This window comes from Citrus sinensis, chromosome 3, assembly GCF_022201045.2.
Source record: "Citrus sinensis cultivar Valencia sweet orange chromosome 3, DVS_A1.0, whole genome shotgun sequence".
Lineage (NCBI taxonomy): Eukaryota > Viridiplantae > Streptophyta > Magnoliopsida > Sapindales > Rutaceae > Citrus > Citrus sinensis.
In genome coordinates, this window is record NC_068558.1 from 21,638,678 (window position 1) to 21,710,766 (window position 72,089).

At 33.4% G+C, this 72,089-nt stretch overlaps 3 protein-coding genes and 1 non-coding gene across 6 annotated transcripts; 1 reads left to right on the plus strand and 3 right to left on the minus strand.

Moving 5' to 3' along the window:
* Positions 1-32,235: 32,235 nt before the first annotated feature.
* LOC102626289 (uncharacterized) lies at positions 32,236-33,467 on the minus strand. Its single transcript, XM_052437849.1, has 2 exons — positions 32,997-33,467; positions 32,236-32,523 (listed from the first exon to the last, which is right to left on the minus strand). The coding sequence occupies exons 1-2, from the start codon at positions 33,130-33,132 to the stop codon at positions 32,354-32,356; spliced, it is 306 nt and encodes a 101-aa protein (XP_052293809.1). The 5' UTR covers positions 33,133-33,467; the 3' UTR covers positions 32,236-32,353.
* A 115-nt stretch (positions 33,468-33,582) lies between these two features.
* Positions 33,583-43,754, minus strand: LOC102624759 (uncharacterized). Of its 3 annotated transcripts, none has more exons than XM_006494549.4 (12): positions 43,550-43,754; positions 43,294-43,372; positions 43,120-43,207; positions 42,830-42,979; positions 42,400-42,531; positions 39,547-39,697; positions 39,412-39,432; positions 39,223-39,297; positions 38,188-38,247; positions 37,635-37,699; positions 34,450-34,540; positions 33,583-33,978 (listed from the first exon to the last, which is right to left on the minus strand). In XM_006494549.4, exons 1-12 carry the CDS (start codon positions 43,637-43,639, stop codon positions 33,934-33,936), a joined length of 1,047 nt encoding a protein of 348 aa, XP_006494612.2. In that variant the 5' UTR covers positions 43,640-43,754; the 3' UTR covers positions 33,583-33,933. The 3 variants fall into 3 exon arrangements, with proteins under 3 accessions (XP_006494612.2, XP_006494611.2, XP_006494613.2); XM_006494548.4 differs by having other exon boundaries at positions 39,394-39,432; positions 43,550-43,753; XM_006494550.4 differs by lacking the exon at positions 39,412-39,432 and having other exon boundaries at positions 43,550-43,753.
* A 15,481-nt stretch (positions 43,755-59,235) lies between these two features.
* On the plus strand, positions 59,236-59,866 carry LOC102625432 (hypothetical protein). Its single transcript, XM_006494551.3, has one exon. It carries the CDS (start codon positions 59,371-59,373, stop codon positions 59,731-59,733), a length of 363 nt encoding a protein of 120 aa, XP_006494614.2. The 5' UTR covers positions 59,236-59,370; the 3' UTR covers positions 59,734-59,866.
* Positions 59,867-67,832: 7,966 nt separating this feature from the next.
* Positions 67,833-67,936, minus strand: LOC127901583 (small nucleolar RNA R71). Its single transcript, XR_008053827.1, has one exon. It is a non-coding gene; the product is annotated as a small nucleolar RNA R71 (small nucleolar RNA).
* Positions 67,937-72,089: the final 4,153 nt, after the last annotated feature.

Consider the following 72,089-nt stretch of genomic DNA (forward strand, 5'->3'; position numbering starts at 1 on the left):
GTTATTTGTTTGTAGAGGTTGTAGGGACTCATGATAGGAAACTGTGATTCATTGATTTGGGCAGATTCGAGAATATAAGAATATTCAACAAGGTTTTCAATTTTAGAGGCTACATGTTTTTGACATGATCTTGGAAGAGAGAGACTGGAGGAAGAGAAATATGGGATGAAGACGGTGAAGGTGTTGAGGCTAAAGATGAAGTTGTTTCCATGTTTAGGTAATCTTCTTCTCAAACAAGATTATTTGGAATTCCTAATGATACCACCTCTGCGTGAATTATGGCTCTGATACCACCAGCTCATGATCACTCCACAAAACCATCTTCAGCATCTTAGTTCACATTTGATGACATTCCCCGTCACAGATGGTCTGCTAGACTTCAAGAATTTGTTGCATGGATTGATCTCTAAGGAACAAAGCCAAATGCTCAATCTCAAGCTATCATTCGCGAATTCATGGCCCGATCTACGGGTTCTTTGAGAGATTGGTTAGAAAGCTTGGGAGAATAGAGACAACTCTAATTCATGCAATCACTTATTGATACCGTACTCACCATCATCCATGAACAATTCATTGGTGACAGAACAGCATCTACCGATGCAGACAGAAAAGAGTATCATCAGATGAAGTGTTGTTCTCTCAAAAGACATCTTTTGGAATCTCATTACAAAAGAATGAGTATTCTATTTTACAACCTGAATGGATTCAACAAACCTTCTTTTAAACATGTCTTTATAGCCTCTCTTCCTTCTGAGTTACAACCTGATCTTCAAAGAAAACTCACAGCCACTAATCTCAGCATTGCTGACATCTCTTTGGGAAAGATTTTCCAAATGGCAATGTTATGCTTGGATAAAATTTGTGAGCAGAATGAATTCTTCAAAGATCTCATGGCAGACACAAAACCCTTCTCTGAAGCTTGTAAAAAACCTTATCTCAAGATGGAGTGCAAAGATGAAAAGAAGTGTGTTTGTTCGCCCAAAAAGAAAAAAAACATTTTCAAAAACACTTCCACAAAAAATCATCCTCCAAAAAACCTTTCCGGTATTCAGAAAAAATGATGTCTCCCAGTACAGAAAGAAAAAGCATAACCGTTGTTTCATCTGCAAAAAACACGGTCACTTTGCTCGAAATTGTCCCTATAAGTTTGCCAAAGTTGTTCGTCTCATACAGCACCTTCAACATTCTTCCCTGTTATCTAAGAACGAAGATGTTAAATCAAACTTTTCTGAACAATCAGAACAAGATGACCAAACTGCTTTCATCATCGCAGAATCTTCAGATTCTGAGGATATTTCAGTCATCTCTACAGTTCAAAATGTCAACCATGTTTCCACCATTCCCAAACCTTCACTCAAAATGTCAATCATTCCTTCCAAGCTTCATAAACCTGTTCCTGTGATCGGGTTTATTGACACTAGTGCATATACCAGTATGATTGACCCTTCTGTTCTTCCCTCAGACTATTGGGAACCTCATTCAAAGCTTTTCAGAGTTGTTAATGGAGAAACTTTTGAGACCACTTTGATTACTAAAAAACCCATTGGTATTCAATTCTTTCCGAATTGTATAATTTGGAAAAAGATTGTAGCCTCCAAACTCCCTGATAAAGATCTCCTCATAGGTTTTGACATTCTTCATTTGGTTAAAAACCTATTCCTCATCAGTTCTGGAGTTCGCTACAAACAAATGTTCTTACCTTATACCGATACTCTCCGTCTGTATGCACTTTCAGAAACATCATCTCCATACAGTCATCTCTCCCATAAGTTCTTAGAATTTTGTCTAGAAAATCATTCACAATTTCACCATCCTTCACCCCTTTAGAAGAATGAACAATTTTTTATCCATCTTCCTTTCAAACTCAATGAAGACATAAATCCCACAAAAGCTTCTCACCCGGGTATGTCTCCTTCAGATTTCTTGTTTGCCAAGCAAGAATGCTCTCAGTTACTCCAACAAGGTCTAATTGAACCTACTGATTCAGATTGGGTTTGTCAAGCCTTCTATGTTGAAAAACGATCTGAATTAGTTCGTGGTAAAAAGAGATTAGTTATTGATTACTAGCCACTTAATTCTTTTCTTAAAGATGATAAGTTTCCCCTTTCAAAAATCCAGACCCTGTTTGTCCATCTTCAAGGGGCTCGTATCTTCTCTAAGTTTGATTTAAAAGTTGGTTTTTGGCAACTAGGTATTTCACTAGTTGACCGTCACAAAACTGCCTTTTGTATTCCCAATGCCCATTATCAATGGACCATTCTGCCCTTTGGTCTTAAAGTTGCTCCTTCATTATTTCAAAAGGCCATGACAAAAATCTTTAGTCCTATCCTCCACCATGCTCTGGTCTATATTGATGATATTTTGTTATTTTCCTCTGACCATGAGAGCCACCAGAAGCTCCTTTTGGATTTCTTTCATCTTGTGCAGACACATGGAATCATGCTTTCAAAAAGAAAAACAGCATAGGCAAAGAATCCATTGACTTTCTTGGCATGGTGATTAAAGATGGCCACTACCAACCTAGTCCACACATTGCAACTGAATTATTAAAGTTCCCGGACACAAATTTCACCAAAAAGTAGATACAATAATTCCTCGGGATTTTAATTATGTCTGTGATTTTATCCCAAAAATTGCAATCCACACAAGCCAGCTGTCGCGCATGCTCAAAAAACAGTGCCCTCCATGGGGCCCAACACAGACAAAAGCTATCAAGCAGCTAAAGGTGATAGCCCAGTCACCTCCTCCACTCCGAATTCCCACATCTGGCCAACGCATCCTCCAGATTGATGCCAACGATGATTACTAGAGCGCCATTCTTCTCGAAGAAATCAATGGCGTGCGTCATTTCTGTGCACATGCAAGCGGACAATTCAAAGACTCTGAAAAGAACTACCATGTGATATACAAAGAGATTTTGGCAGTCAAGTATGGAATTAAAAAATTTGAATTTCATCTCATCAGCCACAAATTTCTTATCAACATAGATAACTCTTCTTTTCCCCGAATCTTTGACTTCAAAAACAAGTTGCTCCCTGACAAGCAATTGCTCAGTCTCAAAACCTGGTTTGCTTATTATGATTTCACTGTTCAACATATAACAGGCAACTAAAACCTCATTATAGACTTCCTCACACGACCAGCTATAAATAAACCCTCATTCATTTCCTCAATCCATACCATTCTAGTCATAGCCATGCATCGCCAACTTCCTTTCAAAGCTCTCAACCAGAGAAACTTCCCCATGAACATCTCTTTCTAATTGGCTTACCAGCTGCAAGATTTTGCAAAGAAGTTCCTTTACAGGTATTTTTTTAATGTCCAGACCAAAAAACCTGGTCGTTTTCCTAACCTTTGTATGGAACACCTGTTCCTCACCGGCCTCACTCTCTCCTCTCTGTCCATATGTGAAGATGAGCTTTGGTACATGTGGTGTCTCACCACCTTGTATGCTATGAAGCTAGTTTTCCCCATTAATGCCAAAGCAGGAAGCTAACATATGGACTACTTCCAGCACCCAGAAACAAGAGACTACTGGACACAAGACATGGCATATGAATGGAGAACTTACCTTCATCCTTATACCCTCATCCATGATACATCGGTCACCTCCGTTCTCAAAGCCTACCTCATGGAACTTAACAATGTTACTCCACTGGCCACAAACATTCACCACACCTCTATTGGACCATCACACACCCTTGAAATAATTCAAAAAACACAAGGCTGTACTCCGGGTTCAAGTTCAAGTCCTCAAGGAATCCTTGTCATGGAACAACGCCCTGATTACACCAGCGTCTTATTCCAAGACGCTCAGGACCCATGGGAAGATTTTCAGTCCCTTCTCCATATTGAAAATCCCCATTATACTCTCCTACTGCATCTATATCCTCGCACATGACTGACGCTGATGAAGACAAATATCAGCAAGCTAAGGCGTATCTCGACCAGAGACAGATACGTCGGCACAAGCGCCAATATGAGAAAGCGACAGGAGACGTGTCACCATCGAGCTATCCATCCACTCCATAATGATAACTTGTCACCATCACATTACTTTTAATGCAATAAGCCCATGTGTCTCCCGTTTGCTTTGAATGTTTATGTAAAAAGTCTTAGTCGGTGTGCTTTACTTTCTGTTTTCCTTTGTCTTATGCCAAAGTCTTAGTCGGTGTGCTTTACTTTTTGTTTTCCTTTGTCTTATGCCAAAGTCTTAGTCGGTGTGCTTTACTTTCTAAAAAGGTGTGCTTTACTTTTCTAACAGCATGTGCCTATTTGTCGATTATAATCATTCAAGGGGTCCTGTCCTTGATGATTTTCTATATAAGGCACCTTATGCTTTCGTTGTAGGCACGAGTTAATCAGAAATAAACATTTACGTTTCCTTACATCATGTTTCTCTAAATCTTTTCTCTCTTCTAGGGCTCAAAGAAATTATTTGGGTTAATAACGATACGCTCGCCTCTAATTTTCTATACTGAGTATGCTCTACACTTGCCTTAAGCCTAAGGATCCTGTGCATCAGAAAGGTCCTGTTTTATCCTCCAAAACCGATTTTTATAAAATGAAAGTGTTTTCTCACAATGTTCACCCTCTTTGAGGCCATGAGTGTCGTGTGTTCGGGTGATATCGTAAAAAACGGTTTTCAAATATGATTTTCGGATATGGTATTTGATGGATAAGTGTATATCGGCTAGAAACCAGAACTTGCGGGCTATTGTCCCTAAGGACAGACTTCGTTCTATTATAGATCTGGTATAACAACGGCACGTACAACTATAAAACGTGATGTTGAAAGAATATGTGAGAAGTGTATCACTTGTAAGCATGCTAAGTCTAGAGTTTTACCCCATGGATTGTATAACCCTCTGCCCATACCTAGTGAACCTTAGGTTGATATTTCTATGGACTTTGTTTTGGGTTTACCTAGGTCAAAAAGGAGAAATGATTATGTTTTTGTTGTTGTTGATAGGTTTTCAAAGATGGCAAATTTCATTCCATATCACAAAATTGATGATGCAACAAACATAGCTAATTTGTTTTTCAAGGAAATAGTCAGGTTGCATGGAGTACCAAGGAGCATAGTTTCAGATCGAGATGCTAAGTTCTTGAGCCACTTTTGGAAAAATTTGTGGGGTAAGTTGGGTACTAAACTTTTGTTTTCTACTACTTGTCATCCATAAATTGAGGTTGTAAATAGAACTTTGTCTACTTTGTTGCGTGCCATTATTCAAAAGAACTTGAAAACGTAGGAAGAATTTTTGCCACGTGTTGAATTTGCTTACAATAGAACTGTCCATTCAGCTACTAAATTTTCACCATTTGAGATTGTATATGGTTTTAATCCATTAACTCCCTTGGATTTATTACCTTTACCTATTAATGAGCGTGCTAGTATGGATGGTAAAAAGAAAGCTGAATTTGTCAAGCAATTGCATGAGAGAACACGTCAACACATAGAAAAGAGAACTGAACAATATGCTACTCAAGCCAACAAAAGACGTAAGCAAGTGGTTTTTCAGCCTGGAGATTGGGTTTGGGTGCATATGAGAAAGGAGAGGTTCCCAGTACAAAGGCGTTCTAAGTTGCTTCCAAGGGGAGATGGTCCATTTCAAGTGGCTGCACGGATCAATGACAATGCCTACAAATTGGATCTTCCTGGTGGGTATAATGTGAGTGCTACTTTTAATGTTTCTGATCTTTCTCCTTTCGATGTAGGTGAAGATTCGAGGATAAATCCTTTTAAGGAGAGGGGGAATGATGAGATCCATCAAGGGAATACCATTAAAACTTCAAGTGATCATTTGCACATTCATGGAGGCCCAATTACAAGAGCAAGAGCCAAAAAGATGCAAGCTGCTTTAAATGGATTAATTGAGAAAATATGGATTGAAAATGCAATTCAAGATGCAAGACATCATGAATTGGGCTTGAAGAGAAGACAAGGCATTGTGGGCATTATTCAAGTTATTGGGCAGCCAAATACACAATTTGTATCAAATGCAAAAAGGTTAAATTCGGAATAAAAATTATATTGATTGACCCAGAAGCAATGTGCAACTTATATACCGTTGGAAAGATAATTAAGTTAGCTTTCTAATAAATTTTACAGAGCTAGATTTGGAGTTCTCTAGAAGGAGTTATGACCAATTCATTACACCTTATTCAGACTTGAGATTTTCAACGACTCCTTTGTTTTTCAACTTCATTTGTTTGTTTTTTTTAAAGTTTGTCAATGTGTAAGGTAAGTCTACCATCAATGATGGTGGACTAACATTAAGTTTGTCAATGATAGCATTAATTATAGTAGGCTAGCATTACGTTTGTCAAAGATAGCATTAATTATGGTGGGTTGGTGAATACTTTTGAAGCATCCTTTGACAAACCTACTTGGAGGGTTGTTCCAATGTTTCCATTTATATTTTTAGAATCTTGGGTTTCTTTTAGCCTATTTAAATTCAGCAACTTTGTATGTAATAATTTAGAGATTAATATTATTTGAATTTGAAAGATTATTCTTTCTTTGGTTCTTTTGAGAACTAGGGAACTTATCAAGAATTTGCATTCTTGTGGCATTCTAAATTTAGACTTATCACTCACCTTCTCATCTATTTCTTGAGTGTGGCGTCAATATCATTCTTTATACCTTTGGTTCATGTTTTCTTAAGCATTGGGTCAAGGTTTTGTTTGTCATAAATCTGTTTAGAACTTTCTTGGGAAGTTGAAACTACAAATTAAGTGTGGGTTTCAAAGTTTCATTGTGGGATTCGCATCATTATGTCAATAAATTAGTTTTCCTTTTTTTCCCCCTTTAATTCCCAGAACTCATGTAGAGAAGAAACCTCTATTTTATATTGGTTTTTGGCTTTATTGCCTCTGTAGGCGCTATATTTCAAAGGCGCCACATTACTCCATGTGTTCACTCTTCCAAGTAAAATGAATTATTTTTGTGGAAATAACACCTGAGATTTTCTCCATAAACTTATAAAAATCAAAAGAGGAGTTAACGTTGATTCCAAAATCCAAGCTCTAACGAAATTATGCCCAAATTCATAAAGCTGGGGAAACAAGCACATATAAAATAAATATGTATGTTTTTCTACAATGAAATTCACATCCACATGTACAATAATGGGTGACACGTGTTATTAAAAAGGTTGTTCAATGCAAATCCTTAAATCCACGTCATCTATCATCTATAAATAGTGGTCCATCTTTAAGAGAAAATATTTTTTGGACTTTAAAGAACAATGTTTATTATAGAGAAAATCTATTTTCTTTTTCTTTCTTCTTTAACTTAGGTGTCAGAGTGTCTTTTTTAAATATTCACCTCACTAGATTCAAGGTCAATAGTTCGTTATGAGTTTTCTACAAGCTACAAATATATGTGAAGGTAAAAATCTAATTCATTCATTGGTGTTGTCTATAGGGATCGAACCTACGACCACGTGGAGAAAAAGTTAGGCCAATAAGAAGAAAAAGTTCAATAATAATATTCCTCCAGAATAGATCAATTTTCCTTATGCCAAGAAGGAGAAAAAATTTCCTAAGCCAGCAAAGAGGAAAAACTTCCTTAGGTCAACAAAGAGGACAAGGTCCTTAATAATATTCTTTCCGAATAATTTACTTTGTCTTTACACTAGCAAGGAGGAAAATTTCCATAACAATATTCATTTGGAGAATAGTTCACTTTTCTTTAGCTAATGAGGAAAGACTTTCATAGGCTAACAAGAAGAAGAAAAATTTTCCTCATAATATGCCGACAAGGTAGTTACTTCCCTAGGCCAACAAGAAGGAAAAGTTACTTCAGAATAGTTCACTTTTTTGTGGCAATAAAGCGGAAAAACTTCCTTATGCCAACAAGGAAGAAAAATTCCTTAATAATATTCTTCTAGAATTGTTTACTTTTCTTGCACTAATAAGGAGAAAAAGTTCTATAAAAAATATTCCTTTGGAGAATAGATTACTTCTTCCTAAGCTAAAGACGAGAAAGACTTCCCTAAGCCAACCTAGGAGAAAATGTTTTGTCGTCCAAAATAGGTGACTTTTTCGTATGCCAAGAAGGATGAAAAAATTCCCTAGACCAACAAAAAGGAAAAAGTTCTTTCAGAGTAATTCATTTTTTTTAACGTCAATAAGGAGGAAACACTTCCTAGGCCACCAACAGGAAGGATAAATTCCTTGAAAATATTCCTCTACAATCATTCCTTTCGAAATTTTTCAAAAAGCTCTTTGATAATATTCCTCTGGAATATCTTACTTTTCCCTATTCCAACAAAAGAAAAAGTTTCTATAGGCCAACAAAACAACAAATTCCCTAGGCAACAAGGAAGAAAAGTTTCCTAGTAATATTCTTCATGAATATATCACTTTTCCCTACGCCAACAAAGAAAAGATGTTTCCTAATTGTTACCTTTAAACATTAGTAACAATAGGTTAATTGTTACTAGTTTGAAGAGAAAGAAATAACCCATTAAATATTTATTATATCGAAAGCTTATGGCTACCCACATTTTGCAAGGAAAACTTCCACAAGGAATATTACCAGATGATAATATCCAAGGTTGTAACAACCCTTATTTTACAAAGAAAAATTTCACAAGTTCATCATAATCAGAATAGCGCAAGTATAAAAGCAAATCTGGACAAGTTTTCAAATGTTCACAATATCTAATTTTAAGAATGGATTCGCCTAGAGAAAGCAAAACCTACCTCCAGAACTAAAAGGGAAATTTAGAATAAGAGACATTTATGATCAAAAGCTATTTCAATTGGCCTACCCCGTGATCTTCAAGGTAACAACCATCCAAAACTTTAAGGGAATTGAAGGAAAGCCAATAAAAAACCAATGCTCAATAAGGCAAACAAAGGCTAAAGGAAAACCGAAGTAAACAAAAGCCAAGGCCACAGAAGCATGCCAAGCCAAGAAAAGGCCAATCTCAATAGGACAAACAAAGGCTAAGGAAAAATAAAGGCTAGGGGAAAACCGAGCCAAACAAAAGCTAAGGCCACAATAGCAAACCAAGCCAAGAAGAGGCCAATGCCCAGAAAGGTAAAAAAAGGTTAAGGAAAAACCAAGGCAAGAAAAGCACGCCAAGCCAAGAAAAAGCCAATGCCCAACAAGACAAACAATGGCTAAGGAAAAATAAAGACTAAGGGAAAACTGAGGCAAACAAAAGTTGAGGCCACATGAGCAAGCCAAGCCAAGAAAAGTTTAATGCTCAAAAAGGTATACAAAGGCTAAGGGAACCAGAGGCAAACAAAAGCTAAGGAAAAACAAGGAAAAAGCTAAACAAGGAAAGCAAAAGTCAAAGCCAATAAGAGAAAGCCAAATTACGGAATGGCCAACCCTATACAAGTAAGAAAAAAATTACTACCGTTTCCTCCTAGAACTTTAGTTCAAGGAAAAAGTTCAAAAAATGACTATTATTTCCTCCTAGGACTCAAATTGGAGGAAGAATTCAAACAACTAACATTTCATTTTAGAGCTTATGTTCAAATGAAATAGTCTATTTTTTCACAAGTCAACTAAGAGAAAAGTTCATTGATAACATTTCTCCTAAAATATATTCAAATGCTCAAGGCATAGTTACTTCTTTTGAAAAGGCCACATGGCCAGTCAAACAAAAGTCAGAACTTCCTATTCCAATTGAAGTACTTTCTAAAGAAAATACACTCACGAAGGGAGTAGCATAGGTACCATGTCTCAAAAGCACCACATTAGGCCATGTTTCTACTCTTCTAGGTAAAATGAATTATTCGGGGGAAATAACACCCAAACAAAAAAATTTCTCAAGAACTTATAAAAATCAGAAGAGGAGGAATTAAAAATGCTAATTCCAAAATCCACTGTCTAAGGAAACTATGCCCAAGTTATAAGGTTAGAGAAACAAGCACATACGAAATATGTATTGTGATGTACAATTTTCTCACTTAAATATAATAGAATTTATTTTAAGCTAACAAGCCCCCTTAGTATTAAAATAATAATGATAATAGCAATAATATAAAATATTTAATTCTAAGTAATGATGACATAAGCAATGACATAAGTGATGATTTAAGAGAAGTTTTGATACGAAATCCCAGAATGAAACTTTGAAACTCACACTTAAATTGTAGTTTCAACTTCTCAAGAAAGTTCTAAACAAATTTATGATAAACAAAACCTTGACCCAATGCTTAAGAAAAGCATGAACCAAAGGTATAGAGAATGATATTGACGCCACACTCAAGAAATAGATGAGAAGGTGAGTGATAAGTCTAAATTTGGAACGCCACAAGAATGCAAATTCTTGATAAGTTCACTAGTTCTCAAAAGAACCAAAAAAAGAATAATCTTTCAAATTCAAATAACATTAATCTCTTAATTGTCATACATAGCAAGGTTGCTGAGTTTAAATAGGCTAAAAGAAACCCAAGATCCTAAAAATACAAATGGAAACATTGGAACAACCCTCCAAGTATAGTTTGTCAAAAGGTGCTTTAAAAGCCTTCACCAACCCACCATTATTAATGTTAGCATTGACAAACATAATGCTAGCCCACCATCATCAATAGTAGACTTACTTAACACATTGATAAACTTGACACAAAACAAATAAATGAAGTTGAATAATCAAAGGAATCGTTTGAATTCCCAAGCCTGAAGAAGCTATAATAAATTGATCATAACTCCTTCTAGAGACCACCAAATCCAGCTCTGTAAAATGCATTGGAAATTTAACTTAATTATCTTTCCAACGGTATATAGCTTGTACATTAATTATGGCTCAATCAATACCAGATTTATTTTGAATTTGCCCTTTCTGCATTTGATCCAAATTGTGTATTTGGTTGCCCAATAGCTTGAATAATGCCCACAATGCCTTGTTTTCTCTCCAAGCCCAATTCATGATGTCTTGCATCTTGAATTGTATTTTCAATCCATATTTTCTCAATTAATCCATTTAATGCAGCTTGCATCTTTTTGGCTCTAGCTCTTGTAATTGGGCCTCCATGAATGTGCAAAGGATCACTTGAAGCTTTAATGGTATTTCCTTGATGGTTCTCATCATTCCCCTCTCTTCAAAAGGATTCGTCCTCGAATCTTCACCTACATCGAAAGGAGAAAAATCAGAAACATTAAAAGTAACACTTACATTATACTCACCAGGAAGATCCAATTTGTAGGCATTATCATTGATCCGTGCAACCACTTGAAATGAACCATCTCCCCTTGGAAGCAACTTGGAATGCCTTTGTGGGAACCTCTCCTTTCTCATATGCACCCACACCCAATCTCTAGGCTGAAAAACCACTTGCTTACGTCCTTTGTTGGCTTGAGTAGCATATTGTTCAGTTCTCTTTCCTATGTGTTGTCGCGTTCTCTCATGCAATTGCTTGACAAATTCAGCTTTCTTTTTACCATCCATACTAGCACGCTCATCAATAGGTAACGGTAAGAAATCCAAAGGAGTTAATGGATTAAAACCATATACAATCTCAAATGGTGAAAATTTAGTAGTTGAGTAGACAGTTCTATTGTAAACAAATTCAACATGTGGCAAACATTCTTCCCAAGTTTTCAAGTTCTTTTGAATAATGACACGCAACAAAGTAGACAGAGTTCTATTTACAACCTCAGTTTGTCCATCAGTTTGTGGATGACAAATAGTAGAAAATAAAAGTTTAGTACCCAACTTACCCTACAAAGTTTTCCAAAAGTGGCTCAAGAACTTAGCATCTCGATCTGAAACTATGCTCCTTGGTACACCATGCAATCTGACTATTTCCTTGAAAAATAAATTAGCTATGTTTGTTGCATCATCAGTTTTGTGACATGGAATGAAATGTGCCATCTTTGAAAACCTATCAAAGTGTTTATACATGCATCAAAGTGTTATTGTACTGGGCATTAGCCCATAAAGTCCTTACATTACAAGTAATGATAAGTAGGGCAAGTTGACGCCAAGTCCCAACTAGGGATGGCAAAATAACCCGGACCCGGCCCGGACCCGGATAATCCGGGCTGGGTTGAACCCGTATCGGAGAGTAAAAAAAGCAGGATCCGGAATGGGTTTTAATAACCCGGATGAATCCGGGTCCGGGTCCGGGTCCGGGTTTGGGGTAACCCGTGTATCCGGAACCCGGACCCGGATTCATTTTTTATATTATTTTTAATTATATTTATTAGTAAATATAAATACAAACATTAAAAAAAAACCTAATTCTATTTCACAAGTCAAAGGCGTTAAACACACAAATCGCGATTTACACAAACAAGACAAACCCTAGCTGTGCCGCCGCTGCCGCCTTCCGCCTTCCGCCTTCCGCTGTCCCGCAAGCAAGTCAAACAACTCTCGGCTGGGTTCGCCACCGTCGCAAGGTCGGTTCGCTGTCGTCGCAAGGTTGGGTTCACGGTTCGTCGCAGCTCGTTTGGTTCACCAGAATCACCACCGTCGCATGCTTGCAGCAGTGCAGTTACTCAATTCGTTTGATTCACCGGCGTGAGTAGCTGTTATACTCTGTTTTATGTGATTTGTGCTATGTGATTTATGATATTGATTTGTGTTGTGTTATACTGTTGTGAACACCACTGATTTATGTGATTTGTGCTATGTGATTTGTGATATTGATTTGTGTTGTGTTATACACTTATACTGCCGTGAACACCAATAATTTATGCTTGAAATGTTGTTGATTGTTGGTGTTAATAAATTCGAAATTGTATATTTCAAATGTTAGAAAGCTGTTACAGTTAAAAATAAATTGTTGTTGTTAATGGATTTGTTGCTGTTAATAGATTCGAAATTGTATATTTCAAATGTTAGAAAGCTGTTACAGTTAAAAATAAATTGTTGTTATTAATGGATTTGTTGCTGTTAATAGATTCGAAAATGTATTTTTGAAATGTTAGAACTTAGAACATTTTTACAGACTTACAGTAAAAAAAATAAATATAAAATGGAAGAAATTGGAGGAATGATTGGTTAGTTTAATTTGTTTTGACATAATTCTTGTAGGGTGTTAAATTCGTAATGGAAAATGAACAAAGGTATGGAAAATTTATTTATTACATAAAATAAATTAATTTGTTATAGTATCAATTTACTACTAACTAACTATTTTGTTTCTTATTTTTATGATTTATTCATGTTTTTTAGATGGAATTCCAGAGAAGCAATACTTTCTGCAGAACAGCTTATTGATGAAAGTTTGATGAGTGAGTTGTGAACAACAATGAGTCAAGTGAAGAAGAATAGAAAATGATGGAGAAAAGTTTAAACTTTGGATTTGTGGTTTTTAATTTGAACTTTGAATTGTAGACTTGTGTAATTGTGTTATGGATTTATATTTGTGGCTGTTTTATTACTTGAAACAGCCATTTGAATTGTAGAGTTTGCAAACTAGCTGTTTGAATTGTAGAGTTTGCAGAGAGTTGATTAATTGTGATTTGTGAGCACTAGACTATTATGCCATAATTGTGATTTGTTGTTTAAGTCTTAATTATTAAGTGCTGGGATGGCCTTTGAAACATTGAGAATTTGAGATATTGTGATTTCTGAAGAGTGATTACTTCTGTCAATGTTTAGGAGTTAGTTTAAAGCTTGTTGGTCATCGTGCAAAGTATGGATTGTATGGTTATCTTGATGATGTTGGTGGTAGACAATTATATAGGTTTAGAAACTTCATGTGGTAGAGAAAAGCTTGGGGACATTCTCCAATCCTCTAAGCTATGTTGCAGGGGCTGTTTGTCCAGTTTTGACCTCATCTTTTTGTTTCTATTAATATTTCCTTTAGTTACATTAGTTGTGTTTTGGTTCTATCACTGATAATGAAAGTGAAATTTGAAATTTCATTATTGATCCGGGTTCAAAACCCGGAATCCGGGAACCCGGATTTTTCCGGGTTGAACCCGAACCCGGACCCGGATGGAAAAAATCGGGTTTTAATCCGGGTCTGGGAGAAAGAAAATGACGTTCGGGTCCGGAACCGGGAAGGCTAAACCCGGACCCGGTCCCGGATTTTGCCATCCCTAGTCCCAACCAAGGCGAGGTGCATATGGACATATCAAACCTTGAGGTGCATCAAAGTGTTTCTAACTTGCAAGATCCCTATAGATGGTGCTAATGAAGGAGTTAAAATTTTTTACTTTCACACGAATTTGTAGTTGTAGAGAACCTGGCAGTGTTGATTGATTTTGGAGCCGACATGGGTACCTGCAAAAGACACTTTGATGTCCAAGTTAGTGTTTGGCTAACGCCAAGAAAGAAGAAAGAGGAGGAAGAAGAAATTGGGAGAAGATGAGTTTTACCCTTGTAGTGGACACTATCCTCACAATAGCGAAAGACTCCTTTCTTTAGAGATGACCCTCTATTTATAGAAGATGATAGGGTGCTCACGGATTAGATTTTGTAGATTGGATATCAATTCATATCCGATCCATGATTTTGCATATTATAGATTTTCTATCCAATCCAATCCACATATTAATGAAATTCAATCCAAATCTAATCTATACATCTATGGAGGGGATGCAAATTTTTATACTATTTTTATATTAGATTTGATCCATTTTGTGGATTAAAATTTTTATTTCTATCCAATCCATGAACTAATTAAATAAAAAAATCTAATATAAAATAATTTCCTACCGAACAAATTCAAAACTAGATAAAATTTAAATGAATTTTAAAATATAACATACCGAAAAGAAAAAAATCTCATTTGTTTAGATCAATACATGAAAATTAGCTAAAACTATGAATTTAAATTTATTCAAAAGTTAAAACTTGAGAGCTTGGATGATCTGTCAAAATGTTCATCTCCAATTTATATTTCCTATTTTAATCTGAACAATAAAAAAAATTTATTTAATAAAAATATTTAATGAATATTTACCCTTACTATCCCATCAAATGCTATCAAACTTTATCAAATATATTCTTGTCAGCTCCCAAAATCTTTGTATGTATAAGACAAAAAAAATGTCAATTGAAAAAATAGATAACAATACGAAGTCAAATAATAATCAATAAAAAGAATTAAAGTTAAGTTGTCACATCTACCTCTCTGAATATGTTGAATCTCTATTCCTTCGTCAAGGTTTATCAGAGTTAAATGTAATCAATTTTGTGTGTAAATTAGTGCCTCCACCCTCTTTGTACATAGTGAGCACCGAAATGAATCAATCACACGACCACCAATACTAAATCTGATAAGTGTATATTTTCTCTAGATTTTACTATTAATTTCTCCATCTTTTTTCTTGTTTTGGTCTTAAATATTTTTGTTATTTTTGTTAGTTTTTAATTTAGTATTTTATTTTGATTTAATTTAAATTTTTCACCTTTAGTTTAAATTATAATTCACCTTACTTAGTTGATAATAATTGCTTTTTTCAAATGTTTAATTATTCTTAATTTTGTTTTTTAATATAGGTGAAAAATTCAAAAAGAGAAAGTTGGAATTTGGTTGGGTTGAAAATGCATATTTGGGGGAATATTTACATTGATTGAGCTAAAATAAAAAATTAATTGGAGTTTAAGAGAAATAATTGAAGATTTTTGGAAGCCAAGAAAACCAAAGTCAATAAATTAATTCATCCATGCACATGCAGACAAAGAAGTTATGGCCATCACGTGGAGACTAAAGAAGAAATTGAGTTTAATTCAAGGGTTCGCTTGTAGTACGAGGTTGTATCTCGTGCAGCCGCTTTTTATTATTTTTTTAATTGATTTTATAACCGGCCACCGGTTGCCCCTTGTTTTCATGGGTTATAGTGGAAAATATTAATGGTAAATATCATATAGCTACCCTCATTTTAAGTAAATGACAAAATAATCAATTTAAATTATGAAACTACCGAATACCCCCTCAACTTTACATTAAAATTCATTTAAAAAATAAGATTTCTATTTTTTCCCCTGAAAATAAAATAATATAATTAAATAAATAATATAATTATAAATTATTAAATATTTTTGTATTACATTATAAATTTAATGATATTTTGCATAAAAATACCAATATTATTTTATTCATTTTTTTTATAAAGCAATGCAATCTGAATATCTAGACCCATAATTAATAAGATTTATTTTCAAATATTTGGAAAAAATCAATCTTACAAAACATATAGCAAATTAATTCCTACAAACTTATGTGAAATTAATTAATTAATTAAATTTTTATGCTACATCATTTTGATGATTACATTTATTCACTATTTTCAAGTTACAACATTTTATTAAATACTTATAATAGACACTTCTATATGTTAAATGTAATATTAATTTTTTATCTATTGCTTTTAGTAATATTGTAATTAATGATTTATAATATTAAACTTTTTTTTATATTGTTAGTAACCATCATTACTTTTTTTTTATATTGTTAGTAACCATCATTGGTACTTTGTTAGTAAATATTAAATTGATGAAGATGAACTCAACTATGATATTTAATTATTTATTATTAGTATTAGACATTTATTATTAGAATTTGTATAGTATATAGTCTACATATATGACATTATTTTAATAATGTAGCTATTAATATCATTTTAAAGGTGGGGCATGTGAGAGCCCAAATATAATTGTTAACAATAACCTTCCACGTGATTTAACTCGGGACATACGCCATATTTTTATAAATGATTATATATACATGTTTTTAGATAATTATACCCCATGATTGTAATGACCTAAATTCATAATGTAATTACTATGTAACATAGATAATAATTATTTCTTATTCCTTAGTATAGTAACAACCAATTTCCTCCTCATCTCTGTGAGCAGAGTTCCAACCCTTAATCAGGTGGCACCCACAAGAAAAACTATAATTTGAATACAACTAAATAATGTTGTGTTTATTATATTTACCATTATATATTTTAAGCATGACACAATTACAATTTTCTTAGTAATAAATCAAGTGTCACTGAAATATAACAATAAAAAAAATAAGTAGCATTTAGAATACAAATTATAAAAATAAGTATAATTATATCAAATTAATTTACTAACATAAGTAAATTAAAATGAAATGAACAATTTTTCATTTAGGCGGGCAAAACTCCCGCTAAATGGAATATTTAACAATACTTTATTTTTAACCTATAAAATTGAAAATTTTTAATTTTTTATTAAAAGTATATATACTTCATATTTTACTTCATGAGAAACCCTAGCTGCTCTAACCAAAATTCTTCATTTTCTTGTTTCTCTTTCTCTGTTCTCAACTCTCGCTGCCATTTTTTTTTTCTTTAATCAGTGCTTAACGTTCTATAATCTCCACTCTACACTGATTTTTCATGTCTCCACTCTTCAACTTCTATTTCAATATCCACAATCTGTGGACATTTTTTTAAAAAAAATATGTGACCTCTGGTGTCACTTGGTATGAAAAGTTTGATATGGATCTGGGTAACCTTTAGGAGAAAGTTTTCAATTTTGGCCTTGATGAGGTAATATTTTTAAGTTATTTTCTTAGTGATTTAATTCTTTGGGATCATATGTTTAATAATCTGGATCTTTTTTTTTCCTAATTTTTGAATGGTGGTTACTGGTTGTGGTTTAAAGCTACTGAAGGCATCGATGCAATGCAAGAATCTTTTGGCAAGTGTTCTCCTTGGTAACGCTGGAGCTTAAGATTTTAGAATTGTAAGTTTTCTCTTTTTTCAGGCTCTGTCATTTAACATTTAATTTGAACTGCTTTGGATACTATATATTTATAGTATGCTCTGTATTGTTATGCACTATTTATAAAATCTAATATGTAAATAAAAAAAAGGTGTTGTTTTTAGTGTTATGTTTATGATAAAAGTTGCCGCTAATGGGTGATGACTTACATGGTGATGGATAAATTGGAAGTGATGCCAAATTAATTTGGCGTCTCTGCTTTTCAATTTCTATTTCAATCTCCACTCTCCAGTGCTTGATCTGGTGGCACTTTTCTTTTTTCCTGAAATTTTATGTAATCTCGTGTCATTGTTTATGGATTGAGAGATGGTTTTGATTATTTGGATTAGCTGTGATGACCTTGGTTTTTGGCTCTTTAATATTTCTTAAATTGTTATGCATGAACATTTTGTTTGCTTCCTAATATGAATGTTGTCCCTGATCAGTCACTTGTTGCAACCTCTCCAATTTTTCATTCTTTTTCCATTTTTTTCTTGAGTTTCTATTTTTAATTTTTCATTTGGAGGATTTTGATATGCTCGTTATAGTTTTCTTTAATCACAGGAGTAAATAAAAATATGATATGAAACAATAATTCATAACAGGAATGGAAATGGTAGAAAATTAGAGATTGAACTCTTGTTATTTTAATTTGTTATCTTTGTGGTATTACAATATCTTAAGAATTGTGAAGTAATCTACTCCTATTTTATTTTATTTTTTTAACTAATCTGTATGTCTAAAGGTTCAATTATATTTCAGTGATACTACTAGTGGGAACTTCTACTAGTGTTTCAGCATGTGTAAAGAAGATTCAATTTAATTGAGAATTTTTGCCAATGTAATTGATTAGCATTTTTCTTTTAGTTATAGGAGACATTTTAATGATCTTAAACTTGCATAGTTTTTAATGTTTCAGTTGAAATTATAGTTATTTGATTGTTGGATTTAATTTTATTTGCTTTATTGTTTATTGGATTTTGTTGCTTGTCTTAATTCCTTGGATTATAGTTGTAACATGTAATATGATTGAGTTGCTATTTTAAAATAAAGAAACATTTACCTGTTATTTGATTTTTTTGTTATTTCCCCATAGTCTATTTACCTGTCAATTTTACTTATGATATGATAATCTACATGCCATATTGTTTAGTTTCACTAGTTAAAATGAATTTGTGGGTAAATGGAATTTAGAAAATAAGATAGGCTTGCCTTGTATGAGATATATGTATTATGCTAAACAATCTTATTGGATAAGCTGATTTTTTTTTTTTTTCAGTGGTTCGAGATGAATGTTTATATTATATGTGTGATTAATTTTCTTAATTACTAATTAATCATTAATTGAATCAGGCAAACTAAGGTGTAAAGGGCAATATTATATCTCTTCTTTTGGATCCAAGTACTTTGAATCTGATTTTTTTTTCATTGAAGGCATTGGTTATATTGTAAAATTCAATTTCTTGATGAGCTAATTCAATTTCTTCGGGATCAAAGTACTTTGGCTTCATATTTGTTTTTTGTTTTTCCTTAAGGAATAAAAAGGTACTTAGTTTGAAGCTCTTTGTAAATTCGTTTTCAAGAGAAGATTTTTTTTAGTTAATTAAAATTGAATTTTAGTAATATACTTTACAGTTTCAATTATTAAAGAGAGGATTGGTGGTTTTGCGTATTGAAAATACTACAAAAGGGGATTGGAACATAGTTTGAGGGTTTTGACCTTGACATTGGTTGACTTTCCCTCTCCCCCTCCCCCAAAAAGGAGTCATTTTGTATGAGATTAATTGCTAGGATGAGTCATTTGTATGTTTTCATATTAGATGCTATATCATGGTATATATTGTTCATTTAAGAATGAATCAATAGTCCATAAAATTTTGATCTTGTAATTCTGGATGTATTTTTATCTCTCTTTATTCCAAAGATTACTTTGTCATTAAATGAAAGTAGACATAAAGGTTGCATCGAACAATTATGCAAGTCGAGAGTAATTTTTATATTTTGAATATTTTTGTTAATAAATTCCTTAAAAAATATATGTTAAATTAAAATATGTTTTTGTGTTTATTTTAGATTAAAGTCTTAATTTTTCTGTTGAAAACAAAATATATTCGATGCTGCCTAAGAATTTGGATCGCGTATTTGAAATTCTGAATATTGTTGTCTATTTTGTGGTTGCATTGTGTTTTCTAATGCCATTTGTTTTTTTTTTTTTTCTCTTTTTTTTGTGTAGACCCTTGAAATCCAAAATAAGCAGCAGCTGAAGTCTAGTTTGTGCAAGCTGTAAATTGATTTAATTTTTTGAAGTTATTTGGTCACAAGCTTGTAAAAAATTCTAATTGTTTTATTACATCTATTTAAATAAATGGAAATTTTAGTTTAGTTAAATTTTTAGTGCATCGCATAAAATAATAGGGCATTTATTATTTTATTTGCAAAGGAATGGCAACTAATCAAGAGTACCAGCCAATTTTTTTTTGTTTTTTAGAAAGGGTAATTTTTGAATACTTCCCCTGAGGTTTGGCCTTACTACACTTAGATAGAATGTATGCATATATTGACATATAGCACCTCTAGACATGTATAAGCGTTTGGTAAATGGGGATAATTTTATAATTGCAAAAGTTTTAATTTTTAAATCTTAAAAAAATAATTGAAACAAACCAATGGCTCTCACGCACATCCTCCTCTCTCCTCCACTTGAACCACAATGATTTTGTCGACGTCACGCCTACGATGGACTCCATCATCACGGCTGTCGAATCCGCCGACACCAATAGCGAGAACATGAACAATGCAAACACTAATAACAAGAGCGAAGGAATGGTGGTTGAGAGTGGCGCCGACGGAGTTGTGAACTGGCAGAATGCGAGTATTAGGCGGAGATACTGTCGCATCCGCTATACAAGCAGCTCTTCTCGGCACAGGTGGCTTGCTTGAGGATCGCCACACCGGTGGATCAGCTACCGAGGATTGACGTTCAGCTTGCTCAATCGCAACAAGTTGTCTCTAAGTACTCCGCTTTAGGTGCCAGTCAAGGCTTGGTTACTGATGACAAAGAGCTCGATCAGTTTGTGGTGTGTATTATGTATTCTAATTTCATAAAGTTATTATTGATTTTAAATTTAATTTCTTTTCCATTTTGTTTGCTTTCTTGATTGCTTTCTTATCTTATTAGAATCTTGAATTTTAAACTCATAGAGGAATTTATTGCTGTTACTATTGACTAATTCGAGGCATTATACATAAAAAAAAATGCTTATACACGTCAGAGAGCATTTCTTTTTATTGCAAGTTGATTTGTTCTATTCTCAATTAATGAAGGATATTATTATAACTTCATAGAGAAACCAAACAGTTCCCTAATGCTTATACACGTCCAGGGATGCTATATGCATACATTCTATATAAGTGTAGCAAGGCCAAACCTCAGGGAGGTATCCAAAAATTACCCTTTTTAGAAATGAATTAGTCATGCCAAATTCATACTATTAAAGGTTGTTAGATTGTTATATTCTCGTAGTACCAAATGAATTGTTAAAAACTTTTAAAAATGATTTTTGTCAAGTCAGGATAAATTGAAGAATTAATTTTGTTATTGAAAATTTGACTTCAAATAATTGGGTCCAACTATGTTACCACTGTGGTAACATACCACATTCTTTTGTCTTTTCCTAATCTACCGTTAGATTTAACTCAAAACAAGTGTATGGCTAAGATGTTTCTACTGGGTTATTAACATTATACTCCCCAATGTTTGCTACAAAATTACAAAAGGATCAAAGCTTAAAATATTGACACGTAAGTCCAAAATTTACAATTTATTATTCAATAATATTAAAACATTTTAATTATATTTAAAATATAATTAAGTAATATATTACTTAATTATATTATAACAATTAATAAGTAAAAATTGATTATTATTTAATAGGAGAATAATAATAAATACTTAAATATTATATAAAAATAAAATTGTAACATAATATTACATTATTTAATTATATTATATTAATTAAAATATAAAAATGATTATTATTTAACAATTTAATATAACTAATAATAAGTACTTAACTAATATATAAAAATAAAAATCTAATATAATATTATGTTATTTAATTATACTACAATATTAGTATATAAAAATTAATTACTTTTTAAATATTTAATAAAAACTATTAATAAATTGGATAATATTAATTTAAAATTAGTAGTAATCTAAATAATGATATAAAATATTATTACATATACTACAGTTCATATTGTACCAAATATGAGATTGTATTACAATTTAATATATCTTAATGACACACACCGTAATACAATGCAGTTAATGCAATACAATATATTGTGTCAAATGACCTAATTAATTTCACCGATAAATTGATTTATTCTTATATATGAATTAATATATTTAAATTAATAGTCTTTCTTATTTATTGATTAATATAATATATAATAAAACCATGTATTAACTCATAAAATATGAATTTGATCTTTTGTTCTTAATTTGTAGTTAATATTTTTTTATAATACTTATTCAATATACAGTAAATAATTTCAATATACAATAAAAATATATTAATTTACCAATTAATATTTTTTTAATATTTAATAAAAAGGTATCAAAAAATTTAGAAGCTCTTAATAAGAATTTAGAGGAAAAGCCACTTTATGCTCCATGCTTATTTGATAACGTTTTTCACATCTCATGCTTGATAATTTTGAGTTAGTGATAGAATTTAGTTGCTAGTTGCTAGAGATGTGGAACTGAAACTAGTGGGCACGTAAAGAATCCAATCAGTTTTTTTTATCATTTTAATTAATTTATTTAGTACAAATAAAAAATTATTTTTATTAAGGATATATTTGACTTAGGTAAGTGTATGGAATAAATTTTCTTTTTAAAACTTTTATGATGGGTGTGTGAATTAATAATTAATATTTTTTATTAAATATTTAAAAAATAATTAATTTTTATATACTAATATTGTAATATAATTAAATAACATAATATTATATTATATTTTTATTTTTATATATTATTTAAGTACTTATTATTAGTTATATTAAATTGTTAAATAATAATCATTTTTATATTTTAATTAATATAATATAATTAAATAATGTAATATTATGTTACAATTTTCTTTTTATATAATATTTAAGTATTTATTATTATTCTCCTATTAAATAATACTCAATTTTTACTTATTAATTGTTATAATATAATGAAGTAATATATTATTTAATTATATTTTAAATATAATTAAAATGTTTTAATATTATTAAATAATAAATTGTAAATTTTGGACTTACGTGTCAATATTTTAAGCTTTGTTCCTTTTATAATTTTGTAGCAAACATTGGGGAGTATAATGTTAATAACCCAGTAGAAACATCTTAGTCATACACTTGTTTTGAGTTAAATCTCACGGTGGATTAGGAAAAGACAAAAGAATGTGGTATGTTACCACAGTGGTAACATAGTTGGACCCCAAATAATTTATTTTTAAGATAAAAAAGTATACTTTTGGTGTAACATATCGAAAGATCAAAAGTAAGAATAAACAAAACTAAGTTCAAGAAAAAGAAATCTAATCAAGTTAAAGAGACATAAAAGCATAGCAATTGGCTGCATTTTTATATGGTTTTGCAGATTTGATTTGTTTTGCTTTGATTCACTCTCCCGTATAAATGGCGGATAACGGTACTCCGTGACTTTTTAAGTCGGTATTCTTAGTTTTCCACAATAACTGAAACCCCAATGTCAAGTATGGAAGAAATACAACAAAATTTGCATCAACATTTTCCTTCTCTCCCTCAAAATGCTCTTAAAAAGATTTGCAAAGTTCGTTGTGAACGACTGCATTTGTTAATGATCAATGGGATTCCTGCTAACATTCGCTGATTAATCGAAGCAAAGGTCCGATTGGCAGGTGAGTTTTCTGATCCATTCATTTCCTACATGCCTGGTTTTGGTAAAAGTATATTTGCTAAGAAAAGAAGAGCTAAGCGACTTGGCTCTGAATTTTCTCACTGTGTAAGACTTGCTTGTAAAAATCCATGTTGTAAAGCTTTAGGAATGGTTTCTGTAAATCGTGAAGATAAAATCAAATTCGTTAAGGATGGCATGAGTAAAGAATCGTTGGATGATATCTTACGATCTCTTGAGACGCATCCGAGTGGATATGTTTAACGTGAAATTCAAAATTTGTGGAAGCTGTTCCAAAAGGAAAGTGCACAGTTTAGTCTTGGGAATCTGACTCTAAAAGACCCTGTTTGCCAGTTTATAAGAAAACTGGATGGGAACCCTATCCTCGACCCATAGAGGGCGTTCAAGCCGTTACTAGACGTAAAACCACAGGAAGATGTGAGCCACAATCACAACTACTAGTAAATATTCTTTTATTTTACTGTTCTTTTATCTTTTGCATTATTATTATTATTGTTTTTTTTCTTTATTTTATCTAATCATTGTTTGCTTTTTCTTTTCATTGTTTGCATTTGAATTATTAAGCTAAAAGCTTCATGCGTCATTTGACAAACACACCATCACATTTACAGATGTACATCATTATGTCCGTCACCAAGATCCTTAAATAGGAACTTCTTTTCAAGCACTCACAAATTGTTTCTTTTTAGAATTGTTCTAATGGCAGCAATTTCAAGCAGTCAATTTAAAAACATTTGTGTGCTTTCTGGATTTCGTTATGGAAAGTATAAGGAGTTCGTTCAGGCAGCTGTAGATCTTGGTCGCGCTATAGCAGAGAGGAAACTACATCTTGTATATGGAGGAGGTGACCGAAGGTTATCAAAACTTGTCTCTGAGTTTGCTTTCGTTCGAGGAAGCCAAGTGTTAGGCATCATTCCAAAAGCCTTAAAACCTTTAGGATGTCTACCAAACTCACCAACTGGAGAAGAGTTAGTTGTCTCATGTATGCAAGAAATAATATCTGAAATGTTAAATCATGCTGACGCTTTTATTTTCTTGCCAGGAGACCTTGCAACTTTGGAGGCGCTAATTACATTTGCTTCTTGGGCCCATTTGAATATCCATAAAAAACCTATCAGTTTGTTAAATGTTAATAACTTTTATGATAACTTGATAACATTTCTTAATCATGCAATAAAAAATTACTTCATTCCATCCTCAGCGAAAAAACTCTTTATTTGTGCTCCTACTACTAATGAGTTACTTGATCTTTTGCAAACTTACTGTTGAGTCTTAGAAAATGCATATTTATAAAGGAGAAAACCGTCATTTTACATTTCAAGTCTTACTAACAACCCTTACTTTTATGTATTTAACCTTCTTATGATTTAATTACATGTGTTTTATTTTAATTAAGTATTTTATGTATTTTAGGGGCATTATAGTCATTTCACAATAAAGGAGAGATCAGACGGAAAAACAGACATCACTTTTGAACTCAGGACGGTCGAAAACCTTAGGAGGAGCATAAAAGGAAAAATGGCACTATTCACATGTACGGTACTATTCACGTGTATGGTACTATCTACGATACTGTTCACGACACTGTTCACATAGACGGATCGATGATGTGGCATTGACCGATGATGTGGCATTGACTGATGAGGTGTCACGATCCTGTTGGACTAAAATTCTTATGTACTATTTATGGTGACGTGGCAGCATATCAGTAGACGAAAAATCTCGCGTACGGTACATGCATCACATAGGATTATTTTCAACCAAACCGTGTTACTATTCAACCCAGGTCAAACCGTGTTACTGTTCATCCACGTGGTCAAACCGCGTACTGTTGACTGATGACGTGGCGCAATCCTGAGCGTCCAAACTGTTTTTAATCCGATGGCATATGATTTACTCCATGTATCTATAAAAGGGGGCCTCCCCCCTTAATTTGATAGCTTTGAATCCATTTTTGGACTCTATTTTCTATAATTCCTTCTCCATCTTGTATTTTTTACGTATTTTAATAAATTTCCATTTTGCCCTTAGTTCAATTATGAGTGGCTAATTTTCTTTCAAGCTTGGGTTGAAGGTGAAGTCTCAACATGTGTCATGGGCTTTATTTGGTAAATTTATTTTCTCTTCCCCTCTAATTTTTGTAGATGTTTTGACTTCTCGTCGACAAATAATACTAATCTTGTCTAGTACCGCCTTGGTTTCACCGGCCCCCTAGTACAAGGTTATTATTATTTGGCACGATAAGCCCTTAGTACCATATTGATTAGAGCGTGGTTCATGAGGTGTGAATTTCCCCCTCATGATTTAATTGACATTAATAAGGAATATTTAGCCCATGATACATGTTGATACGGATCTAGATACCCAAGTACGTCATTTCAATAGAATTCTCTTCAATTTATTCTCGTCATTTCAATTCCAATTTTAGAATTTATTCTCGCCATTTTAATTTAAGTTTTAGTATATTCCAAATCATTTCCACCACAAATCCAATCACCCATTTACAAAATTAATTCTACACACAATTAAAATCCACCTTCTCGTGGGATCGACACTCGTCACCATTAGGCTATACTACAATAGATTCGTGCGCTTGCGAGTACATTAAAATTTACAGAACACTTACAAACCAGAGCCAGTAACTCTCATAAAAAGTGTAAATTAGATTTAACTCTTCGTCTGTAAATATTTCCAGCAGTGGCCAGGTGATATCTTCTAAACTCTACTCCTTTCTTTAGACATTGAGGACAATATCTCCTTCAGGTTGGGGGGAGGGAATAGTTGATAATTGTGGAATGTCTCAGTCCTAGTGATGTTTTTACTAATTTTTGTTGTAAAGATGAACTTTGGATAAAAATTTGAGTTGAAGATGGCAGAATATAGAATGTAGTGTCTCTAGAAACGCATCTTCTTAATTTTTGTGTTTTCTTCCAAAAAAAAAATGTTTCTAACTTTTTATTTTCGGTCTTTTTCTCTTTTTCTCTTAATCATCTCCCTTAAGTTTCTGCAATCAGTCCCAATTTATTTTTGTGTTTTTTTTCAAAAAAAAAAGAGTTTTCTTTTTCGGTGTGATCTTTTAACATTGGATAACATGATGATTTTTAAATTTTGGTATTCATATTATCTTTGGCCTTGAGTTATATTGCACTATGTTTTTCCCTTTGCATGTTGAAACGTAAATTGAGAAATTGAATGAGTGAAATTGATTAAGCCATTTGGAGGAATGTACATGTTATGAAAAGACTAAGCGAGTTTTTGAGCCTATTATCATTGGAGAGTAACCTTGTTTGCCTATACAGCTTCACAATTTATTGTACAAGATCTCAATATTTAAAAAAAAAAAATTTGTGCAGCCGCATCTAAAAGTCTATTGAACTAGTGGATATGAAAGATTATATAGAACCCTAAAAGATGACAGAAGGCCATCTTTGATCCGTTTGAGCCTTTCTAGCCAACCCTATTATAAAGAATCCATAGTTAACCCCTTGAGCCTTTGAAAAAAAAAAATTTTTTTTCTTTGGTAACCCATCATATTTCCCTATTTCCCTACTCCAATGAGGAGTATCACCTTATTTTTTATGTTTTCCATCACCCAATTATGTTTAAAAATAGGGATGGTTATGTATTCCTAATAATGGTGCTATAAAAAAAAAAAGAAAGATGATATGTATATATCAATTAATAAAAATAAAAAATAAAAAAAGGAGAAAAAAATCCAAAAAAAACGCACCTTATAATTTCCAAAAAGTCCCCTATTTTTCAAACATATATTTTTGTTTTCCCTATTACCTTTTTTGTTAGCCATAACCCTAGCCTACGTTACATCCTACTAAAAGTCCTTCTCGATTTTTGGGAACTATAGTCTGAAGTAAAAGTTGGTAATATGGACTAAAAGATGTAGTGATGCATAAAAATAAAAATAAATTTGGCTAGTAATTCATTGGACTTGAGATCATTTTATTTCTAAGTTGTGGGCATTATTTTTTATCATGGTGAGAGCGTGTGATATTGTTTTATTATTCTCTCAAATTTACCATTTTTTTAGAGTGACAAATTAATTTGGGGTATATCTTCTTTTGAGAGAGTCACTTTTAATCGTGGGATTTTGGTGTTTGATGTATTATTCTTAAAAGTAGCTTGATTAATATAGCTCTGAGATTGATCATTTTACATGATTTTACCGAACTGTTTTGTGCGGGTGTGATTTTCTTTAGGCTGAAGACAATGCTTACATTTTTATTTGATTATTGTCATTAATCTGATGAAGGAAGTAAACACAATTTTTCAAAAAAAAAAGAAAAAAAGATTTTCAATTTGGTTTTGAAATTTCTCTAAATTTTTATCGGTTAAATTGCTAGGGTCTAGCAATAAGCTGGTTGGGGGTGTGATTGACACTAAAAAGTGTACATTTAATAAAGATAAAATTATTAGTTTTTCACTTATTGTGTCGATTAATGCGTTCATTATTTCTAAATTATTTTAATACTCCCCAAATATATTTTATGTTAAATTAATTCGTAATTTGTTAATTTTTATCTTGTAAATATTTTTCAGGAATAAAGGTGGAATTGGAATTGAAAGCGGGAACAAAGAAGAACTACTGGAACACAATTGAAGAGATGTAATAATAAATAATAAATAAAATAAATAAAAATAAAAAAGAACAAAAGCATGTTGGTGATGGTCAGGAGGCCATCACGCCTCCTGACCATCACACAAATCAATATATATATATATATATATATAAAATATAAAAATAAAATAAAATATTAATATTAATAAAATAAAATAAAAGAAGACAATTCCCTTGCCTATAAAAGGCAAGGGGATGCAAGCCAGAAGCTGGAGAGCAAAATTTGAGAGCTGAAGCCGAGACTGAAGATTTTCTTTCTTTCTTTGTTTCTTTTCTTTTCTTATTTCCGTTTGTATCAATTTTCTTTGTAATATATTTCAAAAAGTTTATCAAATAAAAAGAATGTTGTATTTTCTTTCAATATGAGTAGCTAATTTTATTAAGTTGAGGTGAAGGATGAAGCTCAATGTTTTAAACTATTAATTATTATTATTTTCTCAAATGAATTTTTAAGTTTATTTAATTCTTTTCTAATTATTTTTATATCATGTTAATTTATAAATCTCACTGAATTTTATGGTATTTTGACATAATGTCGACACATTAATATAATGTGGCACATTAGATACTTTATTCTATATTTATCCACACACATAGAATTAAATGATATAATAATTAATTGGTAAAATTGAGGCAAAATATAAATGAGAGAGTATTAAAATTATAGTTTGAATACAGAGAGTGGATCCTAAACCTTAGCTTATTTTTAAATTGATTTCAAATAATTTCTTTCCCCCACAATTAATTTTCTTAGTTTTTTCTAGATTTAAAACTCCATGTGGTTCGACCCTGGTCTCACCAGGTTATATTATAACTAGACACTCTTATACTTGAGAGTAATACACTTTTGAGTCGTGTCAATTTACACAAATGTTGGAATTCAATAAAAAAAAGTAGGAATATAGTACCGTAGAAAAAAGAATTGAATAAGTTAACCCAATAGTTAGAACAACTTATAAAGAATCTGTTGAAATCCAATGAGAAGTAGGGATCTTAAAAATGAACTTGAATTATTAACCCAAAATATTGGAATTTAGTAAATAAATGTATGAATATATAACCAAAAAGTGGTGGTAATAATAGTTGAAGAGCTTAACCCAAAAGTTGTAAATATCTACCAATAATATGATAAATTCCAATAGTGAATAAGGATCTTTAAAATAAACTTGAAACATCCACATAAAATATTGAAATTTAATTAAAAAAGTAGGAATAAAGAACCAAAATGTGGTGGAAAAAAAGAGTTGAAAAGCTTGATCTAAAATTTGAAAAAACTTATCAACAATCTGATAAAAGTCGAACAGTAAGTAGGAATTTAAAAAATAATCTTGAAACGTCTATACAAAATATTGAAATTCAATTAAAAGAGTAGGAATATAGAACCAATAAATGGTAGGAAAAAAAGTGGAAACAGTCAACTTAGAAGTTGAAATGTCTGGACAAAAATTTAATAAATTCTAATGAAAAGTAGAGAACCAAAAAATAAAGTTGAGACACTCACCCAAATATTGGAATTCAATAAAAAGAGTAGGAATATTAAACCAAAATATAGTGGGAACAACAATTGAAGAGCTTAACTCAAAAATTATAAGTACATACCGATAGTTTGATAAATTTCAACAATAAATAGGATCTAAAAAATGAACTTGAAATATAACATAAAATGTTCGAATGCAATGAAAAGAGTAGGAACATAAAACCAAAAAGTGGTGGAAAAAAGAGTTGAAAAACTTAACCTAAAATTTGGAAAGAGTTACCAAGAATCTGATAAATCCAACAATAAGTGGGATAAAAAAATAAACTAGAAACATTTATGAAAAATATTAGAACTAAATAAAAAGAGTAGAAATATATAACTAAAAAATGGTGGAAACAAGAGTTGAATAGCATAACCTAAAAGTTTGAAGGACTTAACAAGAATATGATAAAGTTTAACAATAAGTCGAGATCTAAAAAATGAACCTGAAATATCCAAGCAAAATGTTAGAATTCAATGAAAAGAGTTGGAATACAGAACCAAAAAGTGATGGGAACAAGAGTAGAAGAAGTTTACCCAATAATTGAAATAACTTACTAAGAATTTGATAAATTTTAACGCGAAGTAGGAATCTAAAAAGTAAATTTAATATATTTATCCAAAATATTATAATTCAATAATAAGAGCAGGAATATTGAACAAAAAAGTGGTAGAAGAATAAGTTGGAACAACTTAGTAATAACTAGATAAAGTCTAACATGATATAGAGATATAAAAAATAAAATTGAAATATCACCTAGAAATTTGGAATTTAATGAAAATAGTGGAAATATAGAACCAATAATTGGTGGAAAAATGAGTTGAAACAACTTACCAAGACTTTGATAAATTCTAACGGAAAGTAGGAATCTAGAAATTGAACTCGAAATATCCAAACAAAATGTTGGAATTCAATCAAAAGAGTATGAATATAGAACTAAAAAGTGGTGGGAACAAGAGTTGAAGAAATTAACCCAAAAGTTGAAATAATTTACTAAGAATTTAATAAATTCAAATGGGAAGTAGAGATCTAAAAACTAGACTTGATATATTTACCCAAAATGTTGGAATTCAATAAAAATAGTAGAAATATAGAACTAAAAAGTGGTGGAAAAATAAATCGGAACAATTTACCAAAAGCTAGATAAAGTGTAACAGATTGTAGAGATATAAAAATAAACTTGAAATATCCACCTAAAAAGCTGGAAGTTATTGAAATGAGTAGAAATATATAACCAAAAACTAGTGAGAAAATGAGTTGGAATAACGTACCAAAATTTTGATAAATCATCAAGAAAATAGGGATTTGAAAAATAATTTAAAACACGTATTATAAATATTGGAATGTGACAAAATAAGTAGAAATATAACTATTTTGTGACATATTTATAGTTTTTTATATTTTTTTGTACTATTTGTAAATTTAAAATTATCACAAGTTTTTTCCTCATTTAATTACAATTTTATTTTCTTTTTTTTTAAAATTTTTTAATAATTTTTTTCACATTAAAAACAAATAAAAATGTAATTTTTATTTTATTAACCGGTTAAAAACCGGTTGTACTGGTTGCATGCCAACGCTGTATGAGATACAGCGCTGCATGGTAGGTTGACTCTTCAATTTAGTGGCTTTCCTTTTTTCCTTATACAATTGAAATCAAGAATCTTAAAGATAGACAAAGATGATAACATAGGCGATAACATAGGCGAAGATGATTTTAAAGGTCATACCCGTTCCTGACTTGATAATAATATTGATTTAAATTTCTTCCTTCATATAGGACATTACTTTGACAGACGAAGATGATGATGAAAATGGAGATGGAGGTTGAGGCAAGCGATTCAAAGAAAGAAGAAGCCATTTTAGTGAACGATTGAACATAATCAAAATATGATCATATCATTCTGTGTATATATCGTGAGATACTTTTTCTATAAAAGATAATATAAAATTAATATTTTTTGTGCTTTGAATGGTGGATATGATATCTATGAATTTTTTAAATTAACTAAGCTACCTTGAGTGTTCTTCATTATCACTATTTTGTTGGTTATGTAACATTTATAATAGAGATACTTCAAAAAAAAAGTATATGAAATAGTAATACTGAATAAATTTAAACCGCCACTTAGTGAAAAAAAATTAAAAGAAAAAAAAGAAAGAAAAGAAACATACTTCCCACGGCGTATATTGCGTTTTGAGGGCAACTTACAATTGGAGTATTAATCAATTGCTTTATGCTATTTTATTTAATGCCATTTCCAATAATAGAATTTTCTTCGAACGGCTCGTCGGAAATTCTGCATAAAACTTAATACGATACGGCATAAGTCTCTCGGAAAAGAATTTTTCCGAGGACAAATAATCTCAGAAATAATTGTTTTTTCTTGTAGTGTACAGGAAGGTTTATTGAATTATTATTATTACATTGCTGTGGACAATAATACCTGAAGAAGAAAATCAAAATGAATAATGAATACTTTTCATTAATTATTTCATTTTCAAGATGGAGTTATATAAAAATTTCATTTTCTTATAATTCAAAGTAGCTAAGAGGCAGAAGAATGGTAGAAAAATATTATCATCCAAAGATGCCTGAACTGGTACTTTGGGGGCGATTGATGGAGGAAACTACAGAAACAACAGCCGTGCAGGCAAAAGCTCCAAGCAGAAGACCATTGGCGATATAAGCTTTGTCAAAGAATTTCTCAATGGCAGACCTCGCCTCTTCCGCCTGGGGAATACCCGCTCCTATAAGGCTCTCAATAAAAAAATTGACAACTTTTTTGAACTCAAAGGTAACTGCAAAACCGGCACCAACGCCAGATGCCAGAAGGAAGCTAATAACGTGAATGAAAAAGAAAAATGAAAAAAAAAAATTGATATGCGTAATGTCTAAAATATTGGTAAATAATAACTAATGATAATAGAAGAATTCTAGAAGTCAAACTCTGGCAAGAATTGACCAATAATCAACGTCTTTTCAGTGCTCAGTAAGTTTAAAGTGAAAGGCAACTGCAACAACGAATAGGCTTGCTCCAATCACGGCAGTTGATTAAACATATCTTCATTTATCATTAAAGGTTATAATTAAGTAATGGATTAAAAGAAAATTCATTTTAGGTACAGATACCTGCCTTTTATAAATTGTAAAAATTCTTTATAAAGTATGAATATCCGCATCTAACAATGACTTATTATAAAAATATATTAAAAACTAATACCTGATTTGAATGTACTTTTGGAACCATCTTCATTCTTGAAAGTGTCGGTAAGAAATACAGCAATACAGGTAGCTGAAAGTAAGATAGTGAGAATCCTCAATACAAGGGCTGAGATTCCCATAGCTTTGCATGCCATATTCTCATAACCATCATTTATACAAAGGATGTTTGCTTGCCAGATCTCGATTATGTCAGCTGATTTTGGCAGGACTCTTGTTCTCTAGAGCAAGAGCATTTGTCCAGCCGGACAGTAGTTGTATAATGGAATTAGGTATTCTGTTATAATATCCCTTGAACTTTTAAATTAAAAGTCTTTTAAATTGGTTCTGGCCGGAAGGAGAATAATTATAGACTTTTCAAAAAACATCCCGATGATTCCATTGTGTATATGATCAATTTGACAAATTTCAGAATTATTACTATTCTATCACCAATTCACCAAGGAGAAAATCAAGAACTCCTCAGTTTAAAATTATGAATATTGGGTGGGATAGAACTTTTTTTTTATATATATATAATTTCTCTGCAGGAAAGCCCTACTTTTACAATATTCCAGTACATCAAAGGAAAGAATTGAGGCACAATATAAAAATAATAAGATATGTTTAGTTTATGTGTAATTTGGTGTTTCCAAAATTCCAAAGTTTACATGGTTTATTAGGTACAGATCTCACATTATAAATCATTTTCACCCATGCAAATTCAGTTTTGATGCTCAAGAAGAAAAGTCATGGTTCTTGCGCCAATTTCTAAGAATTAGACATTCCATTTTCAAAATTCATTTACAAAGCGAATTTAGTTTGCAGCGAAGTGCTACATCAGGCTAACATTGTCACACTGGAAACATTCATCACACTCAAATGCCACCTGAAGAGCTCCAATAGTCCCGCTTGAGAAGTGCGAACATTCAAAATACGACCTGAGATTCCCAGATTCCTCACTCATCATCTGATGGCAACCTATATGTGCGAGTAATACGAATCTGAAGCAAAAACAACAATGGTAAAAATGGAAAACCATCATGCATGTCAAAAATACAATTTTTTCAAATGCTGTTGATTTGCAATCCACGAGGACAATCACCCAAAACATAAATGAAAAAAGAAAAAGAGAAAAAAAAAACTAACATAAACCTCTGAAATCAGATTACAAAAGATCATCAGAACTGCCAGACACTGTATAGACCAGACAAGAACTAAGAAAAAATTCAAGCCATTCAATGGCTATGCTCACTAATTGGGATCTCCAGTAGAGGAAACCTAAATGCAAAATCATGAATGCACTAAATAACATTTCTTCAAAATGAAAAAGTAAAATCAGTGCAGTCATAGACAAGGTATAAGAAAGTATACAAAAGATAAATAAACTAAAAAATATATACAAAATACCTATCACTGAACACCTAAATGTATCCCTCCCTATCTAAACAAGAATGATATGAAAACACTTTTACCTGAGCAAATGCATAAATGGCTCGCAATATTCTAGCATAGTCAGTTCCAAGCATTTGAATAACAACGTCTGCCAGAAATGTTCCCCAAAGCCTGCACAAGATACCAATATATATAAAAAAGTATTTGAATAGGGAATTCCCAAGAAAGGCCACAACAAAACACAGTGGGAGCAAGAAACACTACAAAACGTTTACAGTTAATAAGCTTGACGCAAACATTTGCCCAAGAATGGAGCAAAACTTTTTAGTAATTAAATCTGACAGCAATCAAGAAATTGAGAATTGATCTCAAAAGATAATAAAAATAAAAAAATTGCTGCTATAAGTGTGTCCTCTATGATGTGTATACGGCGGTGTCTTGCGGCTCCCAGATTATTGCCACCACACAAGGCTGCTGCCATGTCGATTGGCTGAGTGCTGCTGGTTCGTGGCGTCCCACTTTCACAGTGAATGGAGAAGAGGAAGAAAGAAGGTAAAAAAAGGGTGAAAAGAAGAAGAGAAAAAAAATAAAAATAAGAGATTATTTATTTACTTTTACTCTTTTACCATTTTATCCATTACAGAGAATTCAAACATGACGTCGGTTGTTTGCCTATTTGCAAATCAGCAAGGTGCGAATTAACATGTGCCATTTATTATGATGGACAAAATTAAGCTAAAAGCTATCGCTTAGGTACAAACAATACAAAATATTATAAAGGAGTGCGGTATGATGTACAAGACAAAGAATGCATTGAAAGACTCGTTACTAATAAGTAAATATAAATAGAAGGCATATTTTGCATTCTCAAAAAAATAATAATAATAAAAATAAAAAAAAGGCATGCGTTGCATTGATGACCAAAGCAGCCTTGCTGACAACAGGCACATTTATTATGATGGCCACTGGAAAGGTTGCATGCATGCCCTCTTTTTTCTGCATGTGCGATGTGAAAAAGTAGTCTAGGTCAGTCTAAGCCTTTATGATGGCCACTGGAAAAATGGCAAATGGATCAAAATTCTTATAAGGCACCTCCTTCAACTCTCATTATCGTTTTTCATAACGTAGAATTTCTCTTTCTTACTTTAGAGCTTCTCATTTGAAAGCTCCATCTATTTTGGCAAATAAAAATCTTTCTTATCTAAATTGACTTGAGCATTGGTCAATTAATGTCAGCAACTGCCCATTGTCTAGGAAGTCACTGTTATTTTCAGCCTTGCAAGTTTGTCAGAGTAGCTTCCTAGAAAGTCACTATACCAATCTGAGGAGGCCACTTTGCTTCTCAGAGAAAGACACTTTGGATCCTTTCGAGAAGGCACCTTTCAAACACTATAAAAGAGGTTCATAGCCCTACACCTTAAACTTTGTTCATTCGTAACAAGTCTTGCAAATTAAACAAGAATTTGCGTTTATTCCTCACCAACAAACAGATCACATAAAAAGTTGAAAGACCAAATGAACATCATGGCCTGCAACAGTGTAACTGTTTACAAATAGGCATAATTGCATACTCACATTTTTATAGTCTCTTGGAATCAACTTTCTTTATTCAGGGACTTTTAAAAGCTTACCAACTTTAGTTACCACTTCATTATGATATGCATGGAACTCTCATTTTTTCTTCTTGGCATAGCAAACTAGCACAATATTCATCTCTTCATACCAAAATTATGGCACAAACCATTTTTTTGTTTGGTAATAATGAAAATTCTATTAAAAGAAAAGAGATCAGTCAGTCCACTATATGATGACCAGCTTGAAAGTAAAATGTAAAGACGTGCAGAAAATGTCGTAAGCTAAAAACAACCAAGCCATCCTTACCCACCTGGCTGTCATAAACAGAACTTGTTCTGACATGTACATCCTAACCCAAAACCACCTAATTTAGATGAATTCCATTTTAATTGACCACCAGATTTGCTCCTGGGCAAATGGGTGTTCCTTCAAGAAAAACAATTTGTTTGGTGAGAATAGGTTCCTGCTCTAACAACTCAATTTCTGAATGTCTCCCTCTCTTTAATACCCTAGAAAAGAGGATGGTTATAGCTTACATCTTCCCTCATTGCTTCCAGTAAGGGATATCTATTTCTCCTCTACAACCAAAAGACATCACAACAAGACACGTCCATGAAACATTGTATCCTTGTTTGACTGGTTAATTATTAGTTTATTCAGGTTCAGATTTCACACTCTTGCTATTTCTGATGTATCCTCCATCATTGCTTCAGGTAATGGGTATATATTTCTCCTCTACACCCAAAGATACTTCGAAAAAAAGTTACCTTTATCTTTGTTTGTATTGTTCATTTTTAGCTTATTCTAGCTAATAACAAAGTTCGGAGAGCTTCTCACATGTGAACTAATTAAGAAATTTATATTGAGCATAATTCTAAAAATTAATGTCTCATTGATACCTTTGTGGGACATAGGTCTGAAATAAGTCTGGACTACAGCTTCCTGTCTAATACATACAACAACAGTATTCCTCGTGAAATATTTTAAGTGAGAGCTGAGGGAAACAAAAAAGCAACCTATCTGAATTAAATAAACTAAACCAACAAAATACCACAATCACCCTGACACTTCTCACCATCAAAATACCTCATAACTAAATGGATATTCTACCTATAATTTCTTACTTGGATTCTTGAAGAATCAAGATATCAGGACCCACCATAAGAATAATGAACTTTATTAAACTCCATTTCTTCTTATCACTGACTATCTCATCGTCCAGCAGAGTCTCCATAAAAACCCTACCCTCCCTTGATTGCACTTTACAGTGCTTCATCTACTTCCAGCAGAGTCTCCATAAAACTCTACCCTTCCTTGTCTGCGCTCTACCGTGCTTCATCTTCCAAAGACTTTAACAAGAAAAGCATTTTGGGAAGAAAAAAGTTTACTGGATCCTATGTGCACTATTATATCCATTTAGTTATGTACATGTAATCTCAACATAACTGAATGAAGAATGTCTCCTAGAATTACTACTGTGAAAGAGTACTGATAACAAAGGTTGCGAAAAATCACTAAGGACATAAAATATATCTCTTTTGTCTTTAGTGATTTTGTGCAACTTTTTTCGCAAGTATCATTATCCATTATGAAATCACAAAACAAGATGCAGGAATGGTTGGAAGTTTAAATGTAGTCAAGATGCAGGAACGGTTGGAAGTTTAAATGTAGTAAGCAAGAGAGTCAATACACTGGGCCAAGTAATGCCACCATATTCCTTAAACCAAGATATTTTGTTGCAGCACCAGCAAAGCCCTGTCCACAAACAAAAATGTTAAAACTAACACAAAAGCTGGAATAGGATACTAAACAAAGTTATTGTCCACTGGCATTAACATAGGTATAACAGTAAATATTATTTAGAGGCTGTATTATGAATAATCAACTCTTTATTACCATTCTTATTATATTTCTAAAATTCATTATTCTAAATATTCAACTGAAAAAATAGGTTCTGTGATGTAAGCATCCAACTTAAATTACGTCTTTAATAAATACTAATGTCCACTGTAGCATGTAATATTTAGAATCAAAACCATAGTGCCAAAGCATCAATTTTAAAGGACATCAAGAGCTAAAAGGCAGAAAATAATCGATTTGATCTTCAACATCCCAAAATCAAGAGAGAGAAAAGAGAGATCTTTTACAGATTCACAACTATAAGATTAAAAGTTCCAAACATTCCATCAGTCTAATGTATAAAACATTTAAATAAATTAAATCATGAATAATGATATTATTACCTGCTTTGCTGCAAGCAAGGCTGCTCTGGACTCCAAATTAATGGCAGCCAATTGTCCACCCTGAAAATGGTGAAAGCAGAGGACAGTTAAGTTTTACCTGCCACCATGCTTGTAAGTATTTTACAATAACACAGCCAAAATAGCAAAGTAATGTACAAAAGGATATCTACCATTATAGATATAATGGCAATTCACCACTAATTTGCATCATTAAGAAAATATGGTCAACTTAGCCAAAATATGTCTTCATTACATATCGTAGATCTTTAAATTTTGATAAACTACGGGTGTGCTTAGGAGTGAGGTGTTGTAGCTTTTAAGCTACAGCTGCTGTGGAGTAAAAGTTATAGCTGTGGAGTAGAAGTTGAGAACAAAAATTTACTAAGCTGTCAAAGCCCAACTACAAGTATTACCAAACACTTTAGTAGCTGGGCTTTGCCAGCCTAGCTACCTCACCACACTTCCAAACGGGCTATACATGTAGGCACAAGGGGGTTGGGAGAGTTCTTCCATTTGCAAAGAAAGTGAGCTTAGGGTCTCTCCAATCCATTGGTATCACTAGTTAAGGAAAAACATCAATTACCATGTGTCACTATGAGTTATATACTATCATATAATGCATGCAAAAGCCAACCTCACGGACATGTATATGTACCATATATACATTTATCACACGTGTATGCAATATCATACATTTTTTTGCATTCAAGAACGTGCAAAGAGCATTGCTTAGGTTAAAGGAAAAAAATATAGAATAAAGTATGCACAACTCTACTTTATAAGTTACATGTTTTAAGAAATGAAACCCAAATTTAGAAGGGAAATTTTCACAGGATTATCCATGCGTGCAACATTTTCTGCACAAACTTAGTTGATGTAAGAGAAACATAAAGTAAAATTGCAGCTTAAAATTACATAGATCGATGCCTACAATGAGGACCTTCAGAACACACAAATCCAGTTGCTGAAATGTTAAATACTTCTCTAACAGTAAAAATCAAAATTAAGAATTCATTTCAGAGTGTGAGGCAACACCTTTTTGAGAACTTCCTTCTTTATTTGATAGTTGGCAGCCTCCAGAAAAAATTTCCCTGATAAATTCCTCATTAACTAATACAAGAAGAAAACTAGCTTAGAAATATGACAAATCAACCAAAGAAAAAGAAAATCAACAAACAACAATCAAACTGACAACAATTCTCCTACCAATTGATAAATTTTTACCAAAGTATATATACCACCACCCTAGAACAAAAGAAAAATGAAGAGATGAAAAAGATGAGAACAGGGATCAATAATTTATAATGAAGAAATTGGATATATCCTCAAATTTCAGTAACATAAATGAAGCAAATATACCTTCAACATCATTGACTTGAGCTCCACTGCCCCAGCATTAAAAGCAGCAAGAGCTTGCACCTTCCACTGACTGAGCCCAAGTTCTAGACTATTTTGAGCATCAGAAGCCTCAGAATTTTCCCATGAGCCCGGAAAAACACCAGATTCTTCACTAAACAAAAAGAACTTGTTTCAAATCATTAAAGTATAGTAAAAAAGGCTCCAAAAATGGGGGGAAAAAAAAGAAAAAGAAAATCTAGTCTGTTTTCACTAAAGCAAAACTCCTTTAATAAATTTAATTTTTCATAAGAAGCAAAGGATCCTTCTGTGAACATAGTACAATCAACATATAATAGCAAAACTGCAAAACCACTTCAGGAATATAACAGACATTACGTAATATCAAACACATGCATCAATTGCCCGTGAATAGGGGAACATGATAGACGTGACTCATTTCCTTTGCACAAGCTCTACTACAATCAAGAACCTAAACGGCACATCAACTTATATAACTAAATATACGTTAATGAACTTTCATCAATAGATGTCAGCCCAAAACTATTGGAATTCAATGAAAAGTTATTTTTATGTCCATCGGGCATCCTTAAACTGCTGTCAAGATCATAAAGAAATTAGGACAAACAATAATTTTCCTCTGCTTGTCAACAATTTGCCAGACTTTTGCAAAGCAAGTTGATGTATAGGATAAGCAGAAGACAGAGTCTATCCCACAATTCTTCAATATTATCTGCATTTTTCCCTTCAAAAATAAGATTTCTTTCCTACCATATCACCCAAAACAGAGCTGTCACAGCGCAAGTCTAAAGAGTTTTGGCCTTTTTTCTTTTACCACAAACATAGGAATTCTCCAAAAGAATAGAGTGATAAGAACCGGGAATGACCCACGAAATGTTAGCCTCTTTGCACAACCTATTCCACAATTTTGAGGCCACAAAACAATGAAAAAAAAGATGATTAGACGTTTCTATACTTGTTTTGCACATCACAGACCACGATGGAGATAGACACATATTAAGTAACTTTATTTGAATCACTTCCCAGTTTAATTTTCCCTGGGCCAAAGCCCACAAAAAGACTTGAATTTTAGGAGGAATACTAGCATTCTGGATCGTTTTGGAGGGTAAAAAGTCAGCCAACGAGACATCATTAATCAGCCAGTTAAGATAAGATTTGCAAGAATAATATCCTAATGTCACCAAACTCCACAATCTTGTCTTCTTTCATTTCATCAATATTGATATTGTTCAACAGCTCCAAGAGAGAAGCATAATCCTGAATCTCACCATCACTCAAGCTTCTTTTGAAGTGAAATTCCAATGCCAATTCAAAAAAGACGAAGATGTACAAAAATTTATAGAAACATTTCTTGTAGGACAGAGCCTATAGAGGCGAAGGAAGCACACACACAAAGAAAAATCTTCTAACCTTTTATCCTCCCAAAATCGAATGTCTTTATCATTTCCCACACTTAGTTTAATGTGAGAAAGAAAAGAGGGATATCCCTTTGAGATTGCTTTTCAAGGGCTTCTAAGACTTCTATTGTTAACCACATCAGAGTCCCAACCATTTGAGTAGAGGCCATAGTTACTTCTAATCACCAAATGCCAAAGAGAATTTTTTTCAATCTCCACAGCCATTTAGATAGATAAAAGGGCTCTATTTTTCCTCACCATATTTCCAATTCCTAACCCTCCTTTAAACTTAGATATTGAAACTATATCCCATCTAACAAGGTAAGAGCAGTTCGATTCATCAAAATCCTCCCATAAGAAGGCCCTAATCAACCTTTCTATTATGTTAGGTATCTCACTAGGAATTGTGAACAAGGAAAGGAAGTAGATAGGAAGAACCGACAACACAGAGGGGGTTAGAGTAAGCCTGCCACCTTTAGAAAGAAAGACCTTTTTCCATCCTTCAAGTCTTCTTTCAATTTTCTCCACCACCGTGTCCCAAAAAATTAAAGATCTAGGATTAATTCCTAAAGGATGACCTAAGTACCTACTAGACTAGCTTCCTATTGACAAGCCAAATTGATTGGCTAAGGCATTCACTTTCTCTTCAGTAGATTTGATTCCCACAACAAAGCTTTTAGCTTTACTCACATTAAGCCCAGAAATAAGACTAAAAACTTCAACCACTTTAAGAAGATTATCTATCATCTAAATCTCTCCTAAAGAAAAAAAGAGTGTATTATTAGCAACTTGGAGGTGAGATACCATTGTCTTCCTGACCAACTTCAATGCCCTTCACTATATTTGCTTCAAGAGCTTTTCCCATCAATTTGCTCAAACCATCCACTACTAAAATAAATAGAAAAGGAGATAAAATATTGCCTTGTCTTAGCCCCCTCGTAGGATTGAAACGATCCCTAGGGTAACCATTGATGAAAACCAAAAAATTCATAGATTGAAGACAACTTTTATCCAACTTCTCCATTTTAGCACAAAACCCTTGGCTTCTACTACAAAATTCAAGAAATTCCAATCTGTATGATCGTAAGCCTTCTCAAAATCAATCTAAATCACCATTCCTTTTTTCTTCCTTTGAAATTAATCTGTATTAATAAAAAACAAGAAATACATATGTGGACTATATGGCCACAAAGAAAATAAAAACAAGAGAGAAACCAATTCTATTAAAAAAATTCATCCAAAATACCTTTCTATGAATAGAAATCATACCATACACAATGATAAATGAACGAGAATTGTCAGAACTCCTTATTCACAACCATTTGTTATTCCAATTGAAAAATCAATTAGTACAAAAATATCCAATATCTAATGGAAATGAATTCTTCACAAGTTGACAAATATGTAGTAGCAGTGAGAAAATTAGCCAGAATAGTACCTTGCATACTCCTGCAAAAGATGAAGAAAAATTTCAGCTTCTAGATCTTCAGTGGACAATTTGCTTGAGCAAGGAATGTTCAAGTTTTTCCTCACAGCAAGCAAGACATTTCTATATGAAGGCCTCCAACCCCTATATGGAAGACAGGTGAAATTAATTAGATATCAATCATAAATAAATCTTTGATGTCAGAAAGCTTCCATGCTTAGTTTAGTAAACCTAACGTCAGATGACGAAACAGGAAATTAAAATATCTGCACTATAGTTGAAAGCAGATTCAAACGGTATCATCAGAAACATAACCAAATTTTCCAATTTTTAATTCAAGGGAAGTACGCTTTAGCATTGCCACGTAATCAGTGACCTAGCCAACAATACTAATGGAAGAAACCATAAATCTCCGCCTACAAAAACCAATTGGTTTAACTACCTTAAAGTAGACCGAGCATCAGCAGCAAGGAATAAAAACCGTGACTCAAGAGATGCTATAAAATCCTCTCGCTCCTCAAGGTCTTGTTCAATCATGACATAGTCCACATCAGCTCTCTTGGTGAATGATTTTAGCAGAGGACTGAAGTAGCTGAAGATTCACATAACCCAAAACAATTAAAAGAATTTCAAATTACTCAATACAGTAAGTCTCTAACAGCTTAATTATAAAAATTCTGCTGTCATAAATAATTCAACAAAACCAAATCAAACTCTATTTAGGTGGATCACCTTGGGCCGAAAAGAATTCTCTCAAGCTCATACAGCTCAGAGTCAGTGGCAAGTTCAAGCACTGAGCGAAGCTCCGGATCAAATGCACCTGAAAAAGTCCACAATTTTGAGGCAATACATAAAACTTGAATGAACTGGTACTTTGATTCAAAATAGAGAGAAAGAAAAATACACCTTGGCCTTTGCTTGATAAAGCAACATAAGTACAAGCCACTGTACTTAAACCAATTCTACGTCGAGGCGAGCTATAATTCTACCAAAAAAATAACCCAAAAATTACAATTTTGGTTACTCATAAGAGCAGAACATCTTTTATTTCAGTGTAATTAGTTACGTTACTAATAAAAAAAATTATTTACGAATAAAATCCGACAAAGTAGAATGGATAATTACGTCGAGGACTTTCGAGTTACTCTTAGTGGAAACTTACTGGGAAAGTGAGTTTGGAGGAGGGGGTGACGGCGAATGGAGAAGAAAAGGAGGGCTGAAGGACGAGGAATGTGGCAGTAGCAACAGCCATTATTCCCTTTACTTGCAACTTCCAATCATTCCAAAGCTGAAGCTTAAAACTGTGTCGGACTTTTCCTATACTGAGAGAGCGAGGAGCGAATTGCGTGGGTAATACCTGTTTTCCCTCAAAATACCCAAAATATACCTCCATATATTAAAATTGCTAGCTTTACACATATATACTTAAAAAGATAAGGAAAAATACAAAAGTAATCTTAATAAAAATACTCAACTTATTTAATATGCTTACTCGACTCATTTAATATTCTTACTCGACTCATTTAATATTCTTACTCGACACATTACCGGACCATATACTTGACTTAGTTAATATGCTTACTCGACTTATTTAATATTCTTACTCGACTTATTTAATATTCTTACTCGACTTCTTACCCGATTATATACTCGATTTATTTAATATGCTTACTCGACTCATTTAATATTCTTACTCGACTTCTTACCCGACCATATATTCGACTTATTTAATATGCTTACTCAACTTATTTAATATGCTTACTCGACTCATTTAATATTCTTACTCGACTTCTTACCCGACCATATACTCGATTTAGTTAATATGCTTACTCGACTTATTTAATATTCTTAATCGACTTCTTACTCGACCATATACTCGACTTATTTAATATGTTTACTCGACTCATTTAATATTTTTACTCGACTTACTCGACTTATTTAATATGCTTACTCGACTCATTTAATATTCTTACTTGACTTCTTACCCGACCATATACTCGACTTAGTTAATATTCTTACTCGACTCATTTAATATTCTTACTCGATTTTTTACCCGACCATATACTCGACTTCTTTAATATGCTTACTAGACTCATTTAATTTTCTTACTCGACTCATTTAATTTTCTTACTCGACTTTTTACCCGACCATATACTCGACTTATTTAATATGCTTACTCGATTCATTTAATATTATTACTCGACTTCTTACCTGACCATATACTCGACTTATTTAATATGCTTACTCGACTCATTTAATATTCTTACTCGACTTCTTACCCGACCATATACTCGACTTACTTATCTCTAATTCTTACTTGACTAAATTCTCGATTTACCTGACTTCGTACCCGACTTCTTCCTGCACTGATTCTTCAATCACTCATAACTTAAATGTATTCTTAAATCCCTACATTGAAATAGTGTGTGTGTGTGTGTGCAAGCACAAAAAAATGAATAATGTACTACTAAAATTCATAAATCATTAGGAAGTACACTTATAAGAAAAATAGAGAATGGTGAGAGAAGCCCAAAAAAGAGAAGCAATGGGAGAAGAGAGATGTGAATTCTTAGTTTTTTAAGGTTATTTTTGATTTTTCCTATCTTCATAAGGTATATGTATGTAATAGGGTATAAATTTGGCATTTAAGGGTAAATTGAGGATATTTGAATAAAAAAACCCGAGAGCGAGCGAGTATTTCAGTCCAGATATTGTGGGAGGCTGGCTGCTGACCAGCTTTTGACTCTAGGGTTCTTATCACATTAAGCCCCTAAGTTTAGCAAACATATCAATTAAACCACAAAAAATTTGGATTGATATTTAGCCAAAGGGATCCCGAGTCTAAAGATCAGTGTGCTTTTCAGTTTGATTTGGATTTTTAACTTAAAAAATAAAAATAAAAGTAACAGAAGGAAGATTGAAAGAAGACAAAGAAATTACATTTGGATCCATGAAAAATTATTAATTTAAAAAATAAACGATTTTTCTGTTTTTCTGAATAATTTGATAAAAGCTAAGCTAAGCTCAGCAAAATAGAATCAGAGCCAAGTTTTGGCTCAAAAGATTTTGAAATATAACCAAACATAGACAATATTATTTATCTAAGTAATTTGGACGATAAACAGTTAGAATAATTGTATTTATCCCATGCTCATTGATTTAGAGTTGGAGAACTCATAACATTAAAAAAGAAATTTAAACATAGATCTTATTCTCTTATTCAGAATTAGGAGAGAAGTTCTTAAACATAATTTTTCATGGAAACAATAGAATATTAATTCTATTGATGATTATATAGATGAATTTGTTATTGATTATAATGGATGTTTAACAGTTAAGCAGAGAGATTAATACAATTGGGATAAGAAAAATATCATAAGTAAATACTATCCTTCTAGCTATATGCTAATAGGATATAAAAATTTAATCATATATAAACTTTGTCATATACATAAAGGATTAAAGGAAAACAATATTTCTAAGGATATAAGAAATATTATGTGTCATAAATACTTATTAGAATCTAATGAAGTACTATGCAGATGGTACTATAAATAAATTACTAGAACCATTAGTAATTTCACAAAACATAGAAACCAATAGATTTCCACCTTCTAGCTATAGGTATAGAGGATTTCTTATGGAAGATTTCAATTGTTTGATCTAGTAAATGATTCTGTTGTGTGGGAAAATAATCAATTAAACTAAATTTCTCTATATTTATTAAATAAATTAGGAAACCTCAATTTTTCTATAAATGATATAGAAAGTGCAAATGAAATATTTGAGATTAAATTTTTAATGATGAAAATATAAAGCAAATAAAAAATTTAGGAGATCAAATGAGTGAAGAATTTAATCAAGTTAAACAATTTAATACGAACCCCGCCAAGAACTGACATGACCCTAATCAATTTAGTATTCAAGATCAAATCTAAACCTAGAATTGAATGGAACCGTGACCCGATGCTCAATGATAACACGAACCTTGGTATGTGAGGACACCACAGTCAATTGTGAATGATCTGATTGAAAAGTCAAGAGTTTGAACACCACATAAATCTAATAAGTTCAAAGAGTTTGTTTAAGAACCAAAGAGAATTAACTCTCTCACCAATTACATCCAAACCTATATTCTCTGTTTATTAGATGTGAATATATTATATAAGGTTGGTTACAAGAATTTTTTGAAATAAATTCTAAGCTGAAATCAAATCAGAATCCTAATTTAAAGCAAATAAGGAAATAATTTAAATCAAATCAGAATCCTAATTTAAGTGAATAGGAAAGAACTAAATCAAATCAGAATCTTAATCTAAGCAAATAGGAAAAAATCTAGATAAAAATAAGAATCTTAATCAACTTAAATGCCTTACATCAATTAAAATGAAAACTCGGCAATTAAAAGAGAAATAACTGATTTGTTTCTCCACTAGCCTCTTCAAGAAACGGGAAAGTATCTAAAAAGGAAAGTAGTATATTTTCCCGCCATAATGTGCAAGCCAATTTCCTATTTAACGGAAGTGATTATTTGGAAACTTCAAGAGTTTTAATCATGCATCCATCATCTGCGATTCCTTCAACGGGCCTCTACGAATTTGATTGAGCTCAAGTTGTTTGAATCAACCTATTAAGCACTTTTTTGAATTTCTTTGCTCGAGCTCTTGTGACTGGTCTAACAGGAACTTGAATAGTTTTGTCCTCAATCTCATCACAATTGAAGATCAAACCGAATTAAAGCAACAAATCATCAACGTCATGAATAAAAATTCAATATATGAAAGATTAAATAAGATAGAAATTCAATTAAGTAAAATTGAAAAAATTATTGAGCAACTTAGTAATAAGTTTGCTATAACAATAAATGGAAAGTTACAAAAAGATTGAAGTGCAAAAGATTAATAATAATATGGAAAAGTTACTTATGGTAATTCAAGAGCAAAATAAAATTTTACAAGATGCCATAATTTACTACAATGAAAAGAAAAATAATGAAATTCAATCAATCTGAAGACCAATATTTAATAAAATACATGAAAATAAAAAATTAATAAGCTTAAGGATGTTAAGTGAAAATACAGATAATGGATTAAAATAATTATTCAATACAGACTTATCTAATGAAGAGTCTGATGAAGATGAAGACATGTTTATAAATTTACAAGATATTGAAAATAGAGTAGGGCATCTAAAAATGAATGAATTAAAGTCAAGAGTCTTTAAACAGAGAATCTAGTAATAGAGATTCTTACGCTGGAGAAGAGATACCAACATATGAAAGACCACGAGTCAATATTTTAGGTCTAGTAAACCATCTAGCGAACCTAAAAAAGAGTATAAAACTCCAAGAGAGTATAGAGATAGACTAATCAGTCATGATGAAATATGGTTGGATTTAGATTGTGTCAAAGATAGAGATAAAACAATAATCGCTTAGGTTAAATCGATGAAAATTGCTTTTGCCTTCCAAAGATTGATAGAAATAATAGTATAGAGTTCCTTAAAACATCGTTTATAGGAATAGTAGCACAATGGTTTATAGGACTAAAAGGTATTAATAAAAATAGAATATTGTACAAAGAAAATAATGATTCAGATGAAATCTTAGATATATTTGAGAATGAAATAAGGAAAGAATTCTTAGGAGAGGAATATGAAGCTGATTTTCAACAAGAAATAAAGAGAAAAAGGATGGAAAATGTAATGAAGCTAGCAAGGCTCGAAATATATGATATATGTTATTTAGAAGAATACACATGTAACTTATGTAAGTTTGATATGTGTTATCTAGAGAAGATACAATATCCTATTATAATGATCTATATTCTATAAAAATACCAAACCCATGGGGTTAAAAAGATTATGCTGGAATACAACCAAGAGTACAGAGATGCCACAAACACTGATACGCTAAGAAATAGGATCAGATTTGCCCGAAATAGGATAAATTAGTGGTGCACTGAAATAAGGGATAAAAGGCTTATGTAAAGCAAAATCAAGGATTGTGCTATTCAACGCTAGAAAATCTACCAAAATTTGGATGTTCAGATAAACCTATAAATATAAAAAGAAATTCAAAAGGAAGAAATTCTTTAAGACCAATAAGAAATATTACAAGAAAAATAAATACAAGAAGAAATTCTTCAAAAGGAATAAATTTAAGAGAAAATCTAAAACCAACACACCTAAAAGTGTAAATGATGGTTATGCAATGAAGAAGGGCATTATGCAAATCAATGTCTTAAAAAGAAAAAAATTAATATCAAAATTGATATGAATGATCCATCTCATTTTAATGGACTAAAATGCCTAAAGTCCAAATAAGTTTGCTTGATGTGCAATTATTAAAAAGTTTTGGATTTCGATTAAATTAACCAAAAGAAAATATATAAAAGTAAGTGAAAGCCGCTGCCCCAAACAATGTGTGCTCAGAGAAGCAGTGAGAGAGAGAAAAGACGGTGGATATTTTTAATTTGGAAATAGTGATTTTAGTCTTTGATTAGATGATCATAAAGTAATTTTAACTTTGTTTTTCCTAAATTTTGAGGATAAATTTCTGGTATCGCCCTCTACAATCTTACTAGTCTTAACATTTGTTTATCCTCTCATTGGATATTATTTAAGATATCCACTTGGTAAAGTGACAGATATTAAATTGTTATTGTAAGTTAAGAATATTGAGATTCTTGATGTTATTAGTCACTAGTATTATCTAGAGAAAAATTTGTGCTGTAATTCCATTAATATAATGGAAGATTATATCGGACTACAGTCCCGTAGTATTTTCCACTTTGGGTTTTCTACGTAAAAATTTGTCTCTTGTGGTTGGTTTATTGCTTTGGATTGTGTTAGATTATTTTTCTACCTATTTATTTTTGGTACATATTCTATTTTAATCACACAAAGAGGTAAAGAGTTTTGTTTCCACTTAATTTACAGTTACTTGTGTGAGTCTTTTTTCCAACAGAGTGGTATCAAGGCGTCAAGTTGTATTTTTTCTTATGTGGTTGAGATTGAGGAGTCCTCGACATGCATGATTAAATTAAAATCATGGAATTATGGTATTCAGAAGTCTAGGATGGAAGACTTGCTATACATGAAAGACTTACATGAACTCTTTGAAGGCGAAGAAGTTAGACCCGCCGATTTAGATGATAAGAAATAGGCTCAATTAAACCAGAAGACCGTGAGTACTATCAGATCATAGATTTATCAAAGTGTGTGCCACCATGTCGCTAAGGAATCCAGGGCGAATGTTCTTTGGAGAAAATTAGAGATGATTTATGAGCAACTAACAACATATAACAAAGCCAATTTGATGAAAAGGCTTGTTAACTTGAAATATAAAGAGGGGCGCAGTGTAATTAAACACACTAGTGAGTTTCAAAGCTTGGTTGATCAGTTGACTACTATGAAAAATATTTTAGATAATGATTTACAACCATTGTTGTTGCTTCGTTCTTTACCTGACAATTGAGAGACATTAGTGGTGTAAGTGAATAATTCAGTGCCGAGCTAGAAAAGCAAGAAAGGTGGGGGAGAAGCCAAATTAGAAATTTTCGCTAGCAGAACAATGATAATCCCAGAGGAAGATCTAAGTCCCAGAGGAGAAACATGAAGTGCTTTTATTATCAGAAATGGGTCACGTTAAAAGGGAGTGTGGATTGTAGAAAAGAGAACAGATGCAAGAAAAAGGTGATGCTCAGAAAAATGACAGAGAGAACACTGCAACCATAGTTGATGGTGATATGGGTATTGTTTATAATGAGAGCTTTGTAAATCTCACTTGCCATACTAGTGATTGGTTAATTAATTCGAGTGCTTTGTTTCATATTACTGCACATCGTGATTACTTCACATCCTATGTTAATGGTGATTATGGCCATGTTCGGATGGGAAATGAGGGGGCATCCAAGATTGTACTCATAAGAGATATTTGCTTGGAAACCAGCATTGGCTGTAAGTTGTCCCATAAAGATGTTAGATATGTACCAGATATTCGCCTTAATTTGATCTCTACAGGCAACCTTGATGATGAGGGTTATATTAACCAATCTGGTAAAAGAAAATTGAAGCTTACCAAAGGCTCCCTAGTGTTAACTAATGGGGGAAAAGTAAACACTTTTAATATGATAGAAGCCAAGATCAACGAAGAAGTCGTGAATGTGGCTGTAAAAGATTTTGACATTAAGACATGGTACAAATGGTTTGGTCACATTAGTGAGAAAGGGTTAGAAACTATTTTTTTTAATTTAAAACCACCAGAATGGTGGGGGGTTTAGGCAGGACCCTTACCTGTAATATAAATCCAAAAATGATACAAGTAAAAAGGAGGGGGACAAAGACCAATACCTCATAGAGAAACTGAAAAACAAGTATAACATAGCCGAAAAGCCATAAAAGAAAAGTCAAGCTAGCGCCTGATATGCAGAACTGCATACGCCTGATATGCGGAACTGTATGCGCATCTAGATGAAGAATGCTATGTAAACCAGCAGGAATGTCCCTAGGGCTCATAAACCGATAATGCACCTTATGAGAACAAATCCAATTGGCTAGAAAATCAGCAGCAGAAGTAGCCTCTCGGAATACATGACGGACCAAGATATTAGTTGAAGAAGCCATACTACGGACACGTTGCAAGTGGTATGTGTAATCCCACGACACCTGGCAATCAGACCAAATCCATGCGACTATAGTAGCAGAGTCCGATTCTACCTCCAATATAGAATGGCCAAGGTGAGTTGCAAGCTCTAAGCCCTCATGAACAGCCATAAGCTCTGCGTAAAGGATCATACGATAAGAGCTCTCCCCGGGAGTCACGTAAAATGCCCCCTGAAGCAGCCATACCTGGGTTTCCCCTAGAGCACTCATCCAATGTCAACTTCACTACCCCCGGAGGTGGTCGAATCTAAGAAATCAGCCGAAGTGGTCTCCTAAGCAGTGTAACAACACGCCATCCCTCCACTAATCTACTATCCAAGATGCCGCGCAGTTGGGATGTTTTAAAACCGAAAGCAAAGCTGGTCAGCTTAAGATCTGAAACTACTCAAAAAATGACTGCATTTACTGAAAATTCCATTGAATCAAATCTGTAAGCATTTCAAGCCTTCCACACGTGCTAGAGAATGAAACAAGGAAGGACAACTCGAATATGGTTCTGGGAAGGAGCACATCGCCTTCAGTGGCGAAGTAGTGCATGAGGGGATATAAAAATAAAGTGTTGTAGACCAAGTAAACGTAAAAAATAATCCTAGATCTTATGAACCTGCAGACAATCAAGGAATAAGTGCCTGGATGTCTCAGCAGCCCTACCACAAAAACACCGAGAAATTATAAAGAAACCCTAGAGCACATAGCATCATCAATGGCCAAGAACCCATAGAGAAGCCTTCAAAGAAAAAAAGGAAACTCGGGAGGGGATATGCCTCTGCCAAATAATACCCAACACTTCATCTAGAGGTCTGGAGTGACATACTAACTCCCAAGTTGATCGCAACTAAAAAGAACCATCAGATGAATGATCCCATCTGATTAAATCCGGATCGCTGCTGGTAATAGGAATGGTCACGATCTGCTCAACTATCGATGGAGGAAGGGTAGGCTGAAGCTTACCCCTATCCCAAACTGTACCCTATCAGAAAAAGAAAACAGGAACCGAAGAGGCCGCTGCAGCATTATAAGAAACCAAGGGGCATGAGCCCATCCAGCAATCATACCAAAAACTGCACTCTCTACAGCCTAGTAGCCAGCGTACATGGGGCTCGACAGAACTCCGATGGAGCAAAGTCTACGCCACAGAGGTGAAGCAGGATAGCGAAACTGAATCAGACTCAGGTGTTCTCGCCTGCAATACTTTGATTTCAAAAAAGAAGCCCAAAAAAAGTGCTGCTCTCGAAAACGCCACCAAAGCTTAAGCTTGAAAGCTTCAGCAAGGTTGTCTAAGGAGCGAAAACCCAAGCCGCCCTCATCAATCCAGAAGCAGATTGTCGTCCATCGACACCAATGAATTCACCTCTGAGTCTCCAAGTCACCCTAAATAAACCGAGTAAAAAGTCTCTCTAAGTGTTGCACAATGGTCACTGAAGGTGGAAGAACATGTAGTAAATGTATGGGAATAGAGGACAACACATGTCGTATCAAAACTAGCTTCCCTCCGAAGGAGAGCAAACTCTTGGTCACCCAAAGATTTTGTTTTTGACTCTCTGGATAATCTCATCAAAGTAGGTTATCTTGATGCCTCCTATGAAAACCGAGGACCCAAGATAAGTGAGGGGGAGTCGTCTATGCTGAAAACCAGTGATAGTATGCACAATAGACTTGCGCGAGGCAGAGGTCGATCTCCCTAGATAAAAACTACTCATGGCCTGACTAACCTGTTGTCTAGAAACTACCTTATAATGATGGAGGAATCCATGAGTTGCCTAAGGCTTGATCGACTCCCATTTGTAAAAATGACTATATCATCTGCGAAGCTCAAATGGGAGATATGCACATGAGCGACCGTAGAGTACCGAATTGATGGAAGACGAGCATACAAATAGTCCAATCCCCGTGACAGAAACTCAGCTGTAATGATAAATAAACTCGCTGAGAGGGGATCACACAGCCTAAGACCGCACTGAGATTGGAAAAAACCATGGCTAACCGCATTGAATAACACTGAGAACCAGGGGCCAAAAATGGCTCTGCGAATCAGCGACACCCACTGCTCTGAAAAACCAAAAGTCCTTAACTTCTTAATGATAAATGACCAAGAAATTTTGTCATACGCCTTGGCCATATCAAGTTTGAGCACCGTTATACACCATATGTACCACAGCTCATCTTCGGAGATGTCCTTAAACGGACTGACTGAAAGACTTGTCAAAAACAAACAGTCAGGATGAAATTGCATGAAACTATTAGGACTGGTTTGGTGGACTCTAAACATATAGTGATAGACAAATTTCTGGGCAAAGTCTTTGATCTGGTGAAGAGTAGTGAAGGTAAGATTTAAAGGAAAGGATTTCTGGATAAGAGCTTAGTTAGGTAAAGAGGTCGTCATGGCTATGACAGGAAAATATGTCTGAGAGGTGATGGGTGAGATTTTGTGCAGTCTGGACAAGAGATCAGGGATGAGGTTTTGATTTCCCTTTATGTGTTTTACTGAGAAGTCATATTGGGAAAACCAATTTTTCAATCTCAGTAGCTGTTTATCAGGGAGGGTTCGGTTTTTAAATTCAAGGATCTTTGGGAACGAAGAATTGTCAAAACGGATATGGAAATGATGACCAGTCAGATGGAACTCGAATTTTTTAATTCCATACTTAACAACCAAGATCTCTTTATATATCACATGGTAGTGCTTCTCGGAGTCTTTGAATTGTCCGCTGGCATGGGCACAAAAAGGTTCTTTGCCATCTATCAATTCGAGTAAAGTCCAATCGTCTTCTCCATCATTTACAAACCTCCTTTGTCATCTCTGCCCATGATGATATTGAGTCCTTGTTTTCAGAATAAGAGAGTGCCAATGAAGAAACAATCTTTGCTCTCGAAGAGATAGATACAGATTCTACCTCTGACTTAGAAAAGGTCCAGATAATCGACATGGTCCACATTCTCCGAGCATCTGTTGTTCAGTCTCCAATATCCATACCCTCAATCTCAGCCTATATTCTCCCTTCAAAATTCCATAAACCCATCTTTGTCATTGGATTCATAGACACTAGTGCTTAGAAAAGTATGTTACACCCTTCAATCCTCCCTTCAGATTGCTGGGTAAAACATATTGAAAATTTCATAACTGTAGATGGCCAGATCTTTCAAACCAGCCTTATCATTAAGGCTCCCATTGGGGTACAAATCTTTCCAAATTGTGTCATATGGTCAAAGATTATTAGCTGAGAGCTTCCAGATAAGGATTTACTGATTGGCTTTGATCTCTTGGCCTTATCCAAAAGACTGCAGATCACAGCTGTAAGAGTCTCCTACAAAAGACAATTCAAGCCATATACAAAAATCTTATGTCTGTATAAACTTTCAGAGACTACACCATCATACCCAACTTACATAAAAAAATTTCTCCCATTTTGTCCAGAATCCCATACCGATTTTAGTCATTCAAACCCTCTCTGGAAAAATACTCAATTCTTCATTAAGCTTCCCTTCAAGCTTAACAAAGATGTTAATCCTACCAAAGCCACACATCCAGGTATGTCTCCTACAGATCTCAAATTGGCTCAACAAGAGTGTTCAGACCTCCTCCAATAAGTTCTCATTGAACCCACCAAATTAGACTGGGCGTGTCAAGCATTCAATGTGGAAAAACGATTCGAAATCATTCAAAAAAAGAAGAGACTTGTCATTGATTACCAACCTTTAAATTGTTTTCTTCAAGATGACAAGTTTCCTTTACCCAAAATCCAATCTTTGTTCGTCCACCTCCATGATGCAAAGCTATTCTCAAAATTTGACCTTAAGGTAGGGTTTTGGCAATTAGGCATTGATCCTAGTGATAGACATAAAATTGCTTTTTGGATACCCAATGGCCATTATCAGTGAACTGTCATGCCATTTCGCTTAAAGGTGGCCCCTTCTCTTTTTCAAAAAGCTATGCCAAAATCTTTGAGCCAATCCTCCATCACACACTGGTCTATATTGACGACATCCTCTTATGTTCCAAAGACCACGTGACTCACCAAAAATTGTTGGACCACTTCCTCGCCCTAGTGGAATCCCACGGTATTATGCTTTCTGAAAAGAAAAGCACCCTACGTCACTCCACAATTAAGTTTCTTGGCATGAACCTTAAAGATGGGTACTATCGTCCAGGTCCCCACATAGCACAAGAATTGTTACACTTTCCAGATGAGCACCTGACCAAAAATCAGATCCAACAATTCCTCGGGATAATCAATTATCTCCTGGATTTCCTGCCACATGTATCTGTCCATACAAGCCAGCTGTCTAAAATGTTGAAGAAAAAGTCCCCCCTTTGGGTTCCTGATCAAACATCTGCTGTCCAACACCTAAAGCTGATCTCTCAAAATCCACCAGCTTTAAAGATTCCATCCACTGGTTAAAGAATTCTCCAAACTGATGCTAGCGACGAATACTGGGGTGCCATTTTACTTGAATTGATAGATGGCAAAGAACTTTTTTGTGCCCATGCTAGCGGACAATTCAAAGACTCCGAGAAGCACTACCATGTGATATATAAAGAGATCTTGGCTGTTCAGTATGGAATTAAAAAATTTGAATTCTATCTGATTGGTCATCAGTTCCACATCCGTCTTGACAATTCTTCATTCCCCAAGATCCTTGAATGTAAAAACCGAGCCCTCCTTGATAAACGGCTACTGAGATTGAAAAACTGGTTTTCCCAATATGACTTCTCAGTAAAACACATAAAGGAAAATCAAAACCTCATCCCTAATCTCTTGTCCAGACAGCACAAAATCTCACCCATCACCTCTCAGACATACTTTCTTGCCATAGCCATGACGACCTCTTTACCTAACCAAGCTCTTATCCAGAAATCCTTTCTTTTAAATCTTACCTTCACCGCTCTTAACCAGATTAAAGACTTTGCCCAGAAATTTGTCTATCGTTATATGTTTAGAGTCCACCAAACCAGTCCTGATAGTTTCATGCAATTTCATCCTGACTATTTGTTTTTGACAAGTCTTTCAGTCAGTCCGTTTAAGGACATCTCTGAAGATGAGCTGTGATACATATGGTGTATAACGGTTCTCTATGCGACAACACTAGTATTTCCAGTCCAAGTAATGCGCCAACATCTCGACACTCCTGAGAATGCTAGTTCTCTAGTATGGACTCTTCTTGAGTGGTTTTCTCCCATCCCTTGGTAGAGAAAAGAACTCACCCGCATTCACCACCAGAATCACCTTTACTTAATTCCAACAAGTGAAGCCAGTCAGTTTACATCAGTCTTCATCATCCACCGTCCTTATTTTCAACATCATGTCACCAACCTATTTTGGACTCAGAATTAGCTCTATGAATGGAAAGCCTTGCCCACTTCTTCTCTCCTAAAACATGATCCCACTATTGTTTAAGCCTTAAGAAATTTCCTCTTTGATATCAACCATTACCAACCGCCTTCAATGCCCATCCAGCACACCTCACAAGGTCCTCAACATGAAATTCTCATATTACCTCCACCTGGTGTAAGCATACTCCACCCACCAGCGGAATCATCATAAAGGAAGAAAGACCGGACTACACAAACATTTTATTCCAAGACTCTCAAGACCTTTAGGAAGAATTCATGTCTCTCCTCTCCTTTCCAGAAATTTCGCAAAAGACTCCAAGCACTCACCTTGCATCAAGCTCTTCTGCCCCACCAAACAAGACACTTGTCAACTCCCGTGACAACTCTTCTAATAATTCCTCCAACACGACAACCTATGTCCCTGTTTGATGAAGTAGACAGTGATGTAGACAACTTGTCTCCATCTCATAGCTTTTGAAAAAACATCTCCAAGCTTTTTCTTTAAGCTCGCACTTTAAAAAATGTTGTAATAATTGTGGTTGTTTTTTGACTTTTACTTTAGCCCATGTGTGTTTGTTGGGCTCTTGTCAATAAAGTGGTTACTTTTTGACTTTTGCTCTTGTAATAATTGTACCAACTTTTAATTTAGCCCATGTGTGTTTGTCGGGCTCTTGTCAAAAAAGTTTGTCGTTTTCTTAGTTTCTTCCTATATATAAAGGGAAGAGTCTTTTATTGAAAAAATAAGAAAGTTTGAAGTAGTTTCTTGTACAAATTCATGGCTTGCTAATCTCCTTCCCTGTTTTCTTGAAATCCTGATAAGAAAAGGAAAAGACTATCATCATCATTCATTTCGACACATACACTAAGTGTGCTTTACACTTGCCTCTTCGAGGATCCTATGCATTAGAAAACAGTGTTATCACCACTAATCAGATAAAAACCACTACAGTTCGCCCTGTGTGTCATCCTTTCCACCCTTTGGTATTCGGTGTTTTTGGGTGAAGTAAGAACATAAGGAAGAAAGAAGTGGGCAAATTAGAGAGAAGACTTGCTATCATAGCTAGAATTCAATCAGTAAGCTTTCATTTCTCTTGTCATTTGTCTATTTTTCTTTAATGGATTTAATATCCAATAATTTAGGAATGTGTGAGTTGGCTTTTTATTCGTTAGGGTTGATTTCAAAACCATAGACATGGATTTTTATTTACAAAGTTTCTGAATCAGAATTTCTTCATCTTTCTCTAAAAAAAATTATATTTCGCTTATTTTAATGATCAAGAATTGCTATCTTGTTTGTTTCAGTGGGCAACTAGATGAATTTGAAGATGATTTGATTGCCACTTTAAGGATTTTGATCCATAATTGTCAAAGAACTAAACCTAAGTGGCAAATTTTGATCATGATTATGGGATATTTTTGTTTGATTACATGTGGAATATAATTCAAGATAAATAAACCAAGCTAGTGCATTTGTTTGTTGATTCAGCCAGTATTTTTCTTGATTATAATGCTTTCATTAAATTAAATCTAGAAAGCTTGTTCTGGACTGTTTCTTGAAAAGAGATTAAGTAAAGAGCTTGTTTTACTTGATAGCCAAATATGGAAAGATCAAGATAATTGAGCTTGTAGTTATTTTAGGGTTGTTGGTTTCAAAACAAAGTGAATGATGATTATACTGGTGTAGAATGATTCTTTAACCATATTTTGCCCTATAATTTAACATCTTTAAAACAATTTTCTACAATTTCAAATTTTTTGTTTTAAATTCTTTAGTTTAGTTCACGTAGCAAATCGACTCCATATTCCCCTAAATTTTGTGTCCATGTTTGTTAGTGTGTCCTTTGTAAATCTCGAAAGTTTGAGTTAATTTTTTAAAGTCTAGATAGGGTTTTTAATTCAATCTTTGTTGTTGATTGGTTTATGTGTCTTGTGTGGTTTGTATTAATAACTTGTTAATTGAGAACAATCCTCCGTAGGAATGACCTTTGCTTGCCTCTGTACTTAATAATGATAACTTTTAAGGCAATGCTTCATTGCTTATCAATTTTGGCATGGGGATTATTTTGTCCTAATTGATTGGTTATTTTTTTTTTTTTCTAATTTTAGCATTTGTATTGATTAGCCTCTTTTTCATTCTCTTTAATAGACACTGAAAATGAGTGGCTTTATCATCTACGATTTAGTAACATCACCACATGGAATACAATGAAGAAACTTTTTCTTGAGAAGTATTTTCCTTTATCTAAGGCCACAAACATTACAAAAGAGATATGTGACATAAGACAAAACATTAGAGAGAGTTTGCATGAGTGTTGGGAAGATTAAAGAAGCTATGTGGATCTTGCCCTCATTATCAAATTGGTGAGCAACTTCTAATTTAATACTTTTATGAAGAATTTTGCCATTGGAAAGAAGCATGATTGATGCTATCAATGGTGGAGCTTCGATGGACAAGACATCTTTGGTAGCAAAAAAGTTTGATAGTAAACATGGCAGCAAATTCACAACAATTTAACAATCGATTAGATTTGTCGCAACAAAAAGGTGAATGAGGTTAATATTACTTCTAACATTGAACGCTACTTACTAACCTCATTTATTAGTACAATAAATGGCCAGGGGTGACATTCAACATAATTTTTTTTATTACTATTTGATTGTTTTTAAAATAAAAATTGTAAAAATTAAATAAATCATTTTATCTTTATTGACAAAAAATCAAATTTTAAATTTTTCCAAACAAAAAAAATTTATTTAAAATATTATTCTCATATTTAATAATTTTTATTTCACCCCTTTTATAATATAACTTCAAAAAATTCTATTTAAAAAATTATATCAGGACTAACGATGAGATGTCCAAGAGGCGGTGCCACTGCCACAGCCAGTACGCACAGCCGAAGAGAAATTATTGAAATTATACACAAGAAAAACTCAAAAATTACATAGAATAGAGCAAATTGCATAATCAATCAAATACATAAACGATGTCAGATCCGTACGAGCGAGCGAAATCAGGAAGGCTGACCTTCAAAGATGGAACTCTTGCAACTCGCAAATCCATAGAGAAGAAGAAGAAACAGAAGCATAAGAAAAAAAACAACATCGAGGACGACGAATCTCAACCGTCCATCGTGGATGCTGCTGCTGATAATAATAATAATAATAATAATAACAACGAAGCAGGAAAGATTTACAGTATCGACGCAGCCAAAAACATGAAGTACGAGGAGCTATTTCCCGTCGAGACCAAGAAGTTTGGTTACGATCCGAAATTCAGCAACTTCAAAACTGTCGAAGATGCTCTTGATGATCGCGTCAAGAAGAAGGCTGATCGTTACTGTAAATGATTTCTGTATGTATGTTGTTGCTTCCCTCATTTTGGATCAATCTTCTACTACTATGTCTTATTTTTATTAATGTTGCTGTTTTAGGGTTTCTCACAATCAAGAAAAATCATATATATAGTTGCAATTTATATTCTTCCTTTTAGATTAAACTTTAGATAACAACTAATTTTAAATTATATCTTTTTAGATTAAATTTTGCAAACAGTTAGTGTTTGGTGGGATGTTTTATTCTTCGACGTCTGATTTGTCCACTATTGTATGTGATTCTTAAGATATTAATGACCAATTCCTGAGGATGCTAGTTTAGTTATCTATTTCATCGCTTGTTAATGACCAATTCTTAAGATGCTACTGCATATAGTTAGGTGCCTGTCTGAAGCTTGCTTAGTGCATTAAACTTTGTTTCTTAGCCTTCCTTAAGAGCCTTATGGGGGACTTCTATAATTTTAGCTTTCTTACTCAAGTTCGTGTTTTATTCTTGTGAATCAAGTCTCAAGAGCTATGTTGCTGATGGAAAGGAAGAGCAATGCAAGATTCTTTAATATGTTTGTTAACCAGTTAATCTCTTGTTTAAAAGATGCCGTTTAGATGGTTGGAATAGTTTCACAACGTGGAGGACAGATATCATTCATTTTCATATGAAATTGAAAGTTGTATAAAAGATGAAGCAAATACCAAGAGAGGTGATGCAAAAGCTATACAATACTGTACAAAGTATGCCCATCCACCCCTGTGCAAGGTTTGGCGTGCCCTTATAACCATTCCTGAAAACCCGTGTGAGTTAAATGAAGAAAATATAGGAGTCTTGGAACCTGTTTTAGATAAAACTATATCTCAATAATCATAAAATTTAAAAAACCATCTCTTAGTGGTTTGAATTGTTTTGAACCTAGAAGCTTGGATTCATCAACTTGCGGAGGCCAATCATTCATAATTGGTCTTATTCTATGAAAGCCCCTAATATGCTATAGATAGTAGTTAATTATTTTATGAAGGAAAAGTTGTGCTTGATGTCCCACTGCTTCTTGATGTGAGTCAAGCCTCTTGACCAATCTGTGATTCAATATACCTTAGAAATAGATGGCCTCTAGAAACCTTTTTTGTTGCTTGAAATGGTTGCAACAGAAACTTTGTTTTGGTATTATGAGATACAAGATATATAATATCTGTAATTTAGCTTATTAATACTTATTGAGCGACTTCCTGAGAAAACTATGTATGGAGCCACGCAACTTTGTTTAGGAAAGGATGTATGGTGGTGATTTTCTGAGCTGCTGGCGCATCGTATGGTGAGACGCATTGTTGCATATGTAGTGACTGTTCCCTGGGATTTTAAGGTTTATTTATCTTGTTCATTTTTACTTGCTTACTGTTTATTCTGTAAAGCATGTTGTTCGATTAGTTTTAACTTGTAAAAACTGCCCTAGGCTCTTCTTGTTATATATTCAGGTCCCACAGCATGCACATTCAAAGCAATTTCAAACTTTGAAAAATTCGGTGCTTTCTCTAAGGGTCAGTACATTAGACATGGGTGCTTAGGCAAATCTTCACTAATTCTCGTTTTAATACTCTAGGCTCTTCATCAAATTTTATCCCACATCCAGCTCCCAGCTTATGGAGGACTTTAATTATGTTTTATTTCCAAAGGATCAAATCTCAATCTATATGGTGCCTAGAGTTTTGTTGTTGAAGGAAGGAAAACTAATGCTATATTCTGTTATATATTTGATAACTAGTTAAATGACACATCAAAGATGTAGATTGGATGGGCTAGAATTATCTGAGGACATGGAAATGTGGGAAGAAATAAGTGGGTTTCAGGGGAATTGTATTTGGAAACACAAGCTTGGGGACTAAGAATGGATCTTTGGTATTCTCTTCTATTGCATGGAAGATTGTAATTAGTTGGAAAATGAGTCATAAGTATGTAGTTGTTCGGGTACCTGGACTGGCTGGATTGTAAATTGGATGTTACAGTTGCATCGAGATCTTACAAAGAAGGATATTTGTAGTGTCTTAATGACTTGTCTCCATTGGATATTTATAGTGTTTCAATGACTTGTCTGCATTGGATATCTGTAGTGTTTTAATGACTTGTCTGCATCGGCTGCTGTGGAAAGTTGAGATACTCAATTTATTGCTCTTACATGTATGTTAATTGATATTATGATTTTTTGTAGGGTTAGTCTACAGGTTTGTACTGAGTGCTTAGGGATATATATTAGAATCCTTCTCAAAGCAAAGAGGGAGGTTCTATTTTAGGGTTAATGTAACTTTGTGAGAGAAGGATAGATCATGGTGCTACTTTTTAACTTGCAGTAAATGTTACATCTTGTTACATGGAGGCCTAGGAACTTAGGTTCTTTTAAATTTGTCCTCTTGTTTCTTTACTTTCTTTTGTTTTAATATTTTTTCCTGGGTGGTTTCAGTCCTAATTGTCAATTTAGGTAAATATTAAGGCATTTCTTTTGGGGTACCTTGGTAGCAGCTTGGGGTTGGAAGGTTGTTAAAGCTAGATAAGCCTTTTGTTAAATTGTATGGCTAGTGTTGCTTCAATGTGGTTCTATGATCTAGCTTTGGGAGAACAAACTAGCTAGTTGGGAGAGAATTCTGATCTAAAAGAGGTGAAGTTACTTGTTTCAGGATCAAATCATGAAGTTTGCCAACCTACTTTTTCGTTGTTGATGTCAATCATTGCATCAATAAAGCAACCATTAGGATGAATTAAAAGATGATGTTTACAAAGGTTGCTAGGATGGAGATAATTATCATGTTAAGAAGGTTGAAGGCTTGTAAAGCAGTATTTTCCTCATTTTCTGAAAACAGTATGTGGGGTCTAGCTTGCAGGCATAATGTTTCGGGAAGCAGAGCATTAATGGTGAACTATGGTTACATATATAAAGCTTTGTATGTGGAAGTGTATAAAGGACTGATTGGGAAGATTAGGAGAAGTTTTTTTCTTTTTGTTCTTTAAAAGGTTAGTGAAGCATACAACTAGAACAAATCATTTAATATGTTTCGTTGAAATTCTAAGTTTGTGAAGAATCCTTGAGACTGGAAGCTGGCCTTCCATAGCTTTATAGAAAGAAAATACCAGTGTGACCTTTTTGGTTTGTTTTGGTGTCAAATATTTTTTGGGGATTTGAAACTTGGAAGGAGACATTTGAAAATCCCTGTGGTGCAGTTTCTCCGGTAAATTTATGCCAATTTGTATAAAATAAGTTTGTACAAGAATTTGTTGTTTTATTGTTATTTTTCTTATATTTACCTAGAATTAAAAATATACTCAGTTGATGCCTTATTTGATATTGAAGTGTTGTCCCTTTTAAACTACAATAGTAGAAAAAAAATTATAACTACAAAATCAAAGTTGATATTGTGTGATAAATATGATTTGTAAATAATAATTTTGACAAAAATAGTAAAGATATTATAATTTTTTTGTCTTTTTATCATAGAAGTACGAGATAAAATTAATTTAGCTTTAAAAAAAAAAGATATTATAAATTTTTTTGTCTAGATAAAATTAATTAGCCTTCAAGTCATAAGTGTTTACAAGGCCTACAAACTACAATATATCACAAATAGGAGAGTAGAAAGCACACCCGCAAGAATAGCACATCGTTGCCTAATTTTTTTTTTTTTTTTTAAAGAAACTTAATGAATCTATGAAGTAACGCAATACCCTCAAATCACGGAGTCACTTGAAACGCTACTCCTATTTTGAGAAGTATAGGTTAATGTAGGGATGGTAAAATCTGGATTCGGATTGACATTTTTATATCTGGATTTGGATCTATATCCGTAATTTTTTTATGGATCTAGATGCGGGTAATATCCGTCTGGGTTGCGGGCGAATATCCCGAATATCCGGATCCACAAAAAGTAAATTTAATAATTAAAAATATAATTTAAAAATTCAACAATATATTGAAACCTAATCCCAAAACCTAATTAAACAACCTAGAACCTATAAAAAATTTACATTATATTGAAAATTAATGCATTTAATTGAAGTGATTAAACGAATCAATAAAGAAAATTATTCAAAATTAAACTAAATTGAATCAGCAAAGAAAATTAAATTGAGCCGGTAAAATTTTGAAGTTTAATCATGTTACATTAGGTTGAACTCATTAACTACAATCAAACAATCAACCAAAATACCAAATCATTAACTGGGAAAAAATGCCATGTAATTAATAATACCAAAAAAATGGAAACAAAAGAAAGATCCAATCAGGTGACAGGCGAGCCTTGGACAACAGCAACAACGGCGTGCTCAGGCGAGGCTTCGACGACTAGGAGGATTCGACGACGGCGAGGATTTGACGACGGCAAGGCATGTAGCGACAACAATCGACTTAGATCGAGGCTTGCACACGAGGCTTAGGTGAGGCCGTGAGGTAGATGGTGACATGGTGGCGACGATTTGACAACGGCGAGGCGTGTAATGACAACGGCCTACTCAGATCGATGCATCCGGATTTGGATTCAGATTTGTGCGGATTCTAATTTATTACATCCGGATCCGCATTTTTTAACATGCGGATCCAGATTATATTAACCAGATCCGAATATCCGGTTTTTCGGATGCATTTGCATCCAGATTCGGATTCGGATCCCTGCGGATTCTAATTTATTACATCCGAATCCGCATTTTTTAACATGCGGATCTGAATTTTTCCGGATCCGAATCTTTCAGATCCTTGCGGATGCGGGCCGGATCTGAATTTATTTGTCATCCCTAGGTTTATGGGTATGCAATAAAGTATCTACAGATTAATTATATTGAGAGAATATAAAAACTATTAATTTAATCAATAAATTAATAACTTCTTGATTGAGAGGGTGTATATATAATTAAATGAACATAAATTTCAATCAACTAAAAAATTATTGTATTTTATCAATCTAATCAATTATAAATAAATTAATCCATTAAATACTAATTAAATTAACAAAAAAATTAAAATTCTTGTAATTTTTAAAATTCAACCTTAGAATTTTGAGAAGCAATAAATAAAATGAAAGGTGAGATTCAACTATATTTAAATTTTTTTTAAAAAGTAGCAAGTCATATTTTATTTAATAAAATATTATAATAATTACATTTATAATTAAAAAAAATTATCAATTTATGATATGAATGAAACAAAAAATGGTATAAAGATTTTCGGAAAAAATATTATTTTATTAATTTAACTTTTTGACCGAAATTGTGACTGAATATTTATCATATTATAGAAATGATTAATTCAACTAGTATTAAATTATGGAAGTTTTATTGTATTTGCCATTTGAGATTGGATTATGTTAGTTTGTGGGATTGAATGCTACTGGTTTTAGACTGTATGATTATATCATAATTGGATCGACTTGATCGCGTGTTGTAAACAAAGCTATTTTTATTTTTGATTCGCAGCTTCATTGTAAGATATTTAATCAAAGGGTCCCTCTATGATGCCGTAATTTTTTTTATGGTATTAATAGTGTAACAAATATGTACTGTTAGATGTAATCAATGGTACACATTATTTTTAATAATGAAAATATTTAATTAGTAATCAGCAGTACACATTATTTTTAATAATGAAAATATTTAATTATTTCAAAAATGTTATAACCGGTTAACTAATTGGTTGAAAAACTTATTTTAGGATCTTTAGGCTTAAGGCAAGTGCAGAGCATACTCAGTTTAGAAAATTAGAGGTGAGCGTATCATTATTAACTGCAAATAATTTCTTTGATTCCTAGAAAAGAGAAAAAGGTTAAGAGAAACATGATGTGAAGAAAACTAATTTTTACTGCCAATTAACTCCTACTTTACAAAGGGATAGAGAGATCCTTATATAGAGATATCGAGGAAGGAGAGATAAGGTGGGACCCTTATCTTTTACAAAAGTAGAATGATTAAAGCACACCACACCAAAAATAAAATGGAAAAGCAGAAAACACACTTTAGACAAGACCGGACCCTTGTCTAATTATTAAAGCAAACTTTAAAAAATCAAAAGCTAAAGATTCTCATGCGTGTCTGCAATCATGGAGTGGATGGGTAGTGTGATGGAGACACATCGACAGTTTCTTTCTCATATTGGCCTTTGGTACGACGGATCTGTCTGTAATTAAGATAAGCTTCAGCTTGCAGATAGGCTTCTTCATCATCATTAGTCATCTCTTTTGGGGCTGATTGTTGAGTGTTAGAAAATGTATATTTATAAAGGAGACAATCATCATTTTATATTTCAAGTCTTACTAACAACCCTTACTTTTATGTATTTAAGGTTCTTATAATTTAATTATGTGTGTTTTATTTTAATTAAGTATTTTGTGTATTTTAGGGGCATCATAGTCATTTCACAATAAACGAGAGATCAAACGGCAAAACGGACATCACTTTTGAACTCAGGACGGTCGAAAACCTTAGGAGGAACATAAAAAGAAAAATGACATTGTTCACATGTACGGTATTATTCACATGTACGGTACTGTCTACGTTACTATTCACGACACTGTTCACATAGACGGATCGATGATGTGGCATTGACCATTGATGTGGCATTGACTGATGAGGTGTCATGATCTTGTTGGTCTAAAATTCTTATGAACTGTTGATGGTGATGTGGCAGCATATTAGTGGACCAAAACTTGCGCGTACGGTACATGTATTACACAGGATTATTTTCAACCAAACCGCGTTACTGTTCAAAGCCGGGTCAAACTGTGTTACTATTCACCCATGTGGTCAAACCGCGTACTGTTGACTGATGACGTGGCGCAATCCTGAGCGTCCAAATTGTTTTTAATCCGATGACCATGATTTACTCAATGTATCTATAAAAAGAGGGCCTCCCCCCCTAATTTGATATCTCTGAATCCATTTTTGGACTCCATTTTCTGTAATTCTCTCTCCATCTTGTATTTTCTACGTATTTTAATAAATTCCCATTTTGCGCTTAGTTCAATTATGAGTAGCTAATTTTCTTTCAAACTTGGGTTGAAGGTGAAGTCTCAACATGTGTCATAGGCTTTATTTGGTAAATTTACTTTCTCTTCCCTTTTAATTCCAATTTTAGGATAATTTAAATCACTTCCACCACAAATCCAACCACCCATTTACAAAATTAATTCGACACACAATTAAAATTCACCTCCTCGTGGGATCGACACTTGTCACCATTAGTCTATACTACAATAGATTCGTGCGCTTGCGAGTTCAATAAAATTTGCACAACAAGTTTTTGGCGCCGTTGCCGGGGAGATAAGTAATTTTAATTCATAGAATTAATTTTTGAATAGTTTCATTTAATTGTTTTCTTGTATTTTTTTTCTAAAAAAAAAGAAAAAAAAGAAAAAAAAAGGTGAATCTACATTTAAAGGTTAGTATTTCTTTTCTTTTTCTCTTCTTTAAAATTTTGTAATTTAATTTTCAATTTATTTTTCTTTGTAAATTTTTTTTGTTTATCTTATTAATTTATTTTTAGTTAATTTATTTTCACATATTTTTTTTAGTGTGTTTTTATAGTAAGGTTGTAACAGCGTAATAAGGTTAGTATCGTAATTTCTCATTTTTCTTTATTTTTATTTGTTTTGTTCCCATTTATTTTTGTGTTCCTTGCATGCATGGTCGTAGGTCATTATTTCCTAATCTTGAACCTATAGACCTTGAATTAGAAAAAACACTTCGCACACACAAACACGTTAAAAATAAAATGGATTTACAAGCACCACAGGAGAGGCCATTTAAAGACTATTTTAGTCCCTTAGCTAATTTGAGCACATCATGTATAAGATACCCAAATGTAGCTGCTAGGAGTTTTGAACTAAAATCTAGTGTGCTAAATTGTCTCCCAACATTCTATGACCTAGAAAATGAGGACTCATATAATCATTTGAATGATTTTCATGCTATTTGTCAAACATTTAAATATGAGAATTTTTCAGATGATGATGTAAAACTTAGACTATTCCCATTTTCTTTAAAGGATAGAGCTCGTTCATGGCTTAATACATTGCCTGCTAATAGCATTGCATCATGGGAACAAATGGTAACTAAATTTTTGAATAAATATTTCCCAGTACATAAAACCAATGCTATTCGCAGGGAAATCTCAGAGTTTACACAGAGAGAAGACGAGCAATTTTTCGAAACATGGGAGCGATTCAATGGGCTACTCTTGAAGTGTCCACATCATGGGTACGAGAAATGACACCAATGCCAATACTTTTTTGAGGGATTTATTGCCGAATGTGCAAGAATGGCTAATGGCAACAAGTGGAGGAGAGCTAATGTCAAAAAGTGCATCAGAAATTTGGGAATTCTTCCAGCGACAAGCAGATAATTCCCAATAACGGAGTCGATCACTCAGGAATACTAGAAGAATTAAGGGAGTAAATGAGGTTCAAATTGGCGAGTCAACTTCGGGAATCAAAGAAGTCAAGGAGATGGTTGAAGGTTTTGCTCGACAAATAGCATCGTTATCGACTGCTAAATCAACAGAGCCACATGCCCCTGACTTATACTCAGATCAAGCCAATGCTATAGGTGTAATGAGAAAGCCATCAAATTACAACCCATACTCCAACACATATAACCCTGGATGGAGAGAGCACCCAAAATTTTCATGGTCTCAAGGATTCCAACAGAATGGACCAGCAGCTCCAGCTCCACCAATGCAACAAATTCCTCAAAATCCTCAAGTCTCTTAGCCACCATTTAGACCATACAATCAGAACCAGAACTACTTTCAACCCAGACCATGGGAGGATTCATTCCAGAATCTCAAGAATCTTACTCACTCCACGATTGAGCAACAGAACCGCACCATTGATGGACTACAAAATGAGTTGAGAGTAGGCTTCAACTCACAAGCTCAATCAGTTTCAAGCCTCGAGAAGATGGTGGGACAACTTGCTTTTTCAGTTCAGACCTTGGCAATGACTATTGAGAAAGGCAAGTTTCCAAGTCAACCAGTGCCTAACCCTAAAGGAGTGCATGAATCAAGTACCAGTTCACCATAACAGCATGGAGAGGTCAAAGCAGTCATGACCTTGCGAAAAGGAAAAGAAGTCGACAACAAAGTGGAGATGCCGGTGACAAAAGAAAATCAAATTGTACCTGTGAATGTTGAGGACTTACCACCGGAGGAAAAAGAAGAAACCAACCCACGAGAATATGTTCCTAAAGCTCCATTTCCTCAGAGGTTAGCGAAAGAAAAGAAGGGAAAATCCACAGGTGAGATTCTCGAAATTTTCAAACAGGTAAGTGTTAACATCCATTTGCTTGATGCTATTAAACAAGTTCCATCTTATGCCAAGTTTCTTAAAGACCTTTGTACTAAAAAGAGAAATATGCATGTTCAAAAGAAGGCATTTTTAACAGAAAACGTTAGTTCTATACTCCAACATAAAATTTCTTTAAAATGCAAAGACCCAGGCTCCTCCACTATCTCATGTAGTATAGGGAACCACACAATTGAGAATGCTTTGTTGGATTTAGGAGCTAGTGTAAATTTGTTGCCTTATTCAGTATTTGTGAAACTTGGACTGGGAGAATTACACCCAACTCCAGTGGTGTTACAGCTTGCAGATCGGTCCACGAAAATACCTCGTGGTATTGTAGAGGATGTGCTTATCTAGGTAGACAAGTTTTATTTTCCTGTTGATTTCATTGTAATTGACACTCAACCAATAAAGGATTCAAGGAAGCACATCCTCATTATTCTAGGCCGACCTTTCTTGGCAACTACAGATGCTCACATTCAATGCAGGACTGGAAATATGCAGTTGTCCTTCGGCAACATGACTATGGAGTTGAACATTTTCAACATTTCCAAACAACCTCACAATGCAGATGATGGAATTGTTGATGTGGATTTAATATAAACAATAGTTGATGACACTTTTCTTTCAAACCTTAGTGATGATCCTTTACAAACATGTTTAACTCACTTTGGTTTTGATTTTGATATTGACAGATTGGTTGATGAGGTCAACACCCTACTTGACTCATCACCATCCATGGACACTAATAAATGGAAGTCAAAAGTTGAACAACTAGCACCATCAGAGAAGAAACTCATCCCATCATCAGAATCACCACTGAAACTCGAGCTCAAACCATTGCCTAACACTCTGGAATATGCATTTTTGGGAGAAGAAAGTACTCTGCCGATAATCATATCATCATCCCTAAATGACGAACAAAAAGGTAAGTTGTTGGATGTTTTGAAAGAGCACAAAGGGGCATTAGGATGGACCATAGCAGACATAAAAGGTATAAACCCAGTAAACTGCATGCATTACATTCACCTTGATGAAAATGCTAAATCTACTAGGGAAATGCAACGTCGGTTAAATCCTAATATGAAAGAAGTTGTTAGAACTGAAGTCCTTAAGCTATTAGATGCAGGTATCATTTACCCTATTTCTGATAGTTCATAGGTCAGTCCTGTGCAAGTCGTCCCCAAAAAGTCAGGAGTCACAGTAGTTACCAATGCTGATAATGAATTGATACCCACTAGAGTAACTATAGAATGGCGTGTATGCATCGATTATAGAAAGTTGAATTCTGTCACACGTAAAGACCATTTTCCTTTACCATTTATTGATCAAATGCTTGATAGATTAGCAGGCCATGAATTTTATTGCTTTCTAGATGGCTACTCAAGATATAATCAGATTCCCATAGCACCAAAAGATCAAGAGAAAACTACTTTCACTTGCCCTTTTGGCACATTTGCATATAGGAGAATGCCATTTGGATTATGTAATGCACCTGCTACATTTTAACGATGCATGTTGAGCATTTTTTCTGATATGGTTGAACGATTCCTTGAAGTCTTTATGGATGACTTTTCTGTCTTTGGTGACTCGTTTGATTAATGTTTACATCATCTAACACTAGTTTTGTAGAAATGTATCGAGAAGAACTTAAATTGAGAAAAATGCCATTTTATGGTAAAACAAGGTATTGTTCTCGGTCACATCATTTCGAGCAAAGGTATTGAGGTTGACAAAGCCAAGGTGGATCTCATTTCTAATCTTCCTCCACCCAAAACAGTCAGAGAAGTAAGATCTTTCCTTAGGCATGCTGGTTTCTATAGACATTTCATTAAAGATTTTAGCAAAGTTTCTAGACCCTTATGCAATCTACTTGCTAAGGATGTACCTTTTGTCTTTGATGATTTATGTCTTGTGGCATTTGGAAAATTAAAGCAGTTGTTGACATCATCACCCATCATTCAGCCCCCAAATTGGAGTTTGCCATTTGAGCTCATGTGTGATGCATCTGATTATGCAGTAGGAGCAGTATTAGGACAAAAAGTTGATCGAATTCCCCATGTTATTTACTATGCTAGTATAACATTGAATGATGCACAATTGAACTATTCAACTACTGAAAAAGAAATGCTAGCAGTAGTGTTTGCATTAGAGAAATTTCGATCTTATCTCATTGGTTGTAAAATAATTGTATTCACAGATCATGCTGCTCTTAAATATCTTCTCACAAAGAAAGATGCAAAAGCTAGACTAATTCGTTGGGTGTTACTTTTGTAGGAATTTGACTTGGAATTCAAAGATAAAAAAGGGACAGAAAATGTTGTGGCGGACTACCTCTCTCGTCTCAATTTTGACACAATTACAGAGCCATTAATATTGAATGAGTCATTTCTAGATGAACAATTATTGAGTGTGGAAGTATTACCTTGGTATGCTGATATAGTTAATTATCTTGTTACAGGTAAACTTCCAGAGCATTGGATCAAGCAAGACAAGGCAAAATTCTTTGCAGAGATAAAGAATTTCTTTTGGGATGACCCGTATTTGTTCAAGTATTGTGCAGACTAAATTGTTAGACGATGTGTCCCAGAAAGTGAAATTCAAAATATCCTTTCAGTCTGCCATGAACAAGCTTGTGGAGGCCATTTCAGTGCTAAGAAAACAGCGACTAAAGTTTTACAATGTGGTTTCTATTGGCCATCTATATTTCGAGACGCTTACACTTTCTGTTCTTCATGTGATAGGTGTCAACGAATAGGGAGCATTACATGAAGGAACATGATGCCACTAAATCCAATTTTAGTGGTTGAGATTTTTGATGTATGGGGTATCGACTTCATGAAACCCTTTCCCCCTTCTTTTGGCCATCAATACATATTGGTTGCTGTTGACTACGTATCAAAATGGGTAGAAGCAATTCCATGTAGAACAAATGATCACAAGGTGGTGATAGGATTTTTGAAAAACAACATTGTTTCACGCTTTGGATTCCCACGAGCAATAATCAGTGATCGTGGTGCCCACTTTTGTAACAAAGCATTCAAGTCTCTTTTGACAAAGTATTCAATCAC

Bases quoted from the DNA above. Each gene is read 5' to 3' on its own strand.
- LOC102626289 (XM_052437849.1), bottom strand. From the start codon at position 33,132: ATGGCATGCAAAGCTATGGGAATCTCAGCCCTTGTATTGAGGATTCTC. The intron at 32,524-32,996 runs GTATTAGTTTTT...AGAGCCTTATAG, and splicing joins CAAAAGTACATTCAAATCAG to GAGCGGGTATTCCCCAGGCG.
- LOC102624759 (XM_006494548.4), bottom strand. From the start codon at position 43,639: ATGGCTGTTGCTACTGCCACATTCCTCGTCCTTCAGCCCTCCTTTTCT. The intron at 39,298-39,393 runs GTAGGAGAATTG...TTCTTGTATTAG, and splicing joins TGGTAAAAATTTATCAATTG to TTAATGAGGAATTTATCAGG. The intron at 33,979-34,449 runs GTAAAAGTGTTT...TTTTTGCTTCAG, and splicing joins CCATTTATGCATTTGCTCAG to ATTCGTATTACTCGCACATA.
- LOC102625432 (XM_006494551.3), top strand. From the start codon at position 59,371: ATGTCAGATCCGTACGAGCGAGCGAAATCAGGAAGGCTGACCTTCAAA.